At 32.6% G+C, this 72,089-nt stretch overlaps 3 protein-coding genes across 3 annotated transcripts in view; 2 read left to right on the top strand and 1 right to left on the bottom strand.

Moving 5' to 3' along the window:
- The window catches only part of LOC127702685 (monocarboxylate transporter 12-like), a 13,894-nt gene extending 694 nt beyond the window's left edge, over nucleotides 1-13,200 (top strand). Inside the window, exons 2-4 of the mRNA XM_052206986.1 lie at nucleotides 3,159-3,302; nucleotides 3,670-3,813; nucleotides 12,433-13,200. Of these exons, the coding sequence (XP_052062946.1) occupies nucleotides 3,159-3,302; nucleotides 3,670-3,813; nucleotides 12,433-13,172 (1,028 nt within the window). The 3' untranslated portion in view covers nucleotides 13,173-13,200. The remainder of the gene's footprint in view (nucleotides 1-3,158; nucleotides 3,303-3,669; nucleotides 3,814-12,432) is intronic.
- A 14,032-nt stretch (nucleotides 13,201-27,232) lies between these two features.
- LOC127702666 (ankyrin-1-like) lies at nucleotides 27,233-47,634 on the top strand. The gene is made up of 3 exons (XM_052206956.1): nucleotides 27,233-27,395; nucleotides 28,607-28,924; nucleotides 42,698-47,634. Exons 1-3 carry the CDS (start codon nucleotides 27,284-27,286, stop codon nucleotides 46,678-46,680), a joined length of 4,413 nt encoding a protein of 1,470 aa, XP_052062916.1. The 5' UTR covers nucleotides 27,233-27,283; the 3' UTR covers nucleotides 46,681-47,634.
- Nucleotides 47,635-61,297: 13,663 nt separating this feature from the next.
- On the bottom strand, nucleotides 61,298-71,835 carry LOC127702680 (uncharacterized). Its single transcript, XM_052206980.1, has 2 exons — nucleotides 71,380-71,835; nucleotides 61,298-63,068 (listed from the first exon to the last, which is right to left on the bottom strand). The coding sequence occupies exon 2, from the start codon at nucleotides 63,007-63,009 to the stop codon at nucleotides 61,543-61,545; it is 1,467 nt and encodes a 488-aa protein (XP_052062940.1). The 5' UTR covers nucleotides 63,010-63,068; nucleotides 71,380-71,835; the 3' UTR covers nucleotides 61,298-61,542.
- Between the last annotated feature and the right edge of the window lie 254 nt (nucleotides 71,836-72,089).

The following is a 72,089-nucleotide window of genomic DNA, read 5'->3' as shown; positions in this document are numbered from 1 at the left end:
GAAAATTTATTTTGTTCCTTTAAGACTTTTGCCAAAAATATAGGTTAAAATTTTTGTTCTTACATCAGACAAAAAAGGAACAAAATAAAAAATAATTTTATTCCTGTAATAAAAGTTCAAAACGGCACCAAGAGCCTGCCTTTTGAATGAGTTTCTTTGCTTAAGGTAAATAACGCTATAGCTGTTTACTTTAAAATACTCTTTATTAAGTAAGGTCGATTATAGTTTCAATATTGTTGATGCAGCGGTTTTCTTGAAATAAACCGTTTTGTCATTTGCCTTGGTTTGCCATGGCATAAACGTTTCATTTTCGACTTATGAGCTTGACTATCCCTTTTGTATCTTTCGCTTCTGTTAACTCACCAACCAGCTAAAGAAAATTTACAGGATCATCGTAAAGAACATTAAACCGGGACATGTTGTTCTTTGTCTGATGACAACGATGTCACGGAGGACACGTCGGACGAGGAAGTCTTAGCTGGCTTCAGGCATAGTTCAACAAGTAGATGTAGTATTCATTTTCTATTTCAACTTATATTTCTGAAATCGATAAAACATATTATTCAATCTGCATTTAATACATTTATAATCAGTTAATTTTGAAATAAGTGTATATGATCAAACTATATAATCAAAATAAATAGACTTTATATAATTTTCCATTACCTTCTTGAATAAAATACAGAACAAGTTTGGGTTTTTTTTCTGCGGCTTTTGTTGGGACATGGCTAATGATTTTTTTAATAATCAGTGATATAAAAGTACATGCCAAATTGAAAGTTTCTTTACCCTGATATACAAATATGATTCAAGAAACTTCAGTTTATAAAATGGAAATTCACAGAAAACTATTTTTCTTTCCCTATTGTAAGTTTTCCTTTTTTGGACGGTGGCACCATCTTACGGTGTTTATATATCTTGTTCCTCTGGCACCATCTTACGGTGTTTATATATCTCAACTCGTTCGTTATGCCCGTGTCTGACGTTTTGGATTTCAATGAGCGTAATCTATGCATTACTGGTAAATTATTAAGTCAGGGATTTCGTTTCCTTTAATTACTTAAAACTTTTTCTAACTTTTTCCATAGATTCAAAGATTTGGTTTGCAAGTTTGGCTGTACCTTTAGAAAACTTATTTCAAACGGAATAGCACACCCTAAATTTTACGGCGATGTTGTTAACGATCCGGGTATATTTATAAATTCTTTAAATAAACTTATTCTAAAAGGTTACATATTCAATACTGTAATTAAATCTTTGAATATTGTTTTTATTGATATTAACATTGATTTCGTTATCAGTAAATTGAAACCCTACTAAATTTTACACATATGTACTTTCACAGTACTACAATCTGTCGATACTTATATTTTGGCATTGCACAAGGTCATGTTTTTCTCTGACTGGTAATGACGTCTTTACACTTAACCATTGGATGCTGGATGTGTACTGATTGATATTTTAGTCTTAGATACATGCTTTTTTTATTAGTTTTTATTGGCTTTGAACTAGCTGTCAGTAACTGCGAGTACTCTCAGATATATAATTAGTGTCTTTTTTGTTGTTAGGTATGTGGGATGGATATATACCCTGCCACGTCCTGTCTGTGTTTTTGTTTGACGTTTTTCTTTGTATCGATCTGGTGAGTTTAGCCTTTTTCAACTGATTTTTAGAGTTTGTTCTTATGTGGTGCTGTTACACCACTGTCCCAGGTTAGGGGAGGGTTGAGCGCTCACAAAACTATTTAACCCCACCACATTCTTTATGTGCCTGTCCCAAATCAGGAGCCTGTAGTTCAGTGGTTGTCGTTGGTTGACGTCTATCATATTTGTTTTTCGTAAATTGTTTTGTTATAAATTAGGCCGTAAGTTTTCTCAATTGAATTGTTTCATATTTTTCATGTCGGGGCCTTTTATAGCCGACTATACGGTATGGGTTTTTCTCATTGTTGAAGGCCGTACTGTTGCCTATAATTGCTTATATCGACTTCATTTGAACTTTGGTGGATAGTTGTCTCGTTGACAATCATACCACATCTCCCTTTTTTTATAAGTGTTCCCTAAGTACAAAAATTATGAAAAAAACAATCAACTGGAAAAAGCGCAACCGTATCTTGCTACATGTACAAGAAAATACCATTATATACATTTATAATGTTGTCCCGCAAAAATATAGGATTGTAGGAATCCATTAAGATTAATCGTAGTCGATAATATTGTATCCCTAAAAAATAATAAAAATAATTTTCGGCAAAAATGTTTGAGGAGCATACAATATATAGTCGGAATTAAACAAGAAATTTTTGGGACAAATAAATAATGTTTTAACAGTAATCTCAGAAGGGGAGAGATGCATTACTATGTTCAAATGCTTAGGTTAAAGAGACTGTCAAATTATATCATTTTCAAGCTCTTTATGAGAAATGCCAGTTTTCAAATGAAAGATTACATTATTCGCTTTCAGAAAATGAAATAAATTTGTAGGTGAAAGACGATTTCGAAACTTTTCAAGTTAGCTGATGGAATATAACAGATTATAAGGGATATCAAAACTAACACATAAGTGAATAGATTATGAACTGAAATGGCCATCTTTAAAGACTTAAAATAAATGTATAAGTCATGTTCAATTTTTTTAGTATTATTTCAACATATCCACTGCGCTGATTACAGTACTAGTCAGACATTTTGTTAACTGTCAAAAAAAATTGTTAGATTATTTTAAGGATCTTTATTAGCTGTTACAATGTATTTGCCTGTTTAAAACACTTTGTAATACTTACTATATGACAGAATCATACTGGGATTACTACAAATACAGTATATAAAGAAAAACCCAAGAATTTACATGTTATGCAAATTAGACAGTACAGATGGTATGAAGATCAGAAAGGCAGTTTCAGATTAAAACTCCATTTACTGATGAGTGACGTTTATCAAGGACTTTTATAGTACATTTTCAAAACGATAATCATTTGGTGTGATTGTTCACGAAATTTGAAAATTCGTTCTTAATTATATGCATTGAAGTTAAGTGTATTTGTGGTTTCCTGTCCTTACAATATTTATAAACATATACAAACAAACAAACAAACAAAAAAGTCATTTAATTTATATGAAATGTTCTGATGCAAAATATATATATTTGCTTAATTTCAGTTAGTTGTATCGTCTACATTATTGTGCCTGGTAGTGTAAAATCTTTTGGTGTGCTGTACACAGAACTGTTAGACTACTATGATGGCGGAGCTGGAAATACGGCAGGAATTCCGGGAGTCCTTTTATTTCTCTACTTTGGACTAGGTAAGATATATGGAAAATTGCGTCACTTTTATTTCATTCTATGAAATGTTCATCTAATGTGTAATTTCTTTTTAAACGTCGTTGTTTCCTGATAAAGTATTCAAGTTAAATTCATGACATTATATTGGAAATGTTTTCATCTCCTCAATTTTAATCTTTCTCAATTTTTTTTTCAAATATCTTAGCCTCGATAATCACCAAAGAGACATTTATTGGCGAAATGCGCATTTGGTGCAGTAGCATTGGTACCGTTAATGTTATTACATTTGGTTTTTTTTTCTATTTTTATATTAGCAAAATTACTATATTTCATCATGTTCAAATCTATTAACTAGATTTCATCATTTCATTATTGTTATATTCCTAGCTCCTGTATCCAACTATCTTGGTGAAAGATATACATACAGAGTGGTAATAGGGATAGGAAGCTGTTTAGTACTGATAGGTCAGACTGCAAGTGCGTTTGTGCCTCAACTAGAATTCCTTTATCTCACCTACGGGATAATTACAGGTAAATTGTATTTCATTTCTCTGTTTCCGGATTTTAAATTAGGATTTGAAGGTCAAACTATTCACACTATGTGGTCATGGATTTGTTTTCTAAGATAATCACACTTAATTAATATATATTTAGGCCATTCTGATAGGGTTATACAAGGCTAACACCACAAATTATACTTACTACAATATATGCTTAAAGCCCAACTTCTTTTCATCGGCAAATTTGTTGTTGCAAATTGTTGTCCTTTTCTCAGTAGCATTTAAACCCATGCTTCTGTGACACGACGGTAAATCCGCTTGCACTGCGTCCAGCCACGTAGGCCGCTCGGTCAACCAGGATGTATGGTATGAATATAGCTTACGATACTGGAGTGATGACTGTCCTCGTCGATTTTTATCATGAATTGTCAGTTAAGGAGACATGTTTACCGATGTTCAACTTTCGTAAATCGATTAGGAAGAGACACATCAAGGTAACAAACAGAAAATGAGGAAATCGCATGACCTCCAAAAGGAGCCAGACCGGTAGTGTCGACAGGGTAAGCGTCTCCTGATATGCATTTATCACCTGCCAGAGTGACAGAACATCATCAATATATCTGAAAATTGAATAAAAGAACTTTGCAGGATGCTTTTTCTCTAGCTTTGTCTTTGAGAAGGTTCTATATGATTCTGCTCCAAATGAGTACAAAACAAGTCGGTCAATAGTTGTGCACATTGGAATACCGACTGTCTGCTGAAATAATAATCCACCAAACTCCTCAATTAGGTTGTCGATCAAAAATTCATAGTAATGATTATATCTTTGGTGCATTTGTTGTGGGAATCAGTGTCGTTCTTCACAAAGTAAGACATCACGGTTTCCCATTTTTGTAGACAAAGCTCTGTTAAATGAGATGATGAAGTCGAACATTGAGAATAGTATCTGTTAAGCGTAGAAAATCAAAGGGGTTTGTTAATTCTGTAAATTGTAAATATACATGATATATAAATAGGGTGATATGTTATGATTGCCAATGACACAACATATTGAAGATTTTAGAGTAGATCTGTAGAATTTTTAAAACTCCACACCATTAAATATACCTCATCACACTATTTCTAAAGGCCATCTTCTACGATGGAAATAATGGTGGTAAGATGTTAAAAAGATGTTAAGTCGAAAACTTTACGAATCGGCTATACAGGGTTTTTATGAGGATTATGTGAAGTTTAGGTATCCAGTAAAAATATGAGACATTGTAACATTGTGACTACATTTGTACATTTTCAAGAGTCATATATGTAAATCAGAAATACTTATGACAAGTGATTACATTTGTACAATTTCAATGGTCAACATCGAAATTTCAAAATAGCACCAGACGGATTAAATGTTATGTCGTTATGATTTGATCAGTTTATGGGTCTTTTTTAATTCAATGATAGAATGTTACAATGGTCTTCCGAATTTTATATGTATCTAGTTGATGGTACGACTATTGTTTGTTCTTAGATACCAATAAAGCTGCATCATCGAAAAACGCAATGAAAACAACCATTTTAGAATTAGTTACTAAGCATTTGTTTATCCTTAGTACGGGGAATTTCTTCTAGGTCTTCATTACTTGTGGATAAGTAATATATTTTGACAAGGCGAGGTGTTTACAGCTGTTTACGGACTTCTGACCTTGATGGAATGAATAAATGCGGTTAATTATATATATATATAATTTGAAACTGATTTAAAAAGTCCAACGGTGGTAAAAGGTTCAAGATTGAAATCCAAAGTTGAGATAAGTTAAGACAGAATACACACCTTTATAACGAAAAATGGACATGAGCGTATACATTATTTCGTGTCAATGAAGTACATTGAACGGCATAATTGCTAATTCTAAGCGCTGCATTACAGTTGTCTTTTAAAATATCTCAGATGATATTATTTTAATTACCTTCAGGACACGTCGTTAAAGCACAGACCGGATTTTTTTTTTTTTTTTTCATTTAATCCATAGTGTGGCTGTTGTAATTGATTTTGCCTTAACTTGACGTTTAATTTCCCATTTCCCTTCATCCATGTCCAAAAGAAGTCTTTTTTGCGTTCTAGTGTTGTTTTCTCAATTGGGCTATTCCAGAAATATTCTGTCCCCCCCCCCCCCCTATGGAAGACATAAGATGTAAAAAAAAAAATCCATGGAAATATTTCCGGGAATTCCAGATTTTAAACGCATTATAAAACTTAAATATACTGGAATTTTTTTCATGATGCTGGAAATTTGTCTGGAAATTTTAGTGTAAAGATTAGAAGCAATACCTATGGAAGACATCGATTTTATTTCTTTTGTCTGGAATTTATCTGTTTTTTTTTTCTAAATGTGCCAAAAAAACTGGAATTTTATACTTAGTAAGTAACATATATGCAGCCGTAACCAAAAGAAGTGTGTTTAAAAGTTAAGCGCAAACAAATCCCTGACTAGAAGAACTGTTAGCCAATATGTTTACCAGTGTATATAAAGTCTTGTCATTGCAGACAAATACACCACTATCCCAGGAGAATTTGGATCCAGCACATACGTTTTTTAACCTCACTGCATATATTTTCTATATATATATATATCTGTCCTAAGTCAGAAGCCTGTAATTTAAGTGGTTGTCGCTTATTACTGTATTTCATATTTGTTTTTCATTTATTGTTTTGTATATCAATTTGGCCATTAGTTTTTCTCATCTGTATTGTTTCACACTGGTCATTTTCAGGCCCATTCTAGCTTACTATGCTGTGTGAGCCTAGGCTCCATGTTGAAGGCTGTACTTATTGGTTTCATATAACAAGTGAGAATTGAAATTATATTGCTTGATTTCAACTGGAGTTATTTAATTTCAATATAATAATAAAGTAGCCTGTGGCGAGTTTATTATTAGTAATTAAATTAAATAACAAGAGTTGATATCAGCGATATCCAATTTTCTCAAGTTATTAAACCTATTTCTCTTATGGTCAACACTCTCAAAGTGTAAAATTAAAAATATGTAGTTTTACATTATTACATATTTTTAATGTTAATTAGGTGAAAATGTCTAAACAATGGGATTAAAAGCACAAACAGCAAGTTAATAGCTGGTAAGAATGCCTATGGGAAAATTAATAGAGAGATAATTGATTTGACCACTATTGGATACATTTACAACTGTTGTTTTACCACTTCAAAAGATCCTGACATCTGATTAGTTTCAGACACTTGTGATATAAATAGGCAAGTGGAAAACTTGACCTTCATCTAAATTTCCAGATTTGATCATATATAATGAAGCTTGAAATAGTGACCATGGTGAACTTTTTAGCATCTCATCCCTACCACTAAATAAATAGTAATTGAAATTGGATTTCCTGTTTAAAAATGCAAATTCTTGCTAAAGTTCACTGATGAATGCAATAATCATTCCATAAATCTTCAAAGATGAACCCTTCGAAAAATACTGATGTTTTAGATATGAAATGCTTTTGAAAGAATACTGAAAAATTCCAATATCTTCATAAAAACTCAAACCACCCAATTTTTTAAGAAAAAGAACAAAGTTGAAAATAGATGTAATGTATCATTCATTACATATTATCATTCTCAAGCAGAAAAACTTCAAAAAGTATTCAGGAAATACTGGCATCTTTTTAAAACAGATACTACAATTGATGCCCAATCCCATAAAAACCTATCAATAGGATTCAAAAGAAATAGAACATTGGTGAATTAGTGAAATGAGCTATAAAATTATTTGTATGAACATCACAGTTCCTACAAAATATTTCACTGTGCAGAACTAATTAATGACCATCATCATGTAAACCACACAAGTAAACTGATATTCTTAGGACAAAATTCTTACCATGAAACACTTAATTCAACATTAAATTTTATTGAAATACATGTAGGTTGAAATAGTTAGAAAATCAAAAAATCAAAATTCAAATTTAAATTAACAAATCAAAAAACTATAACAATTATTATTATTATTATACAGTATTTATAACAGCGATTTATATAATATTAAAATTACCCATAGCGCTTTACAACATATATCCATTCACATATATAAGTATTAACAATAAAATATGAAAGCCCATGTTATAAAATCCTAAAACAAACAGATTTTAAAAATATTGCAAATAAAACTATACTATGAAATTTACTGATAAACAATAAAATTTATATAAAATGGGCATGGTAAAAATACCATAATAATAAATAGAAAAAGATATTAAATTTTTTTTTTAAACTTTGAACAGTAATAAAAAAAGAAATAAATGAAAAAAAAAAACAATAGGGGTGGTCTCTGATGAAGGTTTCCCTTTAATTATAAATACAATTCCGGAAAAAACCAAAACATTGCTACATAGCACAGTATCCATGAAAGGCCAGAGATATGATTTGCACCAAAATGTGTGGATATTGGATCAAATTCTATGAAATTATCCCTAATCACAGAAAATGATATTTGGATGTTTAATTTGTACTCTTAATTTATCTTGTCAACTAAAAAATTGTGTCTTTTTGAATTAAAATGTTGCTTATTAGATTAGTGCTAGCTCTATAAGGCAGCCCCCCCCCCCCCCCTAAATACACTTCTGCATATGACCCTGTGTATCTCTTCGATTTAAATTATTGTAAGATATGTTTTTATCTTTAATTTATTTATATATAAAAATTAATCAAAATTTGTTCAGGGTTCTATTTCTTGATTTACAAGAAAGCTTCTGTCTAAGTTTTGTAAAATTCCACAAAGGTTTGACAAAAGTTATTCAAAATCTTTCACTTACCTAAATGTTGACTGTGAAATAATATTTATTAGTAAATTATGGAAGAATGGTCGGAAAATACAAAATTTTACTCTACATGTCGGGTATTTATCAAGTATGAAGAAACTAATCATCAGTAATATTGAGAAGAGATAACAAAAAAAAACCAACTATTTTTTTCTTAATTGCAATGTTTTTGTCAAGAAGAAACTTCTGTCCTTGTTCTTGAAATTCTATAGTTATTGATATCTTAATACTTAACCCAATACTATATCTAAATAATAACTTCAAATATGCCATTTATCTGTAAAATATAAGAAATGAAACAAATATTTTAAAATTTTACTCTTGATCTTGAAGAAGCTATTTATATCATTCCAGGGGCCTTAGTGCCCAAGAGGTCTAAGTATTCTAACTACTGTATATTTAGCCTGTCAACTATGAGGTTTTGAATCCCGCACATGGCAGGTGCCCTAAACTCCAATCATTATTGACTAATTTGTTAGTTTTTCTACCGAATGTCATGGTTCTCTATGGCTTCCTCCACCCAATAAAAACTGACCGCCACAAAATAGCACAATAGTGCTGAAGTGGCATCAACACCAATCATTCAATCAATATATCAATCATTCCATAATGCTTTAACAAAGTTATTTTGAAGTCTAACAAACCACATTATTGATACCAGGCTTAAAATTGTGAACACCAGACTAGGGTTTTATCTACAAAAGACTCAACAGTGATGCTCGAATCCAAAAAGTTTAATAAAAGACCTAATAGATTATGTTGTCTGCTCTATGGTCGGGTTGTTGTCTCTTTGACACATTCCCCATTTCCATTCTCAATTTTATGAAGTTGAAGAGCATTGGGGACCCAAAATTCCAAAGAGATTTTGCCAAATACAGCTAAGGTAATCTATTCCTGGAATAAAAAATCCTTAGTTTTTTGAAAATTTCAAAGTTTTGTAAACAATATATGTTAGTGCAAAAAAATCTTAGTCCATTATATCAGTGAAATATTGAAAAAGAATAATAATCTCTGGATGCTGTCTTTGTATAGAAGAAGCGTCTGTCAGTTAAGCAAAATTCCATGAATATTTAACAAAGCTATTGACTTAAATAAAAAAGAAATTAACCCAAAACAAAGGAGTACCCCAGTAAGACCCCTTTTTGGCCCCAAAATATAGCAGTTTTACAAAATTGTTAAAATGTAAACTTTCAGCTATTTATTGAAAAGATAAGAATACTTCTGTTACATATGTATGGGCTTTTTTTTGACAATACAATGCACATGTATCGGGTACTAGCATCGTTAAATCATGCAAAATTACTGCAATCTTCACAATTAGCTAATTTTTAAACGGTTTCCGTCAAAATGGAAGTGGCCGCATTTGTGTTCAGTCTCAATATTTAGATGTATGTTGTATTTGATGATAATACATAACATATATAAAGGGTTGAGAATGAACACGAATGCGGCCACTTTCATTTTTGACAAAAAAACATCTGAAAAGTGACATTTTATGGCATATTTGATAGATTTTTTATATATATGAGCTTGAATTTTGCCGTCTTTAATGACTTAATCAGTTGAAATCTTTCACATCAACTAATTGAATCGACTGAAGAAGACACTTATGTGTTTAAAAAGTGCCCAAAATCTTTCATCAGATGTACCTGAAATTTGAGGCCAAAATTGGCCCTTACCGGACCTACTCCTTTAAATGTTGATGACACTAGAGAGAAGGATTGCTATGTCTAGCTTGGGGAACTCTAGTTGCAGGCTTGACAAATAGTAAATTGTAAAATAGGATGACTTAAGCATGTCAGTTTTTTTGTGTAATGAATTTTTATAAACTTTTTAAATTTCAAAACTCATGTCAAATTTTAGACATCATTGTTAAGAGAATACATTTTCAGATTATTCAATTGGTAGGAGAACATTGCATTCAATATCATCTAAAGTTTCATTCCAGTACACAATAAAAATATTTTTGTAAATAGGTTAATTCTTCAAACATCAGTCATTTCTTATTATATTTATTTTTCGTATCTTAGAAAGTTTTATGCTTTCATATGAAAATAAAACACTAAACACAAATAATCAATTTATAAAAGTTCACATTGCCTTGCATTAATTTAAAAAAAAAAGGGGGGGATCTTCTGTGTGTAAATTCAAAAGTCGGTAAAACAGTTTGCCACTGATTCTGATAACATTCTATTTATTTGTAACAGTATTTTGCAATCCATAGTAGAGTCATAGTACACAGCTGGTCATTTCTGGTCATTCATCTACAATATTGTGGTAATTAGACAATTTCCTGCTGTGAAGACAAACAAGTGTGTTTGAATAAAGGATGTATCAATTAGCTGTTTATTGGTAAATGTTCTGGCTATTTAGTAACCCAAAATCTGGCATTTGTTTATAATGATATAGGACAAACCCTAAATTTCATTCTAAAATTTAGGAGATATCAAATTGCACAATTTAATGGTGAAAAATACAGATTAAATTCTAAATATATAATTAGGTTGAAATGATCATCTATTTGATTACATCATAAGTCTGAAACTAATCAGATGTCAGTATTTATTTTTGATGTGTTTAAAAAGGTCATTAAGGCATCAAATATTTGTCAAACCAAATTTTCTTTGTTTTTATCTTCCCATGTGATATAATTTTCCACTGAGTGATGCTAATCATAGATGCTATTAATCCAATCATTTTGAAATTTGCACCTGATTAACATTCAACAGTTTTGTATACATGAAACAATTCAAGATAAAAATCGTAAGTTGCACATCTGTAAATGAAGACAATGCAATTTCCCATAGGAACCCCCTTTACAGCTCAAACTGTGCCACTTTCAGTATGAATTTTTATAACAAAAAATATATCCTAGAATGGAAAGTTGTTGATATGCACAACTATTTTATTCAAAAGTCTAACCATAGGGATCTGCGGCATATTTTCAACATTTACATGCCCAGAACTTCTAAGAGTTTGAACTTATACTTATAAAATTCTGTACTGCTCCCCCTTTCCCTTCATTTTGGGTCTTCCTCAGAATTCAAGTTGGCCGCTACCTATAAATATCTACCTATACTGGTAACATTCCCAAGTTATGTCTCTATGTCAGAGATAAAACATATACATTGTAGATCATATCTGGGAACGAGTACATATACAAATGTATCCCCCAAAAGAGGCAGTCTGTGAAACAGCTGTATTTACAAAGTGCAACCTACAAAATGAAATTCCATAGTATCAATATCATTTATTCTCTAAACTACTATCGCTGTATCAGACTTTTGTCCCCCTCCCCAGAAATGTACATATACATAGGGAATTAATCAGAACTCTTGTGTTTTAAACCTGGAAATTATGGGTCACAAAATATTTCTGTTCTGGAAAATCTTAATGACTACCAGTAAAAATTATATGGAAATTATTCGTCCCTTTGGAAAATACATGGAATTGCAAGTGCACTAACAGACAAAAAGTTTGGAATTTTTTGGTCCAGACAGAAAATTTCTTTGGAATTTTAGAAAAAATCAAGAAAAAAAAATCTGGAATTCCAATGTCTTCCATAGGGGGGGACAGACTATTTCTGGAATAGCCCATTACGTATGGTGCATTATCAAGCGTGTCATTCCTTTCAAGCTGATTTGCATAATTTTATAAATGTTTTGATTGTTTGAACAAAATAGGATTTATAGCGCCTTCACATTTGCATTACATGATTTTCCTATAGTCTAATTACACAATTTATAATACAATTTATAGTTTCTCATGATGTGCCAATCTAGCACTCTAAAACTGTGCTTACTTTGTATTTCATAATCTATTTTACAGGATTGGGATGTGGATTAATCTTTGGTCCGTGCTCTACTATCCTGAGTTTCTATTTTGACAAAAAGCGGGGTTTAGCAACTGGAATAATGGCATCTTGTAGTGGCATAGGCAATATGTGCTTTCCGTATATGTACAAGTATTTGATTGAAAAATACGGCCTTCAAGGCACTATTTTAATAGCTGGAGCAATATATTTCCATGTTTGTCCTGTCAGCATGTTTCTTAGACAACCAAAATATGTAACAAGACAAATACAAGAAAGGCAACTTTCAAAAGCACGACAGAAAGAAATGCAAAAATGCGGAGCCTTAAAACGAATATTTAGATTTGATCTCTTCAAAAATTCAAAATTTACAGTGTATCTTACGGCAATATGCTTACAAGCAGCAAATACTACATCAAATAAAGTTATTTTACCGGGCCATATTCGAGGTTTGGGTTTTGGTATTGAAACCATTACGCTAGCAGTTTCTTTATTCGGTGCATCAGAACTTGTAGGGAGGATATTATTAGGATGGTTTGCAGATAAAAATGTTATATCTAGAATTACCATATTTATGATTTGCTCTTTTATATATGCTGTCACAGCATTTTGCATGCCTTACTTGCCCTACAAGCCGGCCGTAATAGCTTATGCCGTTGTTATAGGAGCTTTTTCTGGATCAATTTGGGGTTTAAACCAAGTAATTATAATTGATTGTGTTGGGCTAAAACATTTGTCTCCAGCATTTGGTTTGTAGTCGATGTGTATTGGTATAGTCATATGTATAAGCCAACCAATGGCCGGTAAGTTTATCTAAGGATAAGTTTCCTGTCCGTGCATCTGTCTGCATTTAGTTTTTTAATGTTTATTTGTAGAATTAAGTAGTATTGGTAAATGATAATGATTATTGAACTTAACTATACATTCAAACCAACAAACATGCATTTCATTTGCATGTTATTTTACTCTTTTCTTTGAATGTTTACTGGTTGTAGAGTGAATGGATATTGACTTCTGTTTGAACCCAACATCATCATAACGATTTTGTTTTGTACATTACGCTGTCTCGTCGATGATTTTTGATGGAAGCTATTAATGTGTTTCGTGCATACATCGATTATTCCTCTATTCCAGATATTACAATAAGATTACCAGGAAATATGACTCGCGAGACATGTGTAACAAGATTTTTTTGCTTCCGAAACATGAGTTATTACTCTGCATGCGTGTTTCTCGGAGTGATGTTTTAGACCTTTTTTTCTTTTTGATTGATTCGGGCTTTCGCTGCCAAGCAATAGCTTTCCTTACATCTAGACGTCTTGGTAAAATTGCAAATGGTGGCATAAATGTCGATCGAAAAACAAAAATACAATTTAACACCCTGTTAAAAAATACAATCAACAGTTAAAACAATGTTTCACAGAACATTAAAGATTGGGTAATACTAAACCCATCAAAAACCGGGGCGAAGTCATGTTTTCTGGGAAAAAAAAGCAGTTTCGTCACCACTAGTGAAACCTATCGCCTTGTTTGTAACAATTAGATATCCAACGATAAGTCGGAAATATCACAAACGAGAGAGAGGGGAATGTGGCTATGACAAATGGATCATATCCGTGGTTATCTGTTGCACAGATATTCCATCACGCAAAACCAAATCATGATGGCAAAATGGATTAAATTACTCATCATTTTACAGCTGATAAATTTAAATATTCTTTGGTGCTTTTTATCTTATATTGTCAACTGTTTTGAACTTTAATTGTTTTTCTCATTTCATTATTTTTTTCAAAATAATATAAATATTATTGTTTTAGTTGACGTAAATTTGTGTTTACCTTATGTACAGGTTCGCTGGAAGATGTAACTGGATCTTGGACCTCGTCGTTTTATTTTGTTGGCATTCTCAGTTCACTTGCTGTATTATTATGCTTACTGGAACGTCCGATATCACATATCTGGTCTTGTCAGCGAGTCGTAGCAGACACAATCATTGATGTTTCATGCGATAGAGTCGATAAAATCTTTCCTGTGACTAATGAGATTAATGGACAGCAAGAGAAATTGGAGAAAGGGAGGAGTTCATTTGATGGCAACCCGAACGACCTAAAGACAAAATTGCAAGGAGAATATGTTCCGTTAAATACAATTGAGAAAGAAAGCTTTGTACTCAGAACGGAGAATGAAGACACTTTGTTGCAGCGTTTAGGACCAAACAATCAGTCTGAATCATAACACAATACTGACTGATAAACAGATAATACCTTCTATGATTATGAAAGATTTATCTGCATAATGATACACCAATGCACTGTACTGCTTCATAAGAATGTATATCGTGTTCTGGTATTATTTGTATAACGTGCCTTATGTTTCGTCCTTCTTCGACCTTTGATCCCTGATTATTCCCGTGGTATCTCCTTACTTTTGTTAAACTATGAAAGGATATGCATGTTCACACACTTTTTTTCAGGAGATAACGTCCAACCTTATTTTTAATGCCATTAAAAGATATTTGATTGGGCTTATTATGACGCCCATTGCTGAACCTAGTACTTAACTTAATCATTCATAACAATATTAATAAATATTAAACCCAATTAAAATTTTCGATTAACAACGATTAGCGATTAGTTAGAATGAAATATAGTATAATGACAAAAGAAGCAAAATATAAATAATAAGGATCAAGTACACAATATAAAAAAAGCTACATATTTATTTGTCATTTCAATCACCTCGGTTTGAACATTTACAATCACCATCTATGGTTTCATTCCAAGTTGCTTGTATATCAATTTATTTGTGTCAAATTGTTGTTAACATAAAGGAAAGGAAGGGATCTGGCGAATTATTTGTAAAAGCTAAATGGATATATTAGAATATTGACAATTTGCCGTGCCTTCATTAAAGAGTTCATGATGTGATCCAAATTATTTGTAAGCTATAGTTCCAACAGTTAAACAACGGAAAACAGAAGAAATTGCGTCCATATTACGGTAATACAAATCTTTTCATGTCAATACATTAACTTAAATAAGAAGGAATTAAAAATATGTGATATTGCTGTATATAGTCCATCGGTGATGTTTGAGACAATGTAGTTAATAAAATTACATTGTTATAGCTTTAGGACAGTGTTATATATATATATCATAATAAAACCAAAAGATAATTTACTTTATTGTCGTTGTTGTGCACTATTGATTCAAATTAATGAATGGATGAATTTATTTGCAAAAATAAAATTGAGAATGGAAACGGAGAATGTGTCAACATGACAACAACTCGACCAAAGAGCAGAAAACAGCTCAAGGCCACCAATGGGTCTTCAACACAGCGAGAAAATCCGGCACCCAGAGGTGGGCTTTTGCTGGCCCCTATACAAAAAAGGTATACTGGTTCAGAAAAAATGGACGTCACACTAAACTCCGAAACATATAAATGAACCAAAATTTAAAAAAAACATACAAGACTAACAAAGGCCAGATGTTCCTGACTTTGGACTGGCGTAAAAATGCGGAGGGGTTAAACATGTTTTTGTGAGATCTCAACTCTCCCCCTATACCTCTAGCCAATGTAGAATAAAAAAAAATATATATTATACATATATAATGACACAATGATAAAAAATAGAGACCAACACACTTGACCAATGTTAATCAATAATATAAAACCTCTGCCTTTAGTAGTTACATAGTTTCATTGGCAGCTTTTAACCATTGATCTGGTTTATAGGCAGTAGTATTTTGGTAAATAATGTGACCTTATACAAGAAACCCAATTTGTTTTACCTTTATTATCATCTTTATACAGAAGCATGTAAACATCATACAAAACACAGATTTAAGGTTAATGAACCAGATAGTCGGTATATAACAAAAACATGTATGACTCCTCAAAAGTGCTTGAAAAACAAATTAATCAACCAAAAGTATACCAATTCTATCTAAGGAACACATGTATATTGGGAGGATACCTAAACAGAAATACTTTGATAGGCATTACTTTTATATCATTCCTTCAAAGCGTACTAAAAAACTAAATATATGCATAAAACACGATTCAAAGAGTTAGGGCCAATTTCTCTTGAAATTATTTAAATAAGGAGGTTTGGTATGATCTAAAACCTTTTAGATCTTTCAATGTTCATGAAACTTGGCCTATAAATATATTTTTCTAAAAAGTAAAATCACAAAAATACTGAACTCCGAGGAAAATTCAATCGGAAAGTCCCTAATCACATGGCAAAATCAAATGACAAAACACATCAAACGAATGGACAACAACTGTCATATTCCTGACTTGGTACAGGCATTTTCAAATGTAGAAAATGGTGGATTGAACCTGGTTTTTATAGCGCTAAACCTCTCACTTGTACGACAGTCTTATCAAATTCCGTTATATTTACAACGATGCGTGAACAAAACAGACATTATAAATAAAATAGTCAAAATATGGGTACAGCAGTCATCACTGTGTTACAATATCAAAACAAACAATTATTTACAAAAAAAGCACAAAAGCATCTATCAAATTAAGACCCACCTCTAAACATTGAGCTGCTACTCAGGCAAGCACAGATAGGGAAATTGGAACCATTATAAATAAATCAAAGAAATCTCACGGTCATGTAAAATTGAGTTCATCGTATACCTATATAAAAATAAGGAGATGTGGTATGATTGCCAATGAGACAACTATTCACCAAAGCTTAAATGAAGTGGATGTAGGCAACCGTACGACCTTCAACAATGAGAAAATCCATACCGTATATTCGGCTATAATATGCCCCTACATGAAAAATATTAAACAATTCATTTGAGAAAACTAACGGCCTAATTTATAACAAAACAATTTACGAAAAACAAATATGACAGACGTGAACCAACGACAACCACTGAACTACAGGCTCCAGACTTGGGACAAGCACATAGATAATGTAGCGTGGTTAAATATATTTGTGGCGCTCAACCCTCACCTAATCTGGGACAGTTGTGTTACAGCACAACATAAGAACAAACTATAAAATTCAGCTGAAAAGGGCTTAACTCGTAAGATGGACACAAAGAAGAAAACATCTAACAAAGACACAGACCGAACGTGGCAGGGTATTAATACATCCCTATTAACTAAAACGACACCCACAAAGTACAGATCTGAGAGTACTAGCAGTTACTGACCGCTAGTTCAAAGTAAAGAACAACTAACAAAAAATGGTGTATCTATAGCACATATATCCTTATATCACCAACCATCCATCTTTTTTGGGGAGGGTTCATTTTTTTTAATAGATTTGTGGGTAGGGGGCTGTTTTTTTTTAAATAAATTGTCGATTCTAAATGCCTTCAATTTTTTTTTTTTTTTGGGGGGGGGGTTTCGATATTTGTTCCGAGGACCCTGGCACACTATTCAAAAATACAAACTAGCTGTAAAGACAATCAATGCCCGGTATTGACCGTTTCCCTTTTAAAATTATAATGATTGTTTGTACCAATATCAGGTAAATATAGTACATACATCAATTTAAACAATGGTCGAACTTGACAGCGTTACCAAAGGGGTCTTGTCGCTGAGACAATAATAAGATAAATCATATGACTTTAGTACAGAGCTCTGCAGGTCATTAATACATACTAATTAATCGTTATTATTCATTTTCATTTTACATTCATGATTGGATCATTGAAATATTATGTCATGGAAGTAAAATGAAATATGATACTTCCATGATTTCGTTTTTACTGCCATGATTAATTGCAGTCAACTGTAGATGCTCAACTAAATGGCAAAGCCAGTTGGTGTTTCGAATGAAATGACCCGGCAACAAATCAGACACGGAGGGTTTTTGACAATTAAATTTAGTATACAAATTATGTGTTTATTCCTCTTTGTGCGAGATAACAAAAGGTTGGGATCTCTGATATTAGAACTTGTATATATTTAAAATATCTCTATGCCAAGCAAGGATAAACTCATCCGAGAGTTGTTTTTAAGGTCGGAGGTTTTTTTATAGTTATTTGGAGAATTCAGTACTGTTGACGGGTCTTTGATACATTTATAATTTAGAATTCTGCACTTACAACAGTTGTTATCTGGTGATGATTTTAAAACTTGAAATATTGTTTAAATATTTGTTTGTTATTTAACACTGTTTGTTGTTTTATAGATATGTTTTGTCTGTTTGGGGTTTTTTTCTTTTGGTTGCCGTCTATTTTCCACACACTACCTACACATAAGGCACGATCATTCATCTCTTTTTCACACAATGCCTACATATAAGGCACAATCACTCATCTCTTTTTCTCCTTTTTCTTTTCTTTTCTAATGTATTGTTTGATGTTAGTATATTTTAAAAAAAAAATAAGTTTTTCATATATATGTAAGGGAGTAAATAATATAATTTGTTTTTATTGAAGATTAATAATGAAACAACGTTTATAAAAAAACAATTCCTCCTCAATTTTACTGAAAAAGATGACTTGGTTTCGGTTATAGTTGAAAAATAATTATTTGTCCCACATGAAAACTAACAAACAAAAAAAGAAATAACGGTCTGTGAATAAGTGTTCATGAATATTACAGGTATAGTAAAAGTATGCAGTACAAGACCAAAATAATCCTGTCGATTTAAGGAGAGTAGATACCTCAAACATAACATGTTAATGGCTCTCTGATATATATTTTAATCAGATCGACTGTGCCGTTAAGCCCAAATCAAAATTGATCAATGAACTTGTGAATTTGACATATTTTATGCCTACGATAGTAGAGGGGCATTATGTTTTCAGGTCTGTGCTTCCATCCATTCTTCCATCTGTCCGTTTTGTACCAGGTTAACATAGTTTTGATTTAAAGTAGGATACGGTGTTGGTTTTTTGTAGTTTGTGGTCCGGTCAATTTGAAACTTAGTACAACTTTTTATTAGAAAATGAACGGTTTAATATATATATGAGAAAGTAGAATTTATATCCATATTTCATTGTTTGCTGACCATAGAAATGTGATAAGTTAAAATTTGGTTGTTGTGGTCATATTAATTTGTAACTTAGTACATATGTTTAACGTTCACTATCAAGGGAACTGTACAGCATGAATTTAAAATTTTGGTCTTTTTCCACCTTTATATCTTTAGGAGTAAAAAGTGATGTGTTAAGCTATTTTATTTCCGAGAAAATGAATTAAAAATTACAGTTGGTTTTAATGTTTGTAAATCAAGAAACGTGTGATACCGACTAATTCATAGAGAAGATCATCAGGAAAGGTAAATTGAATTGATTTATAATGTCAATCTATCTATCTGTATGCTTGCTACGCTCGGCACTTCGATATAGGCCTACGCGAGCAAATCATTAACACCGGTAGTGTTCAGGACGATTAATAATACAATACAATGTGTTGGTTTCAACTCTTTAATAGATCTACCATATTGGGTATTGATAATTAGGTGGTAAAAAGGGTACACATATAGAAAAGAAATTATATTTCCATTCCTTTAAACAAGTAAAACTTTATAAATGTCTAAGTTATCAGGCTTTTGCAAATGTAGATTTAAATGGTACAATGCATACATACAATTTTTAAGTAGTCGCATTCAAACAAATGTAAAACACTATAAAATACTAAATTATCAGGGTCATCAGGGTTATCATGGTATAAATTAAATAAATTAAATTTAAAGTTTAAATATATCGATCGTATGCATACTCTGTGTTATTGTCTGGTAATTGAACGCCATTATTTTCTCACTAAACATAGAATATTCAATATTGCGCAAATTAAAAGATTGGACTAAGCATTGATTTAATCGGTACATCTCGTTTTTATCTGCTGGAAAATGTAAGTTCATTTACTGTATTAAGACAGACAAATCAATCATCCTATGAAAAAATTAAACTATATACGAGTTAATGATATGAGAGTTTTTGAACAATATGTTAACGCACATTTTTCACATGCATTATTAGATAGAAGACCTTATTTAAAGGTGATTGTCAAAGTGGATTTTTCGCACATCAAAATAATAATGATTATAGACAGAATAATGCATACTCGCAAGACTTTTGTAGCTTTCATATATATTTGCATATATATTTGCATTGTATTCCACAGGACTTGATAGGGTTTGTAATTACTTGGCTTTCTTTATTGTGGTAATCTGTTGTTAAGTTCTATCAGACTTGACATTAAGAAGCGTAACCTAACTGGCTTTATATCTACGGTTCCACCTCAACATCAGCAGTGAAAAGTAAAATAACAAAAATACAGAGCTCCAAGGAAAATTCAAAACGGAAAGTCCCTTAATAAATGGCAAATTCAAAAGCTCAAACACAACAAACGAAAGGAAAACAACTGTCATATTCCTGACTTGGTACAGGCATTTTCTTATGTAGAAAATGGTGGATTAAACCTGGTGATAAAGCTGGCTAAACCTATCACTTGTATGACAGTCGCATAATATTACTAGAAAAAAGTTAACGTCATCTGAAATTTCTATTTTCATATTGAATGTTACAACAATACCTGAATATTAAGTATTTATAAATTGATTAGATATCAAATATTATTGTTTTCTGTCAGGAATTCTTTGACATTGGATTGCGTCTTACAAGATAGGTCCATGATGGTAAATAATGGTATCCCTTCGACCACAACTAATCAGTGGATTTTCATTTGTCGTAAGCAACACGACTGGCACCACTTCATGTTAGGTTAGAGATAATCACTTTTAGTTGCCAGATTTGTTGACTTGTAATTTGTATTGTCCCATCGCATTTCCATTTTGGTTTTTATCCGGTTGTATCTGAATGTGTGTTGTATTACAGAGAACATTTTGAGATGGCCGATGATACCGTACTCATACCTATACAGCAATCAATTCCATCTGACCTACAAGACAAAGTTACTGCAATATACGATAGAGGTTCAAATACTGCAGGTAAACCATGTATAGCAAAACTTTTCCTTCGGTTCGAATTTTCCAGTAAATACTGTTATTATGTGAATTCATCGTGGTTAGATCATCTGAAAATTTTAAGGAAAAAAAATATATATAATTAGCCCTGCAGTAAAACTAACTGTTTTACCTCAGGGTCAAATGTATTCAAACATGGAAGTTCACAGACTGAAACTGCTTCAGAATTTAGTGTGTTATGGGTATAATTTTCAAAAGCGTACACCAAAACGTTGTGGTTGGCTAATAAGGTCCATCAAAATGGAAAAAAAATAAATAATGACGTGACGTTATTTTCAATTTTGTGTACGAACACTGAAACTACTCCTAGTCATTTCAAAGATTCTGAAACACAAACATTAAAAACTCGTGTCGAATAGTTGATTGTGGTTACATTTCTTACTAGGAGATCGAATGCCAAATCAATGCAGTGTTTTTAATCAAGTGTATTTTTTATACCTACTAGGTCTTCCTGAAGACTTGGATGACAATAAGAAAAGATGGCTAGTTGTTGGCATTTGTCTCCACTCAGTGGTGTCGCCTACATTGCGGAAGTATATTACGCCTGTTCTTACCAGGCTATATAACTCATTGGTAGTTTCCGACAACATTGATAAACAATCATTTCATACTCATATAAAGACATATAAACCAACTAACACGTTTTTGAATTATGCGGCTATCAACACCAACAATGCTAAGTTTGGAAGATATAATACACAGTATGACTATAGAGTCTACAAGGCTGTTGATTTATCCAAACTGTTTCTGCAGACACATATGGCTCATTACATAGCAATCGACGATTCTTGTGATTCATCAGCTTTGCTAGGAATTATCATAAACATTGACATGTTTTTTCCAAGTCTACGATCAACTGCTGAAGACGTAAGTATGAAATAGTCCTAAATTTGATTATCCTTTTTTTCTAATTAATTTCTGTAGACCATTTTTGAAAATAAATGTTGTTTTTCAAGGTCGATGACGGTGTCTTATTACAAAAATTGTTATGTATAAATATTTTTGCAAAAGCGTAGTTTATATCATGCTGTTTGAAAGAAAATGATAAAATGTATGGGTCAGTAAGCTTCTTCAAGCTAAAGGTAGTAAACATTTATAGATTTTGTAAACATTGTACATAAACAACTTTTCTTTGAATAGAAAGAAAACTAAGTGATATAATTTAAAATAAGATATGAGAAGATAGTTCTTATAATGTTTTCTTTCCAAAAAATAATAAATTATTTAATATTTTTTTTATAAATCAAATTATTATCTGAATTAACTCCCCTTATAAGGCTACGGTTTTTTTTTCAAATTGAAACCAAAAAAAAATATGTATTTGTAAAACCAGCCGATTATATATCATATAATTATTTTCATCTAAATGAAAAGTCCATCATATGAATTGCATTTATGTTTCAAAATTTGCATATTTCATTTAAGATCTAAACCGATTTTTTTCTGTTTATTTCAAACAATGTCAATGGAAGCCCCGTCACTTTACGAAACACGTTCTATTTAAAACAGCGATTTAAGGGAAAATTAAGATAATCAGAAAAGCGTTCATTATCACTGAACTAGTATATATATTTGTTTAGGGGCCAGCTGAAGGACGCCTCCGGGTGCGGGAATTTCTCGCTGCATTGAAGACCTGTTGGTGACCTTCTGCTGTTGTCTGTTCTATGGTCGGGTTGTTGTCTCTTTGACACATTCCCCATTTCCATTCTCAATTTTATTTTTTACAGAGTTTGTCTTTAGTGCCGTGTGGAGACAGTAGAGTGCCTCCCCGTGCTTCAGGTTTATGCTCTTATAATATACTAGATTATGGAGTGTGTGTCCGAGCGAGAACTTCTCTAGTTCATTACTTTAGGAATATTTATCAAAAAGTAGTATTTCAATATTCAGCCCCATTCTACTATTTAGTCAGACGTCAGTCGCTACCCTGATATACCCTTTCTTTTTCGGGTAATTAATACGGATAGCGTTGACATCTTTAGCCGAACAGATTTATCATTTTTACATAATTTAATTCATTGTATGCTGGTTCATATTCTGGACGCCAGTCTTTGCTCCTTTCTAATATAATTCACAAACAAAAAACAAATATGAAGCTTAGAAATGGAAAAATATTAAATACTAAACTCGTTCAAAGGGTATCTACACGTCTCAATCTTCAAAATCGCTTATCTAAAAATACTACCATCGCTAACATTTTCAACAATAAAAATCGTGGTTACCCTTCTATCGATAAGTGTCATGCCAAAAAATGACTTACATGTCCCCGTCTTTCCATCAACAATACGGTAAGGTCCACGTTTAATGGTCGCACATTTTCTTTAAATTTTGAAACTGATATAACTTGAAAAACAAACAGTATAATTTATTTACTCACATGAAACAAACCGGGATGCGGTATTCAGTACGTAGGTGAAACTGGACGATATTTATCTAAACGCACTCAAGAACATCTGTATCGTTTTAAAAGACCCAATAAATTCAAAAGTATCATTTATCAACACCTTAAGAAGCACAATCATCCTATTAAATATTTAGCAGTTCAACCTTTAGAAGTAGTAAATAAGCAGCCTGGTGAATCTCATTCAAAGTTTGTACGATCGCGGAAAATAATTGAATTAAATTGGATTAAAAAATTACAGACAGTCTACCCTCTCGGTCTTAATGATAATATCATGGGAATTGGTAATATATCAAGAACCGATTCTGTTAACATTTTGGATATAGTTTCTAAAACTGTTCGTAAAAACCGTTCTCATGGTCGTAGAAAAAATCGCAATCAAAGAAAATTTCGGACCAATCATACCAATATTTCGGACCTAATTTCTATTTCAAATAACAACGGCAGACATTATCTGTTAACAAAGCTCTGTTCATTACCGGTTAATAAGTTAAATAAAATTTTAGAGGATTGCAACACAATTTCATATAGCAGTCCTAAGTATGAAATCGTTCAAATTATAATGGCATATTGTTATTCTAAACTGTTTCCCAAAATTGATCGCCCTGAAGATCATAAAAAACAGTTTATTAAAATAAAGTATGTCAATAAAGGTTTTGATTTTGTAAATATTGCCGGTATTTTTAACGACCATTCTGTTAAAGAACAAATTCCGGGATATTTTGATAATACTGAGCTCCCTCTTATTTGTTATATTTACAAGATATCTACCCGGAAATTTGTGTTTAATTATAGCCAATTGTGTAAAGATGTTAATATCAGTGAAAATGCACCTACTTCATGTAATTGCAGTAATTCCGAATACATTTATGGACCCATTTCCCATGTTATAACAGGAGATCTTAACATCGTTCAAGACCGAGAGTTAAAATCATTCCTCAGTAAAGGACCTAAATATCGTCCCCCGTCAATTATTAATTGGAATGAGTGTCGTAATATCATCCACGACTCACTCCATACTTACTGTTTGAAATGGATAAAACGGGAAAAAGCTGACAAAAAATCTTTGGACTCTTTTTTCAAATCAGTAATGAACATAGTTGATATACGTATTCAACATTTTAAAGAACATTTTACTCTTAACAATAACCACAATAAACCTATTTCTCGTATCAAACATAAACTAAAAGAACTAGCCAAGGAATTTGTTTTTGTCCCGGCCGATAAAGCTGCTAATAATATTATTATTGTTTGACGTAAATTTTACATTGAGGTTCTGAAAAGAGAAATCACCAATTCACCAACATTCCAATTGACTCCATTTTCAGAAAACGACATCTGTAACAAACATAAACTTTTAGCTACCGCTTTACAAGCAGAACCAAATACAATGAAAGTCCCAACTATGTATTGGCTTCCGAAGCTACACAAAACACCTTACAAATATAGATTCATTTCGTCTTCAAGCCATTGTTCCACTACTAAATTGTCTATTCTTCTTACCAGTACACTTGGTACAATCAAAAACCTGATAATAAATTGTTCAAATAAGGCCTTCGAAAATAGTGGAATTAATTACTTTTGGAGTGTCAAGAACTCGTTGGAAGTACTTGATAAATTGCATGCATATATTGGTGATTTTGAATCTGTTCAAAGTTTTGATTTTTCTACCCTATATACCACATTGCCTCACATTCTCATTAAGAAAAAATTCACACACCTAATTAAATGGGCATTTAAAAAGTCAGAATGTGAATATATATGTTCAAACTCTTTTAGGTCATTTTTTAGTAGCAATAAACAAAAAAACTATGTCAATTGGACATGCTTTGATACTATATATGCCCTTGAATTTTTACTAGATAACATTTTTGTTCGCTTTGGAGATTCCGTATATCGTCAGGTTATCGGAATTCCAATGGGGACTAACTGTGCACCACTTATTGCGGACCCTTTTTTTGTATTGCTATGAGTTACAATTTATGACAAAAATCAGCAAAGACCCATCGAAACAACATCTGATACACAAATTTAATAATACTTTTAGATATTTGGATGATATTTTGGCTCTCAATAATGACAACTTCAGTATGTATACTAAAGAAATTTATCCTGTTGAACTTACTTTAAATAAAGCTAATACTAACAATGACCACTGCCCTTTCCTCGATCTTGATATCTATATCATTAACGGAAAGCTTAATACTAAAATATATGATAAAAGAGATGATTTTTCATTTCCTATCGTTAATTATCCATTTTTAGATGGTGACGTTCCCTTGTCACCATCTTACGGTGTTTATATATCTCAACTTGTACGATTCGCTCGTGTATGTAACAATGTTTTAGATTTTAACGAGAGAAATTTATGTATTACTGAAAAATTATTACACCAGGGTTTTCGATATCACAAACTAGTCAAAACATTCACTAAATTTTATCATCGGTATAAGGACATCATTCGTAAATATAGCTCAACATGCAGACTTCTTATACGTTCAGGTATTTCACATCCAATTTTTTATGGAAATATTCTTTATAAAGCACAAAAATGTCAGTATTCACCTCTGAAGCTAACAAAACCTTTAAATAGACTTATTAAGAAGGGATATAGTTACGATACTGTTGTCAGGTCATTAAAGATTGCATATTTTGGCGTTAATATTGATTCACTTATAGGGTCTTTGTATCGGCACTAAACACATTTATTTAAAAACCAGTTGTTGGCATGACACGGGTTATGTTCTTCTCATATATGTTATGATGGTATGATACTAAACCCCTAACGGGAAGGATTGTGCCTGATATTCATATGATGAAGACATAATCTTTCAATCAGTTTAATTGAAGTCTGGAGCTGGCATGTCAGTTAACTGCTAGTAGTCTGTTGTTATTTGTGTATTATTGTCATTTTGTTTATTTTCTTTGGTTACATTTTCTGACATCAGACTCGGACTTCTCTTGAACTGAATTTTAATGTGCGTATTGTTATGCGTTTACTTTTCTACATTGGCTAGAGGTATAGGGGGAGGGTTGAGATCTCATAAACATGTTTAACCCCGCCGCATTTTTGCGCCTGTCCCAAGTCAGGAGCCTCTAGCCTTTGTCAGTCTTGTATTATTTTTAATTTTAGTTTCTTGTGTACAATTTGGAGTTTAGTATGGCGTTCATTATCACTGAACTAGTATATATATTTGTTTAGGGGCCAGCTAAAGGACGCCTCCGGGTGCGGGAATTTCTCGCTGCATTGAAGACCTGTTGGTGACCTTCTGCTGTTGTCTGTTCTATGGTCGGGTTGTTGTCTCTTTGACACATTCCCCATTTCCATTCTCAATTTTATAAGACATAATTATTAAAGGTATTATATAGATAATTGCATAGTAAAACTTAATATGTTGGCTCCTTTACTATTTATATATTGTATACATTTTATTTCCAGGTACGCTCCATCATAAGAAATCCATGGGCACATTGTGACTTCACAAAATGGGACTCAATGAAGTTTTCATCTTGTTTCAAGCTTATGAAACAGATCATAAAAGACTTGAAACTAAATGCTTCAGATGAAGTTTCGATTTTGAAAGATCTGTCCAAATGGGAAAAAAGTGGTAAATCTTTTATATAGTTGAAATTGATATTGTGAAAATAAATTGAAAGATATGATTACGGATAAATAGACTTGTTATGCAAGGGCTTTGAAAAATTAAACTGTGAATTTAGAAAAAATAACAATAAAAGCTAAAGGAAAATCGCAAATTGTCATTTTAAATTCATAGAATATTTTAAGATACTACGTTTATTCGTGTTATATAGTACCAATTCCATTTATAACCGTTTACAAGAAAGAAATTTTAAAACGTTTTTTTTTTTTTTTAATTATGGATGATTACGATGAAAGGTTAAAATAAATTGCACAGTAGCATTGATAACTTTTCTTGGTTTCTCCTACAGCTAAATATCGAGAATTGCTAGTCATTCTTAATCAATAAAGTATGTAAGTCCTTCTTGTGTACTGCTGTAATTTATATTGATCCATGTACTGATTGTAGTTTACGTAACCTATATCGGCAATTATTACATGAATGTTCAGGGAGAGAAAAAATAAAAAGGTTCGGGAATTCTGGACTGCCATTTCAAAATAAGGATATGCTTGATTGGGTCTGTTATTGGCCTTGGCATCAACAGACTCCTCAGAAAATCGTTGCAATGTATTCTTAACGTGCGAAGAGCGTGGCACTCACTTCACGATGCTTTTATAATTGAAACTTTTTTTTTTAGTTTAAGCAAAGTGCAAAAAAACGTTTTCTCTTCAAATAATCTCCATATGAAGAAAAACATCATTTGTTCTTACATCAGCATTTCATTTCCATTAGTCGAAAAAAAAACAGACAGCCATCTGATAAGATTGAACATAATCCCGCGTTTAAAGTCAATTAACAAAAATGACTGGATTTATTTTCTCTTTATCTAGGGATTGGATTATATAGTAATTCTTCCTGTACGTTCAGTCGGCGGTTCAACTCAGATTATTAACACACAAAAAAGTGAAATCAAATATAGGCCCTGCATTGTGTCAAAACAAAGGAGGGCATTTTTCTTTAAAATTTAAGACTACAATCATTCCGACACAGTCTTACCATCAACTTTTATAAAAAAAAACAAAAAAACTTTGTATTGTATCTCCTTTATTTTAAACTAGTTAATCTTTTCCTGGTAGCTTTGATAATTATTCTAGATTTTCATTAAGCCTTCGAAAGATAAAAAGCGAAAATGTTCACAGATTTGAGTTTTAATACGACTTATGTTTATGTATTTCTAGGAATCAGTTTACTTAGCGGTACACCGATTGGCCTAGAACTAGTAAATGAGATTCGTGAACAGACACGTGATTTAGCTGAATATGCGCAAACTGTTGTCTCGAGTGCAGATGGCAACATAGTTAAAATTCAGAAGGAATTGGTAGAAATGACAAAAAGATTTTATGATAGAATTACCTACATTGAAAAAGAATTAGAAAAGAAAACTGAAGATGACAAATTGATGAAAGACCGCCTTTTGTGTTTAGAAGAAAAGAATACATTGCTTGAAACAGAACTTGAAAGACGTGATCAAGAAACAATTCCGAAACATAAAAGAGGTAAAATTTGTTATAAATACTTTATCTTTATGTTATTTATCACTTACAATAATCAAAGTCGGTTTTATAGCATTTCATGTCATTATACATTATAGTTCCTATGACGTGTTGGTTTTCGTTTGTAACGCGTTAGTTTCACTTTTATTAACGCGTTGGTTATCACTTTTATCGCGTTGATTGTAAAAACTAACGCGTTAATTCGTGATTCATACGGTATGAAAAATAATCGCGTAAGTTTTCCAAACTATACCGTTAGTTTTCACTTTAAACGGTATAGTTTTTTTTCATTTTATACCGAAAGTTCTGCATTTGTGTCAACCAATCAAAATCTTTCTTACAAATGAGGAGGTCCGATAAGGGCTAATTTTGGCCTAAAATTTGAAGTACATCTGATGAAAGATTGTTATCTCAAGTGTCTACTTCATTCGATTCAATTAGTATATGTACATGATTTGAACTGATTTGGTTATTAAAGACGCTCAAATTTAAGCTTCAATATGAAAAATCTATCAAAGATGGTTTTTGTCTAAAATGTAAGTGGCTGCATTCGTGTTCAGTCTAAACCTTTATATATGTTATGTATAATCATCAAATACAACATATGTTTAAATATTAAGACTGAACACAAGTGTGGCCACTTCCATATTCGACAAAAACCGTCTAAAAATTAGCACAAATGCTAAAATTGTGAAGATTTCAGTAATTTTACATGAATTACTGATGCTAGTACTTGATGAATATGCATTGTATTGTCAAAAACAGCCCATATTTATGAAACTAAAGTATTCTACTTTCCAATAAATAGCTAAAAGTTGACATTTTAAACAAATTGTAAAAATGTTATATTTTGGGGGCAAAAGGGGGTCTTACCGGGCCTACTCCTTTCTTCAAAACTGGTTCTTTTAATTCTACGCTGAAAGAATATGTATATAAAACTTTGTTGCAATGTTCACAATGTTTGTATTTTTTGTTCCTTTATTATATATAAATCTGTAAAAAAGATAAAAATACTTACACCAGAACATGCATTTCAACTCGTAAGTCGTTATAGCCCGGTGACCAGAGTCAGAATTTTCAAAAATTAATCGTCAGAACTACTACACGGCTATATCATATATCATTCGATTCGAAAATGTGTGTTTTAAATTTAATTCGGTCGTCAAAACAAAATATGGTGCAGTTTTTCAGAAATCAAGATCACAGATCACTAACCATTCTTATGAGAAAAAACATTGAATAATTATTTCAAATTTAAATACCCTTTTTGCAGTAGAATGATTGCAAACTTGCATCTGTTTTCTTTCTTATTCAATTTTTCAGTCAAAAAAGTGTTAACCATCATTAAATGAGTTTCCTGAGTAAACGTATGTGATTTTAAAAAAGGGGGTTATTTTCATTTTAAAAGTATGTACTTTTTAAAAAGATAAAATCAACGGCCGCCAAAATTATACAAAATGTATAAGATAATGTATAGACAAATAAGAAAAAAATATGTATTTATTTATATAACTATCTAGTATACCTCAATGAAAGTGGAAATTTTGAGTTTTGGGCATATAGGTTGAATTTGGTACATGGCAAACTGGCAACAAAAGTTCTTTCAAGACAAACTAATATTTGAGTTTAAACATTGTCATGACTTTTTTTAAATAGGATGTATCAGTAGGAACATACATCATTATAAAATAGACTAACAACTTTAAAAAGGCATTTTGATTACTAGAACCGCCTTTTATCCGTTTAGAAATTGTTTCGGCTGTTCCATCCCAAACTTAGTGACACAAGACAAGAAAATCTCTTCAAGAAGGATAATTTAATATTACACTAAACATTCTAAAAAATTTACTTTAATAAGTAATTCAGACCTCAAATGACTACTGTATTGTGGGAACGTATTTACAAGGTTTTGACCCTTGGCTGGAACATATATATTCGTACATGCAAGGTTGAGCTAAATAAATTACTAATATCAACATTGGTCAAAAGTTTCCCTATAGTTGTTAATGAACACGACAAAATTCTTAAACCACAAATCCTAATAATATTGCGTTTATGAATGTTACGCTTCGGATATTTGACTTGTTCTGCAATGGACTAGAGTGCTGGTCGATTGTTTGTGTTGAACATGTATCGTGCTTTTTGTCCAGCATCATAGCACATTTCAAGACACATCTTCATTGCAGAATACACTTTGGGCATATACATATAAAATTGTGGGAATATAAAACAACTGTAACATCGGGGCTTCTAGGACAAATGACAAATGAACCCTGTCCATGTAGAAAGAAATAGTTGGTCCTGCTGGCAACTCTAAATATCCTTCAACAAAAGTCAAGAAAAAACCCATCTCTGATCAACAGTATACACTTGCCATGATCACATGATTGTCGTGATTGTTCTGCCCTACAGCCTAATATATTAAATTGATTTGATATTTAAAATAGGGTTAGCATTAATATAGCACTGCTTATGGTAAAACGCTTGTTCTGTAAATATGCATTTGTAATTAATGAATAAAGTTTGATTCGCCGTAAAGTGATAAAACGGTAGTAAGGCAAGTTATCATTTACCTGAATCTATGAGTTCGTTATTTCTTGTCTTGCGTGTAGTTTTTTTATTACAATATATGCAAGCATATGAAAAAAATTAAATTGCTTTAAACTTTGTTACCCGTGTTTTTAAGCAAAAACTGAGGGAATCCTATGGACTTCAAAAACCCCGAGGGTATCATCTGCTCAGTACTCCGTTACTGACATGATTTATAACAAACCTTTCTAAAATTGTCCGTTTATGATTTTTTAAATTATAAAGAAACTAAGGTTTCAACTCCCTCAGGCAAAGTTGACCTTAGATTAATTTGGCTACTTTAAGGTCCTTTTTGGTCGTAAAGCTCTTCAACTGTTTCGGTTCTTATACATCTTTTGCTTTCAAATATTCGGCTTTGACCGTCCTGATGAAGGTGAATCCAGATAACGCTTCGAACTCTTAAAATTTATAACGTGTTGTTTCATTTTTTTTTCAAAAGAGTAGAGATCGGATGCGTCAACAGCATATACGTCTTCTGCTATGTATACATTAGTCGCCATGCGAATCACAATCAGTCAAAATGTCACAAAAATGGTACCCAAATGGTAAATTTCCAGATCTGATCTGGTACTTAGTATTTGAAAAGATGTTGCTAGTGAGTTGAGACAAGGCAAAGCTTAACGGTAACGCAATTCGTGATAGTGACTTTAAAACTTTGTGTCCACTTCAGTAGCCTGTTCTTCCTCATATATATGCTATACATATAACCGAATTTTTATTTACACGAGCATTACACATGTGGATCAGAATCTACTAACCGTTCTTGGACACATGAAATAACCACCAGTTTTTAATTAAGTTCGTGTTGATCAGTCTTTAGTTTTCTATGTTGTTTTTTGTAAAATTTTATTTGTTTTTACGCCGTTCTTCGACGTTTGCCATGGCGTTGTGAGATTGTCTTCGACTATTTAGTTTGAATATCCCTTTGATATCTGCCTTTTTTTTTAAGCAGTTTTGTGTCAGGAGCACACACCTATTTATGAAGTCTGTACTGTGTCAACATGCACGAGCGTAAAGTATCAATTGATATATGTAAACACCATACGATGGCGCAGAGGGTACGCTTCTATTGAGAACTGGGACATTGACATTGGAAATCTAAAATCATCTTGTGACGTTTGTCATATATTTTTGTTTCAAGTCGTCAATCTGTGTCAATATCAAAGAAAAGGTCAAGATATAAAGCAGCCATTATAGATTCGGTAGAATCTTTTATCACAAGCTCACTGGGATATATGAAATGTAAGCTCTGACTGAAATGAGGGTTAAAGAGTGACAGGACATCTTCATATATCTGAACTTCAAATTAAAGAACTAGGCAAAATGGTTTTCTTTAAGTCTTTGAGAAGGTTCTGTATTTCCAATTAGAATTAGGACAGCAAACACCGTTATGTAATGTTGACTTATGCTTCATTCGTATGATCTTTTATAATAAACAATTTCAAACTTCCCTTCGGTATAGTATATATCATATGAACCAAAGTCACAATCATCAATTTCGAATAAATTTCATCTTTACACCTATCAACTGTGTCAAAATACCGCATTAACTGTTAGGGGTAAATTAAACAACAGTCTCACTTCTGCTTTTGAGAACTATACAATTGAAAAACTTATTTTGCCTCGTATATAAATAAAACTACAACAACACAACCTCAAAAAAGAATAACGAACACCAAAAAAAATCAAAGAAACAATAAAACTTCAACAAATATAAACTAAACGAGGAAAATTAAGCATTTTAGAATTTAAGATATTTTAAAAGTTTTAAAAAAATTGTTAAAAGGATCTTATTTCATAAACACTTGTGTATATGAAAAGAGAAATTGCAGTTTTAATAATTTTTAGTTTTATAGCAGTTACGATACAATTTATACATTACAGTTTTATTGTATGATACTGGAATCCGGTGACACACAAAATGTCCCATTTACAGCACTTTGTACCTTCGTAATTTGTCATCAAAAGGCTTTTATGATTAGTTTTTTTCGATTAATGAATAAAGCAGTATGTGTGATATTTGAATAAAATAATAACATAAATATATTTGAGTGCAGCCTTTGAAAAACAAGTCAAACTGCATGCCACTCATGATCTGCATTTTTAGTCAAATTTGCTAGTTAAATGCTAGAATTAACGAAGCTGCATCATACGACCTTTTGACGACCAATCTCAAATTCAAATAAAATCATTATTCTAAGACTGTTCAATTTTTTAGCCGTGTAATATGAAGTGAAATTAAACTCTTTTAATAATCGATTTTTTTCCTATTCCGTCACCGCAGATTTATAGATTTATATAATTATAATAATGGAAAAATATTATAATTATTTTGAACATTGCATTTAGGTTTTATATATAAAAAATTCTGTACAGATATTATAATATGTTCAATAAAAAATTAACTAATTCTTTCCGTGTACTTGAAATAAGAACCAGTTTGGGAGAATTTTGTAAGAAAGATTGTGATTGGTTGGCACAAATGCAGAACTTACGGTATAAAATGAAAAACTATACCGTTGAAAGTGAAAACTACGGTATAGTTTGAAAAGCTTACGCGTTGATTTATCATACTGTATGAATTACGAATTAATGCGTTAGTTTTTACAATCAATGCGTTAAAAGTGATAACCAACGCGTTGAAAGTTTTATACCGTATGTTTATACCGCCAATGACACGAATGGCCACTCATAAGTTCCTGTCATTAAGTTGTGTTTTTGGTAGCATTCTAAATAATAACAAATGAAAAAAAAAACAAATACATACATACATAAAAGCATAAAAATGTAAGCAGGTCAATATCGATATACCTTTTTTCAAGACAGCTGTGAAATAGATGAACAAGTGTCCTTCTTTTCTATAAAAGTTTCATAATATAAAGTGTATAAATATCAGAATTGGGTTTCTGGGTTGTATGGTCTGTTGTTTGACTGTTATGGTTGGACTTAACCAACAGCACACCTTACGGACTTAGGGTGATGAGTAAGGGCCTGAAAACAGTTATAACAAACACAGTGAAGTAGGTTTTAGAACTTGTATCTTCAAAAGCGCATGAGAAAGTGTATAATTAATAACAATATAATAGTATATAATGCAAATAATAGAAACATCTAATTCATACAATTTTACAATATAATTGATCAATTAATATCTTTGGTATACAAACTTTACGTTAATGCATGAGCATATGCATTTTAACTGACGAACACGGATGCTTATAATATTTCTTATAAATAAAAGCTTATTTAGCATTCAAATATATGAGCAAGATGCGGACTAAATCTTAAATGTATGAGCATAATGCAAGACCTAATATTTGAACCTAACGGAGCATAAAGCATGTGCTGAACAGCATAAAGTATTGAATGCATAATATCTTCACAATGGACATGAATAAACATGTTGAATTCTTTTATCTTTCGAATTATAATCATGGTAGAGCATATATTGCGCTAGTAAAAACTTAAACTATATAAAAACCTATTAACCCAAAAATAATCAATTCCGACGATGAGCATTGGTTGAGAAATATTCGAAATCGAGACAAACTTAGCATTACGAAACTAATCGTGAATATTCAAATAATATAAATATTAAACAATATAATATGAAATGGGGAAACTAGCTTTTAAAATATATATGCTTGCTTTGTATCAAAAATTCATGACTCGTAATAATATAGGGCTAAACAACAAGAATAGTTTACGATAAATAATTTCTTATTAAATTAGCCTACACATGTGGAAATTACGCATAAAGCGTTTATTAAAATAATTGACATCTTACCCTTGCAGAACTGACCTTAATTCTTATTAAGTATGAACAAGCGATAAGTTAAAATTATCATTTCCAGCATGCGAGCGTAAAACTAAATTCTATAATGAGTTTAAAAATACCCTTGAGTACAGAAAGTTTGTGAAGAATAAACCAACCTTTTTTTGAACATATATACATCTATTTACACTGATCGAGAAACAACAATTTGATCTAAACTTCTTTACTTGCAGAACTCATAGATATTTAACTTCAACTTTACTAAATGAAATGGAAACGAAACTTTACGAAGTTTCATGATTCAATTGAATAAAATAATGAAAGAAACATATTAACTTTGAATAATTAAAATACTTGACTCACCTGAAAACAGTTATAACAAACACAGTGATATAGGTTTTAGAACTTGTATCTTCAAAAGCGCATGAGAAAGTGCCACTTTTGAGACCGAAATTCACTTGTTCGATTTTGCGTTACTGTTTCAGGTTTGACCAATCAGATTCGTTAAACACCCGAGCCACTTAGTTACCCTGATAATTTGGGGTAAAAAGGGGCGTGGAAAGATCTTTGCTGGACAGGACAAAGAACCCTAATTGACCAGGTTACCTAGACATATGTTGTTTACACAACAACTTGATTGTGTTTAAAGGACAATAGACTTAGTAAAAAGACATGTCTAATTGTGTCCACTTAGCTTGTCGCTAAACATCTTAAATTGATAAAAATAATGCCTAACAAAGAGAAAATCTGAAGTGACAAATGCCAAAGTAAATATCTGTCAAATTTGAACTTTTTATCTTAAATATATCGAGAATATAAAAATGATTTCCTTCAACAATAATGAACGAATATAAAACAAAAATACTTTTAATCAATACTGCAGTTTCGAAATGGACTTTAAATAAATAAAATATCTTAAACTTATTCCTTTTTGCTGAAAACTAAATTTTCACAAAAATATAAAATGAGGTCTAAAATGACTCCATGACAACTCCCCTCTACTTCAGCTGATTTCGTCCCGAAATCTTGAACGAAATTTTTTTCTGGAAAAATAGTAATAATACATTTTAGAAATCAATAAACATATTTAAATAAACACAATAAAAAAAAACAAATCACACAATATATACAAAATATAAAAACAATATATAATCAAATTAGTCCTGAGTAATAAGGTCATATAAAAATTATTGTCCATAGCATCATCTATACAAGAATTACTTTGAGTTGTTTTTGAACGCAACTTGTTCAAAACTTCTAAGAAAAAAAATAAACACGCATATCGTGGTTTTAGAAAACCATTTTTTTTTTAAGTGTAATAAACATGAATACAAAACAAATAGTTCTAGAATTGAATTTTATTAAACTATGTGCCAAAGCTGGCTGGGTTTAATACAGTAGCAAAACGTTGATGCGTAACTAGAACATACGCATTAAAAGATTGCATTAAAATTTTGTTAAGTCTTCTTCGAGTGAAATATCCTATGCTGACAGAATCTGGAATCTGTACAGTTTTCATAGTTAATCTATTGGTTATGACAAATGAAGAACATAGAAAAAATAATTTACAATGAGGTAAAGCTGAAACTGTAATGTTTTCCACTGAAGGTGTTGAAAAATCGTAGTATGATGGACACAATGATAAGTTTATTATGGGTATTGTAACACAATCACCACCGGAAGTTATTTCTAAGTAAACCCGAGTGCATTTAGAATTTCTTTGACGATACAGGAGGTAAACAAGTACTGATAAAAATACAAGTACTAAACAACTTAGTACAACAGAAGCATGTAGCCATGTAAATTCTGATGTTATAAACTTTTCAATAACTGAAATATCATTTGGTGTAGGTGTTTCAGTAACTTTATGGTAAATAAATGATGGGATGCTGTCTGATTTTGATTTCACAACTTGTTGCAGTACTAAAATGGCAGTTGCCATTCGACGAAATTTCAAAAACATGAATATAAAAAATAGAAATGTAACTGACGCTATTCCTAGAGCGACAAAAATCAAAATCGCGTTTAAATCAGGCCACTCAGATTGTAATTTAATTTGACCATATAAAAGTGGTTCTGTTAAAGATTTAAATATTAGGGAATCATTTCTTGCTGCAGCAGACATTTTCTTTAAACTTAAATGTACTTCGTGGTCTGCAGCTAAAATATTAGACATATTATGAGAATAAAATTTAAAATCTGGAATTGTCATACTGATTTGATTTGAAAATAGAGAATCTCCTAAGATAGTTCTTAACTTATTTTCATTGAAAAATTCTTGTAAAACTGCTAAATTAATTGGATGAAACACTGACAATTCTGAGGTCTTGTTGTAACAATTGACCAGTCTGGGAGGTAGATATAAAGATACTGTAGACAGTGAACACTTGCACGGTAAATGAATAACACAGAACTTGCAACCAGATAAAGTGGTTTGTTTAATTGGGCAATTAAGTGCAAGTGAATCACTTTGATACACCAATACTGACGTGGAAGTCAATTCAATGATATCATGGGTCAAATGGTTTTTCAAAAAACGGAAATCACAGAATTGTGAAACCTGGTTGATGTCGTTATTGAACAATCCAATAGTGCATTGTGGAACATGCGTTGGTATGAGTGCCTTGTTAAAATTGCACGTGATTATTGATTCATGCTTGCAGTTACTTAGTTCGTTAGCTGAGATATGTAAATAATAGTCATGCTGGTGGGTTATAGCAAAGAAATCAGGTAGATCTAGTAACTTAGTTGCATGCTTGAGAGAATTATTTACAGGAACAGGAAGTGACAATATCTTGTAAAGACGAAGAGGGTGAGTGAGTGAAGATATAGGAAAACGAAGGGTAATGAAAAGTTTAGAGTGGTTACGCATAAACATGAAATTTGAATTAGTATAGTAATAGGATGGGTGAGGTTGTGTTAAGTAGAATCCAGAGTATGAATTTGTTAAGATAGTTTGGATTTTGTGCAGAGCTTGTGTTAAAGTATGTTTTGGCAATAAGAATGGTGAGATCCGCCCTTCGACCAAACTTTGGACTGCTGCCTGAAACTGGTCCACTTTGCTTCTGAGCATGTTGCCTGTGTTAGTGAGCTCTGTTAGTAATGTGGTCGTGTTAAGGAAAAAACTTTGGGTGTTCTTTAATGACATCTGAAATTTGTTTGCAATGGCAAGAATTTCTACTGAGTTTTTTTGAATTCCATCTATCAGATTGGTTGTTCTTTTGTCAACCAGTGACATAAATGAAGACAAGTGGTCTCCATGTTGCTCTAAAGCCCTAGCCATTAATCTTGTTCTTTTATTTATTTCATTTATATGGCTAGCCAGTAAATTTACATCTCCCATGGTTGCAGTACCAAATAAACCTTTAGCTAATGAGCCTATAAATGGTAAAAATGAGCGTGCATTGCGCTTTTTTAATAATATATCATTTTGGGGAATTAATGTTTTAATATTCCTAATTGACTCTATTAAATGAATTTTTGTAGTGTCCTGTAAATGGTGAACAAAACTGATAATAGAATTGAAATAATTACATTGGGTAGAGTTTTCACTACAAAAACTAATGTTTGGTAAACTGAAATGTTCAGGTAATGACACCTTGAATGTGTGTAACCATGACTCCTTAGCTAAATACATTTTGGCTTCTTCTTTAAAAATCACACCATAATTAATTCTTTGTATTATGTCTGTTTCTTTGGTTGTCATGGCACCAACTGATACACCACAAAAAATGACCATCATAAGAGTGTATACCGAAACTTGCTGACCAAGCCCAAAATTGCCCCCACAGTACCCACAGTTCTTTGAATTTGTACTGTTGAAATTGTGGTTTTGCTCATTGTTGAATTTGACTCTGTGCTGTTCTGGTCTGTGATCTGGTCTGCGGTCTGGTCGGTTCATGGCGGATAATGTTGTGTCCATCCTTGTCATGAGGCTATCCAGCATATTGGCTTCGACCGACTTGACTGCAGAACATACAGCGTGGTTGATGGTGGATGTAATGTCCTCCATCTGTGGCTGACCTGACACAGCAACAGTCATTTCTGCAATGGTGGCAATTTCTCTGAGGGCTTGCATGGTCTTTGACCGATTGGGGAGTATGATATGACACATACTTTTCTTGAAACCCTTCTCGGTCACTGAAATTAGAAATTCCTCAGACACACAGTTATTTGCATTTAAACTTAAAGCCCTGTCGATATATTCATCGACAGTTTCATATGCATTTTGTCTTAATTCAGTTATCTTAACTCCTGCATTTAGTGTAGGCTTAAAACGTTGTAAAAAAGCTAACTTTTAATTATTTAAGGTGGTTTTTGTGTGTGTGTCTAAGGTATTAAACCATGCTTTAGCTACTCCTGCTAAGTGGAAAGGGAAAACCAGAAGCGCATCTGCTTCTGGCATCCTCTGAAGTGTGACAAATGTTACAAACATTGTCCACCATTCTAGTGCGGTAACATTACCTTTTCCAGTGAACAATTCTATGTTCACGTTGTATCTCTGAGCAGGGAAACCCGGTGGGGGTCCTTGAGGGGCTGCAACGACTGGAACATTGAGTGGTGCTGCAATATCTGCTGGAACGTTGACCGGTGCTTGGATAATTTCGGCCTCCTGCTGACCTGCGGCATTTCCTGGGGCTGGCATGTCTCTTCCTATTACTATCTGCGATCTCAACCAATACATATATCAATGAGGTACCGTATTGTTGATCTTTAGGGTCTCCGCCAGTTATCAGAATTTGGTTTCTGGGTTGTATGGTCTGTTGTTTGACTGTTATGGTTGGACTTAACCAACAGCACACCTTACGGACTTAGGGTGATGAGTAAGGGCCTGAAAACAGTTATAACAAACACAGTGAAGTAGGTTTTAGAACTTGTATCTTCAAAAGCGCATGAGAAAGTGTATAATTAATAACAATATAATAGTATATAATGCAAATAATAGAAACATCTAATTCATACAATTTTACAATATAATTGATCAATTAATATCTTTGGTATACAAACTTTACGTTAATGCATGAGCATATGCATTTTAACTGACGAACACGGATGCTTATAATATTTCTTATAAATAAAAGCTTATTTAGCATTCAAATATATGAGCAAGATGCGGACTAAATCTTAAATGTATGAGCATAATGCAAGACCTAATATTTGAACCTAACGGAGCATAAAGCATGTGCTGAACAGCATAAAGTATTGAATGCATAATATCTTCACAATGGACATGAATAAACATGTTGAATTCTTTTATCTTTCGAATTATAATCATGGTAGAGCATATATTGCGCTAGTAAAAACTTAAACTATATAAAAACCTATTAACCCAAAAATAATCAATTCCGACGATGAGCATTGGTTGAGAAATATTCGAAATCGAGACAAACTTAGCATTACGAAACTAATCGTGAATATTCAAATAATATAAATATTAAACAATATAATATGAAATGGGGAAACTAGCTTTTAAAATATATATGCTTGCTTTGTATCAAAAATTCATGACTCGTAATAATATAGGGCTAAACAACAAGAATAGTTTACGATAAATAATTTCTTATTAAATTAGCCTACACATGTGGAAATTACGCATAAAGCGTTTATTAAAATAATTGACATCTTACCCTTGCAGAACTGACCTTAATTCTTATTAAGTATGAACAAGCGATAAGTTAAAATTATCATTTCCAGCATGCGAGCGTAAAACTAAATTCTATAATGAGTTTAAAAATACCCTTGAGTACAGAAAGTTTGTGAAGAATAAACCAACCTTTTTTTGAACATATATACATCTATTTACACTGATCGAGAAACAACAATTTGATCTAAACTTCTTTACTTGCAGAACTCATAGATATTTAACTTCAACTTTACTAAATGAAATGGAAACGAAACTTTACGAAGTTTCATGATTCAATTGAATAAAATAATGAAAGAAACATATTAACTTTGAATAATTAAAATACTTGACTCACCTGAAAACAGTTATAACAAACACAGTGATATAGGTTTTAGAACTTGTATCTTCAAAAGCGCATGAGAAAGTGCCACTTTTGAGACCGAAATTCACTTGTTCGATTTTGCGTTACTGTTTCAGGTTTGACCAATCAGATTCGTTAAACACCCGAGCCACTTAGTTACCCTGATAATTTGGGGTAAAAAGGGGCGTGGAAAGATCTTTGCTGGACAGGACAAAGAACCCTAATTGACCAGGTTACCTAGACATATGTTGTTTACACAACAACTTGATTGTGTTTAAAGGACAATAGACTTAGTAAAAAGACATGTCTAATTGTGTCCACTTAGCTTGTCGCTAAACATCTTAAATTGATAAAAATAATGCCTAACAAAGAGAAAATCTGAAGTGACAAATGCCAAAGTAAATATCTGTCAAATTTGAACTTTTTATCTTAAATATATCGAGAATATAAAAATGATTTCCTTCAACAATAATGAACGAATATAAAACAAAAATACTTTTAATCAATACTGCAGTTTCGAAATGGACTTTAAATAAATAAAATATCTTAAACTTATTCCTTTTTGCTGAAAACTAAATTTTCATAAAAATATAAAATGAGGTCTAAAATGACTCCATGACATAAATATGAGGACGAAGTACTCGTTTACAGTAGAAAAAATCAATTTAACCGAAATCAATATTAAAATAAATATACTACTGAATCCAAAATCGTTAACTTTTTTAAGCCTTTCGCATTTGCACAGACATCCATTTCGGTATCGTTTCTCTCTTTTCTTCATCTCAAAGTCACAGTGAGGCCTTCAACATCCATAATAGCAAAAACTCTCACCTTCCTGCAGGTTATCTCAAGAATAAATACGTCATAACTTTAATAAAAAACAACATAAGAGCATACACCTCAAGCACGGGGAAATTTTCTACTGCCTCCACACAGCACGTTAATATAATATAAAAGAAAGGATATGGGGTTCATAAAATTATGCAATTGTAATAAAATTTAGGTTAAAACTCCATCATCGTATAATGTTCTAATTGGTGGTTTTGACTGTTTCTTTTGGTTTTCATACTCTTAAATGCTTAATTTGTGTGTGGTTTTGTTTTAATATTTGGTCACGAGTGAAGCTATTGAAGGTTGTTTAGACTGACGTGCTGTGCGAGACGTGCTGTGCACATGCATTCGGAATTCATACATGTATCAAATGTTTTTACATCAATAGGGTTGTACCGTTTTCTGAAGGACTATGCGGTCCTTTCGGTATCATTCGCCCAGTAGATAGTTCTATATAGGTTGATATGTTTTAAAACGCTTTATATTTATGACTTTCCAAACTTTTGATGTACCTGATTTAGATTATTTCAGAAATCATACTATATTTGTTTGAACAATTGGCTAATTTTTGATAGATAAAACTTTATTTTCTTTTAGATCAACATGAAGAGACTATTAAGCAATGGCAATCAGATGATAAAACGTTTTTTATTACAAGGGCAACAAAACATGTGATTTCCAAAATCTTTTCATCCAACATTGCTGTTGTAACAGGAAGTTCCGGATCTGGTAAATCTTTTCTAATTCATCATGTTGCTTTACATTTACATAGTACAGATGATTATGAAATTGTTCCCTCATCTTTTGTAACGGCACCTGCTGATATCATAAATTATCGTAATGAAAAACGAAATCAAGTTTTTGTCATCGATGATATCTGCGGAAAAGAGAATGTGAATCTCCAAATTGTACAAACGTGGAAGGATTTGGCAAGCAAGGTTGAAGAAATATTCCAAGAAAATGTTATCGAATCACGGAATGCGACATGGACAGAGAAAACCAAAATTGCCAAACTATTAATTTCGTGTAGACTACAGGTGTTTAAAGACAGATGGTTCCAACGACTGCTTTGTTTTACTAGGCATGAATGTAATATATTGGCTGAATCTCTATGTCTCCTCCCTGAAGAGAGACTGTTGATGATAAATAAGTACCTTCCCAACGATAGGATTAACAAAGTCAATGACATTCTGAATGAGTTTAATTTTTTTCCTCTGCTTTGTAGACTTTCAACAAATAGATCGTCAGAAGAATTAAGAAATCTTTTTTTAACACCCATCGCTACAATAAGGGCTGATATAGAAGAAATCCGTCAAACTGAAAACAAGTTCAAACATTGCGCTCTTGTGTTATGTATATTATTTGAAGAGGGGTTTGATGAACAATGGCTGAAGTTTGAATTGGTCCCAAATGACATTCAAAATAAATTAATAGAAATAGGTCGACAATTTGGTATCAGCTTAGACGTAGAGATATTTAGACTCTCTTTAACTGATGCTTTTTTTAGTTTGACAGGGACATATCTCAGAAAAACTGGCACGAATTATTTGTTTGTTCATGACAAAATTTATGACATTGCAGCCGTTGTTTTTGGGCAACACTTTAAGGAATGCTTAATCAAATTTGCAAGTGAGTCATTTATAGGTGATAGGTATGTATTTGAATCTTTAGGGACTACAAACAATGAGAGCGTGATTATCATTTCCGAAGACATAGAGGAATACTATTTTAAAAGACTGACCATTGATTTAAGCAGTAGAAATATATACAGCACACTGCATAATAAACAATTAGTTTTTGAGTTATTCAGAATCAAACTTGTTCAGTTCTTCGAGAAAGATATCGAGGTTTCTAAGTCTATATTCAACCAACTCGATGAAAGTGGCATAATTATGAAAATTGATTATAATGATGATTTGAGTTCGTTCGGTGATGAAATTGAAGAACATATATCTTCTGTTTTGATAGAAGCCATTTCGGAAGGCTATGAAGATATCATAGAATTTCTAATCAAATTAGGATGTGAAGTAAATGTGTTTGATAGTGACGGAAGGTCACCATTGTACACTGCTAGTGAACGAGGGTTCACAAATGTGGTTAAACTGTTATTGAATCACCATTGTGATGTGTCGACGGATAGTTTAAATATGTATTGTCCATTAACAGTCGCTTGTAAAAACGGATATACAGACATTGTGAAATTACTGATCGACAGTGAAGTTGACGTATGCCAAATGTCTTTGTTTGACGGAACGCCGTTGACAAATGCTTGTGAAGGAGGGCATTTAGACATAGTTGAATTGCTTTTACAACAAGGTGCAGATGTCAATGAATGTGACACTTTTTCTGACCATTATCCGCCTCTGACAATAGCATGCATAGGAGGATATCCAGACATTGTTGAAATATTGCTAGCTAATAATGCAAACATAACTCCGTCATCGTTAGAGGTGGCATGTGAGAAGGGGCATGATACAATAGTAAATATTTTACTTAAGAACAAAACCGCTATTTCTTTATACGAGAATAAAATGTCACCATTATATATAGCTTCTGGAAATGGACATTTAAATGTAGTTAAACTTATATTAAACAGTGATATTGATATATCGCATTTTGATAAATGGACTTCGGTATGCGTAGCTTCACACCAAGGTTATATCGATATAGTGAAGATTTTAATAGAAAATGGGACAGATGTTGCTTTTTGTGACATCAATGGATATTCCCCAATGTACGCAGCTTGTCAGGGTGGAAGCCTCGACATAGTAGAATTCTTAATTCAGCAAAATGTCAACTTATTTGATACTGACAAAAGGGGTTGGTCACTTCTTCATGCCGCTTGTTACAACATTTTTCCAAAAGATGATCATTTATCTGTGATAAACCTCCTTCTGGATCAGAAATTGGAATTATCTTTGACTTGCAATAACGGATTTACACCACTATCTTTTGCCTCTGTCGGTGATTCTGTTGATATAGTTAAGCTATTGCTGAAACGAGGCGCGGATGTAAACCACCATACTGACAAAAGTTTTACGTCGTTACACATTGCATGCAAATGGAAAGATATATTTTTCCTGCGAGGGAAGAATACCACGATTTCACTTCTTGACAAAAATGGAAAATCTTTTGAAGTTGATTTTTCAAAATTTGGTTCACCTTTTCCAATACATATCCAATACAGGTCTTACGATATTCATCGATCTATCGTGCAGTTGTTGTTAGAACATCAGGCTGATGTTTCATTACGTAACTATAAAGGACAAACGGCTTTACATATTGCATGCGAAAGCGGTGATTGCGATGTTGTAGAAATGCTTCTAGAAAGAAAAGCAGATATAGCAGTGTGCGACAATGAAGGAAATTCCCCACTGGATCTTGCATGTCAACGAGAACACACAGATGTGGTAAAACTGTTACTCGTTAGCATTACTGATATATCACAGTTAGATAACGATGGGAAGACGGTCCTTCATTCAGTATGCAAGGGTTATGGAAGTAGGAGGAAGGATGAGGAATCAGGCAATGATATTCCGTATTTTCTGCAGAGAGATACTGATGGACATAAATCTATAATAGAGTTACTGTTTGATAAGCACGCAGATATATATAAGCGTAATAAACATGGAGAAACACCTTTACATTTGGCTTGTGAATATGGTCCTGTCGACATTGTAGCGATGCTTCTAAAAAAAGGTGCAGATATTTCACTATGTGACAACAAAGGCCAGTCAACTGTATTTAAGGCATGTGGTGGAGGAAATGATGATATATTAGATGTTTTGCTTGAAAAAAATGCAAATGTTTCAGTATGCGACAAAGATGGGAACTCTCCACTTCATGTAACGTGTAAAAACAGAGGTCGAGTGCAACAAAAAAGACGTTTAGGGCACGTTAAGTTTCCATCTAATTCATTTGCCGGTAGCTTTTCCGATTTGCAAGGGTGCACTTTGTACACACCAGATGGGTTTGAGCGTGTTTTTAAAATACTTGTCCCACAAGTGGTAAACCTGAACATAAGAAATAATTGCCAACAGACACCACTTCATGTTGCAACTAAAGGTGGTCATATGAGTCTGGTAAAAATGCTTATTGATCGAAACGCTGATGTTAATATGTGTGATAACAAAGGACAATCTCCGTTATATTTGGCTTGTAAGTTTAGACACATAGATATCACCAAACTTTTACTGTCACATAATGCTGACCTAACTTTGGTTGATGATAAAAAAAGGTCACCGCTTCACGCTGTTTGTAATGTGTTCAGTATTCCACTGACTGAAAAAGAAATTCAAGATTTACTAGATTTAATTACTCTCCTTATAGAATATAGAATGGATCTTTCTCACCCTGACAATGAAGGTAAAACAGCTTTACACTTCGCTTGTAAAGCCGGTTGTCTTTCTATTGTCGAATTGTTGGCTGTAAACAAAGCAAACTTTACTGTGTGTGATTTTAATGGCCAGACGCCATTAGATGAAGCCAAAAATGCTGACCATTGCGACATCGTGCATTTTCTTGAATGCTTTGAAGAAGAAATGAGTAAAAAGTACAATTTTTTTTATTTTTTGTGGTGAATTACCTGTATAGGTATTTGCAAACTTTGTTGCAATCTCTTTTATTTTCTGTGTGGAATTACCTGTATAGATGTTTGCAACGTTTGTTACAATCTCTTTTATTTTCTGTGGGAAATTACCTGTATAGATATTTGCAACCTTTGTTAAGTTATCAATTGCAATTCTTTCTTTTTTTCTGATATACTTACCAAGTAAAGTTTTGTACTGTATTACGGCAACAGAAATGTTTATAGGTTGCACTTTGTAAATACAGCTGTTTCACAAACGACACCTCTTTTGGGGAGATATATAATATTCATAGATATTTTGTGTGTTTACGTACTGGTTCCCAGATATGATCTCTATGTTTCATCTCATAGAGACATAACTTGGGGATGTATGGTACCAGTATATTTACACATGGTTGCAGGGAATTTTGAATTCTGAGGGTCACCTAAAGTGAAGGTAGGGGTAGTACAGAACTTAAGTATAAGTTTAAACACTTAAAAGTTCGGGGCATATAAATGTTGAAAATATGCCGCACAGCCCTATGTTTTTGACCTTTGAATATTAACTTTCCATTCTAGGATATAATTTTTCACGAAACTTCATAGTAAAAGTGGCACAGTTTTAGCCGTAAAGAGAGTTCCTATGGGAAATTGCATTGTCTATATTTACAGAAATGCAACCTATAAGCAAGAATAGTGTGCGTATCGTGTTGATATACATATGAGCCGATTAAAAGTACCAAAATATATATTTTCAGTTGACATCCGATACTCGTTAGATGATACATGCTGGAGAAAAATGCCCCTTTTTTCATTCGCTAGTAAAAGAGAAGCGGAAGATACCAAATGGACATTCAATCTCAAGTCTTAAATAAACTTACAACGCCATGGCTAAAAAAGAAAAAGACCAACAGACAAACAGTACACAAAACATAATATAGAAAACTAAAGACTGAGCAACACGAACCCCGCCAAAATCGGGGGGGGGGGGGGGGGGGGGGTGATCTCAGTCTCAGATGCTCCGGAAGGGTAAGCAGATCCTGCTCTACATGTGGCACCTGTCGTGATGCACATGTTAGTACCAACGCGGTAATTAATCTAATTCGGTAGGTCACATTCAGGGAAAGGGGGACGGGATTGTTACGACAATTGGAATATAATTAATATAATAACGAAAGTCCTCTTCGTAGCAATATGGGTAATTATCGTGTATGACGCGAATATATTTTGATATAAATTATTTTTCTATGAAAATTCAAGAGTCAGCACGGTGATTACTGAAACTCCCTAAAATCAAAGATCCAAAAGATGAGCAAGATATAGATAGATAAGAAAATATAGGAACTATAGTATTATCATTATTGATAAACAATGGTAAAACAGGTGCCAACTTCGGGTCAATGAAAGTTCACGTTTTCAATATAGACGGGAATCTTTATTTTTATCTACCTTGCTTATGACAACAGTTCATTGTCGGCTCATCTGCATGTGATGCAAATAAATCGTCCTTTAGATTAAACAAATGTTGTCCGCGTTGAAAGAGGGATTACAGAAATACTGTGAAACTGTTTACTCGCGTAGTGGCATAAACCATATGTGGATTCTAAAAAATCTCAAAAGAACTTCTGGAAAACTTTAAATCCCGGTCATTCTCTGAAATATATTCTACCAAAACATTCAATTTTTTCGCCCTATACACCATAATACCACATGATAATTCAAACCCCGTCTTAAATAAATAATGCACAATGCTTTCTTCCATAAAACTTGTACCGTACGCTATATTGTGATTGTTTTGTGTTATAGTTCTACATATTTTGTTAAAAATTAAGTCGAAAATAAAACATGCAACAACGAAGAACAAGTGATCAGTATGCTTGAGTTTCTCATTGTCAACATATTTGTTGGACTTGGAGGTAGAATTTTCCAGCAGGTTGTCGGCATTCATATGGGAACCAACTGTGCACCTCTCCTTGTCGACTCTTTAGCTCACGTGGCCCGAAGGGCCAAGTGAGCTTTTCTCATCACTTGGTGTCCGTCGTCCATCGTCGTCGTTAACTTTTTACATTTTGAACTTCTTCTAGAGAACCACTGAATGGAATGAAACCAAAAATGGCATGAATGTTCCTTGTGAGGTGCTGACCAACTGTTGTTACTTTGTAGGCAATCCATTATCTAAGATGGTCGCCAGCTGGGGACTTCGTTTAACATAGGACCCTATGGACAATACATACAAATGTCTTCTTTTAGAGAACCACCGAATAGAATGAAACCAAACAAGGCATGAATGTTCCTTATGAGGTGCTGACCAAGTGTTGTTACTTTGTAGCCGATCCATTATCTAAGATGGCCGCCATCAGGGGACTTCGTTTAACAAAGGACCCTATGGATAATACATACAAATGTCTTCTTTAAGAGAACCACTGAATGGAATGAAACCAAAACATGGCATGAATGTTCCTTGTGATGTGCTGACCAAGTGTTTTTACTTTGTAGCCAATCCATGATCCAAGATGGCCGCCAGCGGGGGACCTCGTTAAACACAGGACCCTATGGACAATACATACAAATGTCTTCTTTAAGAGAACCACTGAATGGAATGAAATAAAAAATGGCATGAATGTTCCTTATAAGGTGCTGACCAAGTGTTGGAACTTTGTAGTCGATCAATTCTCCAAGATGGCCGCCAGCGGGGACTGAGTTTAACATAGGACCTATTAGAAATACATACAAATGTTTTCTTTTAGAGAACGACTGAATGGAATGAAACCAAACATGGTATGAATGTTCCTAATGAGGTGCTGTCCAAGTGTTGTTACTTTGATTTTAATATATTTTTACATGATTTCCAAAACCAAAGTAGAATCAGGTGAGCAACATAGGCTCTTGGGAGCCTCTAGTTTTTATTTTCATATGAGTCGGAGTTCCTTTAGACACTTGTAAAATACAAGAAGATCAAAGAAGCTAGATCATATAATTTCGCATACAGGTATATTGATGATGTTCTTTCCATTAACAATCCACCTCCGCCTTATTTCTAGACATTTACCCCGAATTTGACAACAGCGACCATCTCAGTATCAGAATTTTTTGACAAACGAGACGATTTCAATTTTGAAAATTATAAATTTTCCTCACCTAAGGCAAGCAGCAATATACCAACTTCACCCGCGTATGGAGTACACATTTCTCAACTCATTCATTATTCAAGAGCTTGCTGCTGCTAGTCAGACTTTGTTAAACGTCACCGGTGTTTCAGCAAAAAATGAGTCAGGGTTTTGTCAAAGAACTCTCAAAAATTCATTGGAAAGAACCAAGACCTAAGAGATAAATATTCAGGGTTTACTACACCAATAATACAAGATGATCTTGAGTAATTGATTCTGGATGCTGAAGTTGTGTGTCTTTTTATTTGCTCAACAGTTTTTCCTTCGTTTGTCTTCGTGCTATTGTGTTTTTATGGTCTTAGGACTTATGACGTGACTCGGTATTTATGCATTCAGCTATCGGGTTTTTGGCTTTGAGTGTTCCTGGTGCAGATGGGTCCTGAGGAGAAGGAGCTATTCGGACGCAAAAGTTTTTTTTTCTTTTACAGTGTTGTTTCCATTTTGTTAACCCTTGTATTTTATTTAATTTGTAATTCATCCAGAAGGTGTGTGCTATATACTGTATGTACTATCAACTACTACACCTTTTTTGTCTGCGTCTTTGTTAAAGTTATTCGTGTGATTGTTTGAATTTTTTAGTGAATTGTGATGTATGTTTACACAATTTTTGTTACTGGTTCCCAATTATTGTCGCATTTACGTACTTTCGTGTTAATTTGACCTGTTGAGACAATTTGTAATGCAATTTTGTTATTTATTGTTTACTTATTTAGTGTTATATCTCGTCTCACTATTTTTTTTTAAGTGTTTGGTATGACGATAAATTTTCACTTCTGTTCTCGTACTTTGAACAACAAAAATTATTTATGTTGTAAAAAATATTTCCGTACTCCATGTATACCTTACTACATTTTTTTTTTACCTGTGTACGTTATTTTATTTGGCGGCATTTTGTCCAAGGTTATGGTTGTCTTTCTGATATTGTTTGATATCTAACCCCTCTTTTTTGTTTATTAATTTTGTATTTACATTGTGTCATAGATCAAATTTATTCGTTCAGTGTATGTTCACTTATTTTTGTTAATATGTCTTTTGATTGAGTTAAGCCATTTCAATTGCTATTTTATAGTGTGTCTTTCTATGTTGTGATGTTACACTATTGTTTCAGGTTAGTGTGTAGGTTGGCGCCTGTTAAAACGTTTAAACCCGCTGTATTTGTTTGCACCTGTCTTAAGTCAGGAACCTGATGTTCAGTGGTTGTCGTTTGTTGATGTGGTTCATAAGTTTTCTCGTTGTTTTTTTTATATAGATTAGACCGTTGGTTTTCCTGTTTGAATGGTTTTACACTAGTAATTTTGGGGCCCTTTATAGCTTGCTGTTCGGTGTGAGCCAAGGTTCCGTGTTGAAGGCCGTACTTTGACCTATAATGGTTTACTTTTACAAATTGTGACTTGGATGGAGAGTTGTCTCATTGGCACTCATACCACATCTTCTTATATCTATTTGATGTAAAGTGAAACTAAATTAAATGTAATATAAATGTTTACTGCAACAACTGTACATCAGAAACAAAAAGATAATAACAAAAATACCGAACTCCAAGGTAATTTAAAAAAGGGGGAAGTAAGTCCATAAAACCTGACAAAACTAAGTGATCGACTATATTAATAAACGGAAAACAACTGTTATATTCCTGACTTGTTTATTTTCCAAAGAAAAAGGTGGGCTACACTTGGTTTTAAAGCAAGCTAAAGCTCCCACTTACATGACAGTTGCTTATAGTTCCGTCATATTGACAACATTGTGTGAGCAACACAAACCGACATAATTGGTTTACGTGACAATTTAATAATTGGGACGCAGCATCCAAAATTGTGAAAACATACAACATAAACATACAACACAACTGACTAAATGGTAAAAGCCGGTTTCAAATTTAGCATTTCTTAGTCCAAATTAATAAATAGATTTAAAGGGATTTAAAATTTATAAAGATATTTCAGAAAATAGTAAATGTTTTCGTAACCACTACAGAATATTGTAAATATTCGTTAGCCTCGAATCGAATAAAACTCCATCGCCACCCCCCAAAAAGCATAAATACATAAAATCTAAATTCTCTTATTTCAGCTTGTCGTTATTTTTATCAAAAAATGTAATCAAACCAGATGTGCCAGATTAATATTCAAAATTGATCCAAAAAAAATCAAGGGAAAAGGGCCACAAAACTTCTAGGTCTGTTAATTTCCAAAATTCAATTGTTTTATATGACAAAAAAACGAACAATATCAGCAAAAACACCGCACCATTTTTTGGGGTTTTGTTTTTGTTTTTTGTTTTTGTTTTTGTTTTTTTATTTGGGGGGGGGGGGGGAGGGGGGGTGATGTTTTTTAAAGATAAATCGTTTGATTATAAATATCTTGAAAAATGTTGTTTCCGAGGGAAGTGAGAGAAAAAACTTGTTTTCGTGTAGGTTATTAAAATATTTTTTTTGTTGTTGTTAAACGCGGGAAATAATTGTTTATGTTTTTTTATGGGAACTCCACTTACAAAAGATGAATGGTCGGTGCCTTACAATTCGAGCATTCTAACTAGCTATAGTCAGTCTAAGACAGGTATTGACCGTTTCCTTTATAAAATTATAAGGATTGTTTGAACCAATATCAGTTGAAGGATCTAGATTAAGATCATTACATACGTTAAGTTGTACAATGCTCGATCTTGAAAGAACGTTTTTAACCGGATTTTCGAAAGAATAATCGGTTATTGATTTGGGGATGTACGGCGGGCGGGCGGGCGGGCTTCGGCTGCCAAACAGTGTCCGTTCGATTACATGAAAACGCTTTGACGAAATCTTTTCAAATTTAGATATGTTGTTTCCTGTGACTAAATGAAGGTCAAGTTAAATTTTCACGATTTTAGCTGTTCTCGTTGTTGAGTTGTAGACCTTTCAGTAGCAAAAGTGATTCTTATTATATGATTTATTTATTTTGAGTTATTTCCCTTTGAACAGAAATGGTGTAATTAATAAGTATATGGATAGATAGTCTATCAATGATTGTATCTGTTCAATTGATTTTAGTCAGGCGTTGTCAAAAACTTCTTTATAGCAATTTTTTTCTAAAGTTGTGTGTTTTGAAGGTAGATGTCACAGTTGTTATGTGGTATTTTCTTTTTGTTGTGTGTATTAATGTTTAATTTTTACTTGATCATGTTTGGGGGTCCAGATTTGCAATTTTTTTTTACTTGATCCTGTTTGGGGGTCCAGATTTGCAAATATCATTTTCATTAGATTCTAACCTATTTTTTTCTTCCTATAAAACTACACACAATGTGTATAATAGATTTTTACAATTAACTAAATATACACATTTGTACATGTATTTGGATTTGGATTAGGACAATGTATTTACTATTAATTTATTCATGCAATAATTTCCACCTTTTATCAAGATAACAAACATGTGGTTATTATCAACTAACAAAATTATAATTGGAATGACAGATTTATTTTTTATTTTAATTGGCCTCAGTTTTCAAGTTGGTCCAAATCGGGGTCCAAAATTAAACTGTGTTTCATGTCAACATAAATTGAATATATATATAGGGTTCTTTCACGTGCTGAATCTAAACCTGTATTTAATTTTTTTGATTTTTGGGCCTTGTTTTCAAGTTGGTCCAAATCAGGGTCAAAAATTAAACTTTGTTTGATTTCAACAAAAATTGAATTGATGGGATTCTTTGAAATGCTGAACCTAACCATGTATTTAGAGATTTTGGATTTTGGGGTCCTTTCTCAAATTGGTTTACATTGAGGTCCAAAAGGTCCTAAATTAAACTTTTGTTTTATTTCATCAAAAATTGAATTCTTGGGGTCCTTTGATATGCTGATTCTAACAATGTACTTAGATTTTGGATATTGGACCATAATAGGTAAATGTACAATTTCAAATTTTTCAGTTCTTTGACCACATTCATTTTGTGTCACAAACCTATGCTGTGTCAAATATTCAATCACAATCCAAATTCAGAGCTGTTTTTAGCTTAAATGTTGTGTCCATACTTGCTCAACTGTTCAGTGTTCGACCTCTTCAGGAAAATCCGGTTTGCTGTCACTCTGACAGCCTCTTGTTGACAATTAATTAAATATAATAACTAGTGTATATTTATATGTCTGTCTGTCCCAAGTAAGGAAAAACTTTGGACACCGATCATTCATCTTTCTTCCTTCCTTTTCTGTGTGTGTGTGTTTTGTTTTTGCGGAGGGGGTATGGAGGGGTTAGTTTTTTCTGATGAATTGTTTTATATTAACTTTTCATGTGTTTTATATATATGTATGGAAGTGAAAACTATGATATCATTTGTTTTTATTTAGTATCAATAAAAAAAATAATGAAAAACCGTGATTTAAAAAAACTGTTTTTGAATTATGTTGAAAAATAATTATTTGTCCATATAAAGAACTAACGGGTCTCCACAAACAAACAAACAAAGGATGATTGGTCGGTGAAAAATTATTTGTGAAGATTACTCTTCCGGAGCACCTGAGATAACCCCCCGTTTTTAGTTGGGCTCGTTTTGCTCAGTCTTTCGTTTTCTATGTTGTGTTTTTGTGTACTGTTGTTTGTCTGTTTGTCTTCTTCTTTTTTAGATTTGGCGTTGTCAGTTTATTTTCGACTAATGAGTTTGAATGTCCCATCTTTCGCCTCTCTTTTACAGGTCAAGTACAAGTATGCAATACAAGACTTATTAAGTGGGATGCTAGTAAAAGGGGAAAAAATATCCAGTCGGTTTAACGAGGTGGACTCAACAAATATCATATGCAAATGGCTCTCCAATATATATATTTCAGTAAAGTATCAAAAATTGTAGTCCAGAGGGGAACTGCGAAGGGAAGATGAAAGGATGGAGCGGCTGCATTTATCGAAAAAATTTACACAAAAAATTCAACAGGAACTTGTATGAGGGTCTGTGTGGGGTTTACAGAATAGAGAATGATAGGACAAAACTACCAAAAACAATTGCAAAAAAAATAACTTGGTGAATTGAATTGAGGGAGAGGACGTCACTAATGTTGTTATAACTTGTGTCCAATCCCTTTTGCTACTTTTGCAAATAAAATATGTTTAAACAAAATTGATATTAATAAAGGAAAAACACTTAACTGTACCCGAATAATTACAACTCTATTAAACCCAAATGAAATATTTAAAGGACAGTTTCTAAACTTGTGTACTTATAAATGGTATAACTATTAATAAGCTTAGTGTGAGGTTCCACTTTTTATTTAAGTACTGAGGATACGGTCATACTTCAACAATAAATCTCTATATTTATGATAGAATTATGTAAACGTTTATATGACCAAAAAAAAATCGCGAATAATGTATTTGCAATGCAACTTCTCAATTATTGGCCTTCCAACGATTTTGATTCGAGCGTCCTATATTGGTCTTCATAGACGAAACGCACGTCTGTCATAATACTTTATAAGCCTGCGATTAATTTCACAAAATATCTTACTAGAAAAATGCTCTTAAGTCATGAACATTTCAGTAAACATAACGATTGATTTTTGTGGTAACATTTTTTATGAAAAGAACCCCAGGTATCTTTATGACTTTACCGTAAGGATCTATGTTTTGTCGTTATGGTTTTTAGAATCGTTCACTTTGTTTACTAATTTTAAAGTGGCATTAGCTACGAGATATAAAAAATATTAAAATGTGATTTATTTTTTGTTCAATCATTACAGTGTTTATCCAGAAGGCTTTAACAAAACAATAAGTTATTGACCAACAAAACAATGTTTAGAACTAATTAAGTATAAAATGTCTTTATATTAGAAGTTATCATATCCAAGTCAGACCTTTATAAACCAGTCCCTCATATTATTGTAGGTTTATTTCAATTTCATGACACAGACATTAAATAACTGGACTTGGATGGTAAGCATTAGTTTTTATTTCATTGCACTCACTTCACACTAACAAATTTTTAATAAAGCAATTAACTACACTGTTTTACCAGTTGATCAGTTTGTAAAGGTGAATACATACTGCAGTTGGGTAAAACTTTTTAAGAAATTGGTTTAGTAATAGGCCAAAGCCTCCCGGATAAGACCAGTAATGAAAGTGAAATAATAATTCGCTTTTAGCAGCCAGTTTGGTTCAATTTTGTCAAAATAAGCTACGAAACAGCGCTTGCAAGTAAATAATTTGACCTCTTTAAATACGTATTCATGTGACCTTCAATTTAACCCCTTGGCTAGAGATGGGTTACGAATAACCCGTGTGTGTTCAGCTATTAAAAGGAAAAGAATGTCAACATTGAAAGTGAAACAAGAGTTAACCATTTAGTTGACAAAAGTAGTCCACAAAAAGCTCATTCTTTGGTTAATTAGATGACGGCTAGACTAAAATACACACGAAATGCTGATACATTTTATAGAGTCCATGCATCGTAAGTTGTTTATTTTATACTTTTTATAGTTTGGATAAACGTTTTAGTATGTTATAAATCAAAAATATGAATTTAAGTCAAATCGGTGAACATGAATTTGAGAGGGTCAGCTAATGCCCCTTTTAGAAAGTTTCATTTATGTTTGTACATGGAATTATTTTAAAGGCTTACTTGTTACTTTTGAAGTCTTCTTTTTCTTAATTGGCATCGAACTCCAAGATCGTCTTAAAACACGTTCAAGTGCGTACATATATACATATGTAATATGTTAATAAACATGCGTATGTAGAAATACAGTATGTGTAAATCTGGAATGGATAACACAAGTACACACACATGCAAATATGTAACCATAGTAAATATGCACATCCACGTTCATTTTCTATATAGAGATTACTTTATCTTTATATAACATCATACATATTTATTTAAGGGTTAACTATTCTGCTGCCTGTTGATACTTTTATTTTGGCATTGCACAAGTCGTGTCTTCTTTGACTGTCCATGACGTTAAAACACTAAATCCCTGGGATGAGTTTAAGTTGATTTTAGTCTCAGATGTATGATTTTTTATTATTAATTGATTTTGGTTTTTAACTAGATTTCAGTAAATGCGAGTACTCTCAAATCGTACTTTCGTTTTAATTTGACCTGTTGATACAATTTGTAATGCAATTTTGTTATTAAATGTTTACTTATTTAGTGTTATATCTCGTCTCATAATTTGTGTCTCATAATATATACCACATTTGATAAGTGTTTGGTATGACCATAAATTTTCACTTCTGTTCTCGTACTATGAACAACAAAACTATTTATTTTGTAAATAAATTTTCGTACTCCGTGTATATCTTATAACAAAATTATTTTTATTTACCTGTGAACGTTATTCTATTTGTCGGCATTTTGTCCAAAGTTATGGTTGTCTTTCTGATATTGTTTTACATCTCCCCCCTTTTTATTGATTTTGGGTTTACATTACGTCTTTTGATTGAGTTAAGCCATTTCAATTGATATTTTATAGTGTGTATTTCCATGTTGTGATGTTACACTATTGTTTCAGGTTAGTGTGAAGGTTGGCGCCTGTTAAAACGTGTAAACCCGCTGCATTTGTTTGCACCTGTCCTAATGTCAGCAACCTGTTGTTCAGTGGTTGTCGTTTGTTGATGTGGTTCATAAGTGTTTCTCGTTTTTCGTTTTTTATATAGATTAGACCGTTGGTTTTCCTGTTTGAATGGTTTTACACTAGTAATTTTTTGGGGCCCTTCATAGCTTGCTGTTCAGTGTGAGCCAAGGCTCCGTAATGAAGGCCGTACTTTGACCTATAATGGTTTACTTTTACAAATTGTGACTTGGATGGAGAGTTGTCTCATTGGCACTCATACCACATCTTCTTATATCTATGACAGAACCCCTTGATGCACATTATTCAAACTTGATGACAGATTGCATCAGGTCCGTTTGTAAGTCATCATGGTTTCCGGGTCATAAATCAAGTACTTTATATGTACATATATCTAAACTTCCTTGGAAACATGATCACATACGAAAGGAAGAAGCCTATTGATTTTTACGTTTTAGGTCATACTAACTAATGCTGAAACGGTGTTACCGGACTATTACTGTAGAACTGCTTTTCAGAAGACATTGTCCATGGTCTAAGTCGTCGTCGCTAGAAAAAGACTGAAATCAGTTCAGAAAAAAATGTTTTCTGGATAATAACCCCATAACCTTATTATATTGGGATAGCTGAAAAAATATGAACCAACGTATCTGATTTTATTACTCATATTCTTACTTTTCGTGTCCCAAGCTAGGAGACTGCAGTCCAGCACTTTCCAGCAAGAGAACCATTCATGTCGAAATGTATAGGTACCAGTTATCCTCTATTTGTAACCTATATCGTTTAGACCCCCATCCTGTCCCAAGTTTAAAAGCCTCATAATATATAAGAAGATGAATATTTGCATTTACTAAAAAAAATGAAAAATGAAAATTTAAAATCAGTTTTGATTTAAGGACTTAGCATTTCAGATACTTCTATTCAAACACAATGCGACCCCATTATATCTAAAAGCGCCACCTTCTCGAAGTATCATTTCTGCAAGACTAACCTATAGATATACCTGCAACTATATAAAAGGGGATCACATTTCTATTCTTCCTTCCGACCGTGCAAGGGCTGTATAGCCAGTCAAGGTCGTTAAAAACTTCCATTTGTTGTATTCTTCCTTTGGTATTAGACATATCTGCCCATTTTGAAATTAGATATCACATCTTTGACAAATACCAATTCTTTTTATGTCTAATGTGTATAAAATGCAAAACACCCCAGGTATAACAAGAGTGCAAACGCTGAAATGTCTCGCCTGCTTTACTGACCATTGATTTTATGTTAATAGTCCTAAATATAAAGTTTTACTACACGTATCACATAAACTTAACATGATCAAAGAAAATGAGGTCAAGGTCAGATAAACAAAGCTGGAAATACATGTTCACCTTACAATCATTCCATACACCAAATATAGTTGACCTATTGCTTACAGTTTAAGAAAAGCAGACCAAAACACAAAAACTTAACATTGAGCAATGAACCGTAAAAATGAGGTCACGGTCAAATAAAACCTGCCAGACTGACATGTACATCGTAAAATATTTCCATACATCAAATAGAGTTGACCTATTGCACAGTATCAGAAAAACAGACCAAAACACAAAAACTTGACTTTAACCACTGAACCATGAAAATGAGGTCAAGGTCAGATGACACCTTCCAGTTGGACAACTTACAATCATTCCATACACCAAATATAGTAGACCTATTGCTTATAGTATCTGAGATATGAACTTGACCACGAAAACTTAACCTTGTTCACTGATCCATGAAATGAGGTCGAGGTCAAGTGATAACTGTCGAACAGACATGAAGACCTTGCAAGGTACACACATACCAAATATAGTTATCCTATTACTCATAATTAAGATTACAAAAAAACTTTACTTTTCAAGTAGTCACTGAACCATGAAAATGAGGTCAAGGACAATGGACATATGACAAACGGTAACTTCACAACATAAGGCACATATATAAAAAGTATGAAGCGTCCATATTTTCTACCTTCTGAAATATTAAAAGCCTTTAAGTATACGTAGTTACTTAACGACGCCGGATTGCTATCCCTATGTCTCGCTTTTTGCGACAGAACAGGCTCGACAAAAATTATGTGAACGCATTGCATACTTGCATTTACGTACGCAGGCAAATCTGCACATGTGCATAATAACATGCATATGTAAATTATCACCATGTGATCGGGGCTTTATTTATTATTCGTGACTGTTATACACATAGTAGTTATCGACTACCAAATGGTTGACATATAAAAAGTTATATATACAATATTATGTCAATGTTATGAGGCTTAAAAGGTGGAGAAATGCGAGGTCTACTGAGTCCTTAAACAGTTAAGGGCCGAATACAATAATTATAGATTATAACATGTCCTTTTCCATATCGGCCCTGGTATCATCCCGAGACTCCCAAATTAGCCCAAGGCGCTAGCCGAGGGCTTATATGGGTCGAGGGATAATACCAGGGCCCATATGAAAAAGGACATGTTATAATCTATTTATCACATATTATACAAAAGGCTTTAAAAAGTAAAAAGAAAGAGTTTTAATATTCCGTCTGGTAAGATCATACATTTGTTTGTCCTCCATTGAAATAACTTCATTATAATGAAGCTCCCCAACCGTTCAAATTTATAGTCCTTGAATATTAATGTCAATGTCAGATCTGCGGTTATTGCATATGCAAAACCCAATGTTTTCGCAACAAATATGTGATAACAAATGATATTTATTTCTATTCTATACTGTCGCTAAAATGGCTGCAATTATAGTTATTAACATGTAAACACAAAATAAAAGTTATATTCCGTACTTAAAGGGGCATTAGCAGTCAAATGTATGTTCACCGATTTGACTCAAATTCTTCTTCGTATTTGATTCATAACATACTAAAACGTATATACAAATGACAAAAGGTTTTTAAAAGAATAATTAACAGTGCATGGACTCGATAATATGTATCAGCATTTCGTGTTTGTTTAGGTCTAGACGCCATCTAATTAACCATCGAGATGACATCCAAGGACTACCGGCGATGATATAAACCGATATAAACACGAATAAATATAAATAGATAGAGAGCATGTGCAATTTGATTTTTCTAGGTCTGTTTGATTTCATATAATAGGTTAAAAAAATACGTAAATCGTCGTTTCTACATGTATAAGAATGTTTTTTTGTGGATAGAATTAGTCAAGTAAATGGTTCACCCTTGTTTCACTTTCAATGTTGACATTATGTTCCTTTCAATAGCTGAACACGCCTAGTACAATCTAGCGTAACCCATTTCTATTTAAGGGGTTAAATTGAAGGTCGCATGAATACGGATCCAATGAGGTTAAATTATTGACTTGCAAGTCAATAATACATTAGCAAAGTTTTGTGTGCTTATTTTGACAAATTTGGGTCAAACTGACGGAATAATATTTCAAAATTCTGCTTTTACTAATTCTTGAAACAAAAAGAATCAGATTTAAAATGTTTGTCAAAATCTTAGCTAATGCTCCTTTAAACGAGCACCAGATTGTGTGAAAAAAAGGTCACTTGACATGAAATCGACATTGCACAAAATATCACTATGTTACTATATCTGATAGATAAACACAACAGGAAGTGTGTTAGCCGCAGTATAAAACATTTTATACTCGTCCTGATTGTGCATGAAATATTTGCCACTGGGCGTTAGTCAAACATCAAAAAGTGGGAAAATGGCAATAATGAATTTATATAAAATTCTTTTGGTATGATTCTTAAATTATGTGAACAGTAAATAATTTTGTCAGCTGATGTTTATTTTTAAAATATTAAAGACTATTACATTGTACATTTATAATGGGATTTTCAACTGTTTTATCATAAAAAAAATTTCAAATATATAAAGAAAGAGATGTGGCTGATTCTTAAATGAGACAGCAACCCAACGAAACAAAAAGCTAAACTACTTTTATTTTACAGATACCATCATTTTGAGGAACCAAAATGTGTTCAATGTATATTCCAGTATATATGCAAGCGTCCAGAGTTTACCATGTGAAAATCAAATCGACCTGAATGACAAAAATGTATCATAGCTAGCGAATTAAATACATAAACCTTAAAGCATAGCTGTTGTCAATAACAAACTATTATGCAGTTGAAAAATTATGTTTTTCGTATCATAAACACAAACAACGCTAGGCAAAAATGAGATTTTGGTAGTCATAAATTCTTAAGCTTTTAGAATCAGCTATCCATAAGTGACCCTCTCTATATGCAAGCGCTGCAGGTGAACTAAGACCATCATTTTTACCAAGAAGTATTTTTTGAAACTGTAACTTTCCATCCAATTGATATATTGTATTAAACTGCATATCGCTTGCCAGTATGTTGCCGTGGTTATTGTAACAAAGTCCTTTGCAGACGTATTGCAAATATGGGCTTTGACCAGATTTACCCGAGAAGGAATACGAAGTTTTTGGTTCGAGGCTATAAGAATAAACATAGTTCCTTATCCCAGTTGTTTGTTCTACGTCATATATAATGCTAAAATTGTTACTCGAGTGCACCGACATGCAAGAACTCTCACTTTTACTGGTGGACAGCGTAAATGATTTCTTTTTAATTCCAGTAGTCTCAAAGACTGTCATCTGTCTTGAATCCTTATTACTCATCCATACGAAAACAGAGTTGTCAGACTTGACGTAATCCATACATAACGGCATATACGGATCCGTACTTGTAAAGGGTGTTACATTTCCTCTTGCGTCGATCTGATTTATAAAGCTTTTTGTTCGATTAAGAGTAAGCACATCTCCATTATTCAGTACAGCAATATCGTCAACTTCCTCAGTATAAGCTGCCATCTTTATTCCAGAAAAGTCTAGACGAAAAAGTTTCCTATCTGATATTAACCATGCGTCAGATGTACTTACTGGAATAATTTTCGTAACCGGAACTACCAGATCTGTTAGTGGAATCAAGGTTAAGAGACCTTTCTTATCTACTTCCGTTATAATGTTATCGTCTGATAAAGGCTCATGAGGACTACATGTTTGTGTAGATATATCATTTGTCTTCCTCATACAACAACCTTCTCCAATACGACCTAACAATGTGTCACCAGACGGCGCATACAGCTGTAATAATGGTGTAACTTTCTCATATTTTGACTTTAAACATTCTTTATTAATGGAACATTTTTTCAAGCTACAATATAATCTAATAAGTGAGTCCTCTGATACAATATTTTCCATTTCGTTTTTACAAAACTCAACCTCATCCAGTAAGCTATGAATCTGATTCCTGCCTTCCTCAAAGACATCCTTTGAAGCCTCTAATAGATTCTTAACCTCTACCTCAATTTTGTTCTTCCACTGCACTTCACACTTGTGAATATCCTCTCCTATTTTCGCCTCATCTTGAACACTTTTTTCAATCGCTTCTTCTAATTGCTTTTTTGTTTCTGCAAGATCATGTTGAGTTGCTAATTTATTGTCTGAGCACCAATCATTCACCTTGCTCCGAATAATGTCATGTGATTCGGATAATCCTTTGACCTTATGCTGTTGATGATTCTCCAACAAACACTGAACACATATGATATCTTCACATTCTTTGCAAAAAAGGCGTAATTTTTCACCTTGGTGCTGTGAGCAGTTCATTTTTTTTTTAAATGAATAACTACTTTATGCAGGCATTGGTTTTTTTCGATATCTTGAATCTTGAAATAGACAAAAACATACCTATATACACAAGGTATAAGAAAAATTCAAAAACAATAATCTTGAAACTCAACAAAAAATGTAGAATTTTTATTATTTTATTCTAAAAAATAAATGATGTTTTGTATAACTGGAAAGTTTCCCGCTATCACACATTTGATGGATTTACTTTTGACTTTCACTCGTGTTTTAAGGTACAGATGCATGAAAAGTGGGTTTTTTTTACCTAGATGTTTTTCTTATGTCCGATTGACAATTTTTATGATAAAATTAAAACTGCCATGTACAACATATGAAATTAAACAATTTGTTTAAAGAAACAAGTGTTGTATGCCCTGATATCGTAAGTTGAAATAAACAAGCATACACGTTAAGTGTGTGTAATATCTATAATGCTGAATATGAAAATAAATATCTTGTGTAAAGCTTCTCCAAAAACAAGATTAAACTAATCAGCATGATTTTGCCTCTTAAGCATGCATAGTGTGGTATGTTATCCTCACGTTTGGAAATAATTTTGAAAAGAAAATTATTCCAATTTTTCCCGTCATTACTTAATTAAAGTTTATAGTTATGTCAATACATCGGCCGTCTCCCACGCCAGTAAGCATATGGACAGTAAAGATCATGAGGCTAAAATTCATCAACAAACAAGATTGTTCTAAAAACCAACAAAGAATTTCAAACAACTTCCACCCACACCCGTTCTTTAATTGGTCCAAGACTAGTTTGTAATGTCAGTTTAATCTTAAATATCAGACAGATATGAACAACTATTAAACAACGATTCTATGAAAAAGTAGTGTTAAAACTTGAAGTAAATGTAAAAAAACTTTAAAACGAAACAAAGTTGAATCGATTGTAATATAAAAAAATCTCTAGAGGGTTACGACAGGTACAAATATTCCCTGCCATGTCTCCACATGTACATATACAAAATTTCAATTCTTCTTAAGAATATACAAACTCTTGACCAGTTACACATAATAACCAATAAACTATCGCTTATAATATTTCAGAAACTCATATAATTGCCAAAACGTTGCATATACTATTGAACTTTGAAAATAAATAAGAAAGAAAACAAATGTTGGTTAAAAGCAGTACGTTTAAGGTAACAGGTACGTAAATGGCTTGTCCAGCGATTTTTTAAAGAAATTGTATACACGTAGAACTTTTTAAAATACAAAGAAAAATCGAAAAATTTAAGTGGGTAACCGATCTACTTTCAAAGTTACAGTTATTTGAAAATGTTGGGTAAACACCATAAAGTACATAGAAATAACGTCAAATTTACGCCAAAAATGAGAAATTTCAAGCTTAATTTAATCTGCAGTTAAAACCATTCCTACGATTTTTCTATAAAAATTAAATGTTTTTATTATAGAATTTTCCTTTCTATTGATATATAATTTTCCTATGGTTACCGAACTCCCTTTTTATATATCAGCCGTTGAAAGGGTGTTGCCGACGGGAAAGATAGAAATTGCATGACGTTGCCGAAAAAGATTACGCAACGTCAAATCTCCATCAGCAGAATCGTCGTCTACCAAAATAGAAATATTGTCACACAAAGACAACGACCGCTTCATAAAGGTGTCTCTTTGATTATAATGTGTTCCTCTAAACTAATGCGCTATAGCGCCTATGGAATAATTATCCTGTCTGAAAAAAAGTATTATTTACCGATTATTATTTTTTTTACGGATTATATGAGACCCTCGACATGTATAACTTATTTCTTCAATCAGTGTTGGGTTTACGTCAATGAAAAAAAACATTCCCTTGAATTTGACAGTTGTAGGAAATTAATCCTACATTTCATTGCAGTAAAAAAAATTCCGGGTCCTAAACATATATATCTTGGGTGTTTCTAAGCACCATTATTTTTTTATTTGGTGTTTCTATAGAATATTTTGGAAACTTTAGGTTACATGGTTACTAAAGCTTGTGCACAGGTAAAAAAAGAGGTGAAAATTTCCAGTGATGGTTATTTTCTTATATGCAATGAAATGTTATGTGAAATATTTTCTATAGTACTGGACAGGATCAAACTTTACTCATGCCGAGTATTTCTTTATTTGAAACTAAGATAAATTCTGCACAATTTTTTGAAAAGTGCAAATTTAACAAAGACTAATGGGGGAAAATCATTGGTGATATTACACCTAAAGGATAATTTTCGAGCAGTGGATTTGTAATTTTTCCTTCGCGTATTTTCATGCTTGAAACTCATTATTCACAATGTTCATTTCAAATTGACTAAAGAGCAACGTGTAAACTTTTTTTTTTTTATAATTTTTCGTTCATTTTGAAAGACCATTTTACTTCCCGTTTGTCCGTGCACAAGGTCCTATCCCCATTTCGATTCGCGTTCAATTTTCTTTTCCTTTTCTCTTGCTTAACCCTTCTGATGAAATTCCGCAAATTTCATGTCACGCAGCAATTTAAAACTCTTGTTCAATATTTTTATTAAAAATTATTTGCTCTAATCCTTTATTTTTCACACTCAGTACTAGCACTTTCCACTTCTATTTATAGACCATATTGCGGACGTGAAAGAAAGCACTGTAAACAACGGTTTTTTGTTTGTATACACATCCAAATGTTTATATTTATGTGAGAAAGTGATTATCTAACACGAATATCAAATCAAGAATATCATTATTAAGCATATAACAGTGTATTTCCTCTTTTTTGTCGAGAGTTGAATATCTCTTAGTGTTGACAGTTGTTTAGAGAATTTTTGTATGCAACTGTTAGTGTAAGTCTTCGACTATAGGCTATTTGCTATGGAATTTCAATAAATAAAATAAAAATAAAAAAGTCAACGTTATAGTGTGAGCTTTGATTTGTTATTGTGTGTATATGCAAGTGTTTGTAATATTCTTACCCATACTACATTTTGTATTCACGTCCCATATCAACATTCCCTTTTTTGAAGTCTCTGATCAGTGCCGTTTACCAGTGTTTATTAAGTTTGTGTAGGGACAGCTACCACAAGGTATATACAAAATACTTCCGAGACCGTATTTTTGTTCTTTTAAACAGTTGTGTAGAAACAATGGTGCATAGCAGTTCTTGCAAGCTTTAAGTTGGTCAGCTAGAAAAACCCAACACAACCACTCTTCGACCATCACGCCATGCCAAATTACTTTCATTTTCTTGGAAGGGAAGCAATGTTTCACTCGGACAAGACATTTCATTTACAATTACTACACTTTTTGTTATATTTTGATGAGAAGCATTCAATACTTTTCCACCGAATTGACCATTTTTCCGACGAAGCGGAATACCTTCCGACATCTTGAAAATATTTTTCTTGTGTAAGGGAGATAACTCTCATAACGAACGCACATTTTCCCGTTTTCCGCTAGAGGCGTTCATTTACGTACCTCTCACCTTAAATACAACCACTGCTACTTTGATATACTAAGATTTGGAATCTAGTCAACCATAATAAATTGGTCATGGCTCGGTTCTTTATCTAATAGAATTTAAGTCTTGTACTTAAAATCAGTTATCACGGTGCGCTGTACCATATATGTTTTGTTTGGTTATTAGTGAGTTTAAGTATACCATAATCTCATTGGTGGTTACTGAACCATAAAATCTGACGTAACAAGCCTTTTTTCAATTTAGATCCAAGGAGGAAGGCAGAAGACAGTGAACTCAAATATAAAACCAAAAACCCTCCCTCCCTCCAAGTAATTTGACTATTTAGTAAATATAACAAGTGTGGACACAGAGTTGTGTGATTGGCCATTTTTATAATGACTTGTGCAGGGGATGATTCTGCAGAGTGCCTGTAGGTACACATGCCATTTAAGTAATAATAAAAAAAAAATTGTTGTGTTGATTTTCAAATATGGATACTGTTTTGCATCGGAACAGAAAACAGATACTTCAGAAGTAACAATACACTAATAATGAAGGACATCTCTCAGAAGAAACACTTGAAAATTACAATGACTGATATTGTTTTGCAACTATGTTGCATATTTAATTGTCATGCTCTAAACTTCTTACACCAAAGCTCTAAACTCCTTACACCAAACTGAAATTTAAAGGAGCAAGATAAAATATATGTTGTCGAATCTTTGAAATGTGAATTTAATGCAGGAAAAGAGCGTCAATACTTGAGAATATCAGTAAAGAAATTTGTAACTGATATTGAACATGCAATAAAAAAATTTTGCAAATTTTTCTGTCTTGTAAATATAATTAGAATTAGAAACTGCTTTGGTTTATGTTATCTTTTCAGGTGATGTTTGAGTTGACATTTCTGGACGCCTACATGCATTTTGCGAAATAGACATATGAAGAATTCCGATTGATGTAAAAAGAACTGTCCTCATAGAATGATGTACAAATGTGCTCTGATTTGCAGAATTCGCTGCATCAAAAAACATTTCGTTTTATAAATAGTATCATTCACTACAGATGAACAATGTAAGGGTTTTAATCCATCACCTGTGTTCCCACGGTGATCCAAATTGTTTTAATCTTATATTCAGTTACCACAATCTGTGGTTGTCATTTATATATATATTTGATAGTACGGTTGCCATAATCAGCGATATGCCGGTAACCTCATATTTTCAGATATACCACTGACAGTTAAATTGCCAGCGATCTGCGGCACATTCATACATTTATATTGAGATCACTTATAAACAATATGTATAAATTTAAATAGTATTAAAGGCTGTGGCCAAATACTGCCAATTTGTTGTTGGTTTTAACAAGCATCCGGGATAATCAAATTTACGTTATCATTTTCAAATGACAGTTTGGATCAAAATTAATATTGTTGTCCAGTTTATCATGTTTATGATACTTACATCATAAAAGATATTTTTGCACTTGAGTGATTAAGCTATATATCTCTGTATAACTTTTGAAAGACTTAAATGTTTACTATTTTTGCAATTTCTGGGGCAAATTAATGAAAAGGTAGTGATTCAAAAAAAAATTATTTCAATGAGAAGTAGGATATCACTGCAAACTAAAAATTCCAAAACGGAAAAAGTACGAAGGTAACAGCGGATTTGTTCCTGCTTTACAATAGCACGCATTACTATTACATTTGCGCATAAAAACATTACGTTTGCGTGCAGCTTTTGATTACATTCGTGCGCATTCATTTTGCAGGAAAACACAGGTAAATTATACTAATCTATTTAAAAACGTAGCAAATCTGAATTTTAAAAGTTCCGAATTTACATGTCGGTACGTGCTAAATATTTGAAGCTGAATTCTGTCAACTTCTACTAAATTCTGTCAACTTCTCCCGTCTGTTTTTTTCGGAATTGTTCCATCAATACTTTGGTTTCTCTTTCTCACTTCTACTTGCATCTACTCTTACTAATACTATTCCCTCTGCAATATTCCTAATTAAGTTATATGAATGTCTTACGCGTTTATTGGATTTCTCAGGATCAATTAATATATATATTTTTTTTAATTCGATTTGAAAAATTATATAATTTGAAATGATAAATGTATTCAAAATTAATACCTATCGACATATTTACTATCAATTATCTTTATATTTACCTGTATTACCTGTAAAATGAACGCGCGGCAAATGTAATAAAAAGCTGTGCGCAAACGTAAAAAATGTAATCCCAAAATGCGCGCAAATGTAATGCGCCCGTCATAAAAATATTCATAATAGTCTTTTGGGCAATAACCGATTTGATTCTGTTATTGCAAAATTTTAACACAAGTTTTTTTCCCTTGGACAATTGTAGACCTGACGAAATGGGCTAAGTATGAAAATTTGAAAGTGATATATAGGTGAGGGAGGGGGGTCTCTTCTTGTATGAAGGTATACACAGACGTGCTACTGGAATGGGTTCCTTTTTGATATGTCAAATATATATACAAGGGAAAAAAGGTACAAATGAAATTCTAATTGCATGATCAATTACAGAATTTTTATATAGGCTATTACTTCGTGTAAACACGGAAATGAATGGCAACATTGCATTGTACAACTAGAGGTTCTAATGAGCCTGTGTCGCTCACCTTGGTCTATGTGCATATTCAACAAAGGACACTCTCCAACATTGTAGATGAGAATAGAATTCGTGACAAAAATTTTTTTTTTTGTTAATCTTGTATTGCTGATCATTTAGTTTTTAGTTTATCTCTATCTTCTTTCGTTTTTGATCAAAACACCAAAGAGGGTGACAATCTACCAACTATATCGGCAAAATTTGACTTGTTAGTAGATCTTGCCTTGCTGTCATTTTTGTTATTTAACGTGTCTATTACTCTATTATAATTTTCATCATATAAGACAAAACGCAAAACAATTGGTAAAAATTGTCATTAAAGGGCAATAACTCCAATAAGGAGTCGTCAGATGATTTCCTCCATGTAGTGTCTTGGTTGTAGATTTTGTCTTAGGTGAGGTTAATAATGTTCGGACTCCTTGGTTTTTTTCCATACGATACAGGGTAAAATATTTTGCCCCATAACACCCATTTTCTTTTCATATAAGACTTCAATAGCTCATAAAAGAGACTTTTTTGTAGAACTTGTCTTGCTAATTATTTTTGCTATATTAGTTTTCAAGATAATAGGCAAAAATGAAAAAAATGGTAAAATTTGTCATTTAAAGGGGCACTAGCTGTCAAATTCATGTTCACCGATTTGACTCAAATTCTCATATATGTTATATAACAATGTAAAACATTTATCCAAATTATAAAAAATCTAAAATAAACGATTTACAAGGCATAGGGTCGATAATATGTAGCTTCGTTTTGTGTGTTTTAAAGTCTAAACGCCATCTAATTAACTGTCGAGTTGACCTCCCGAAAACCACCGATGCCCATATAAGGGATACACACATAAATAAAGAAATAAATAGATAGCGCAAATCGTGGAATTGGATTCTTCTATATCTATTTCATTTATAGATTAAAAATATATGTTTATCATCATTTTTACCTGTATAAGAATGATTTTTTTTTTAGGATCGAATCAGTCAATTAAATGAATTACCTTTGTTTACTTTCAATCACAATGTTGACATTCTTTTCCTTTAAATAATCAAACGTGCACACAATTCCTGCGTTATCCAACTCTATCTAAGGGGTTAAATTGAAGTTCTCATGAATACGGATTCAATGAGGTCGAATTATTCACTTGCAAGTGAATAATTCATCATCAATATTTATTTGCTTATTTTGACAAAATTAGACAATACTGGCTGCTAAAAGCGAATTATTATTTCACTATTCCATTTTCATTAATGATTGAACAAAAAAATCATATTTTATAATTTTTTTATATCTCGTAGCTAGTGCCCCTTTAAGGACACATTTTTTAAACTAGATACCCTAATGATGTTTGTGGCCAAGTTTGGTTAACTTTGGTCTAGTAGTTTCAGAAGAGAATATTTTTGTAAAAGTTAACGGACGACGACGGAGACGGACAACAACGGACGCAAAGTGATGAAAAAATCTCACTTGGCCCTTTTGACCAGGTGAGCTAAATAAGGGGAAATGAACGAAGACTTATACATTTTACATTAAAAAGCAGAACAAAATCTTTATAGTATACCGTGGCTTTTCAAGTAGTAGGGGAGAGGGCATTTTTTTCATAATCACTATTTGCGGATCTAGGGGGTCCGGGGGTTGGAACCACCACCCCCTCTCCTCAGTTTTCGATTTAAAAAATTTTTTTTTAAAAATTATTCTTTTTTTGTTTTGTTATTATTTGAACGTTTCGTGGTGTTTCGGGGGTTGGAACCCCCTTTTTCAAAATGGTTAGATCCGCGCCTGGTCACCATAAAAGAAATTATAAAGCAATATTATATAAACAGGAATTTCAGGAATTTCAGGGGTCAATATGTATAGCACTTTTGGGTGGAAGAAGTGAAGACCTGACGTGCTTTCAGAGTACGGTAAATAAACGTATTTACACTTTTGGTATTTAGCTATATTTTGCCTCCGAATGACCTTAGATCTACTCCGAATCACCTTTTGACGTCAGACAACAATCACTTTTTAATTATGACGTCAAATGTTTTGAATTATGATGTCAAAGTTTACGGGAACCTATGTGATTTTACGTAATGGCGGACAAATTTGCATACAAGTGTAAATACGTCTATTAAACCCCCATCCCCCATTTCCACCATCCCCTTTTCGCAGCCTGTTGACAATGATAAGTGTGCAACTATAGGTTTGGTCTGTCAAACAACCTGTTGAAAGTTTTTACCAATATACATGAATCAATAAAGCAAATAAAACCTCTATTAAAGTCGTTCATATTATTTACATGTGTACTTACTTGGACGCGTGGCAGTTTATGACGAACTACTTTACTTCGATTTTCCATTACATGTCGTAAATGTTGATTCAAGGTTATCGTTGTTTTCCGGTAATCTTAAACATGTTATCTATGATCAATCAGTTACACAAGTGATTGAATGTTTTACAATTGTATGGTCCTGTATGGATGACACAAACTTTACCTGTAAGATAAAACTGTTGTATAATGGACTCGATGTAATAATAATTATTCTAAAATTGCAATGTATTGATCCAATTACAGCTTATCAATTTTTCGTTTTTCTCATGTAAAGCGTGGAAATATAGATTTCACCACTGCAACAAGTGTGTTACGATATTTCTCCACTCGAGACAGTTAAATTGTAATATTTAAAGCGTGAGGCTTGCCGAGCTTTTTAAATAATTAAAATTTAACTGTTGAGAGTGGAGAAATATCGTAATACACGAGTTATAGTGGTGAAATCTGTTTCTCTTAATGATTTTTATCCTTTTCAAAGATTTGCAGAAAGTTGTGTTCTTTATATGTGACGTCATCAGGTTTGGTCGCCTTTTTTCATAACGTCACAATAGGGAAATTCAGAAGAAACCCAAGAAAATCTGACGTTGTAATTAAATTTCGACCAATCATTTGACGAGAACAAATATTTCACTAGTGAGGAGAAATATTTTTCTCACACCGATCAAGAAATGTGAAAATAGCACAAAAAT

Source organism: Mytilus californianus, unplaced genomic scaffold (assembly GCF_021869535.1).
Source record: "Mytilus californianus isolate M0D057914Y unplaced genomic scaffold, xbMytCali1.0.p SCAF_5, whole genome shotgun sequence".
In the NCBI taxonomy this organism is placed as follows: domain Eukaryota; kingdom Metazoa; phylum Mollusca; class Bivalvia; order Mytilida; family Mytilidae; genus Mytilus; species Mytilus californianus.
This window is presented reverse-complemented; position numbering and strand designations above follow the sequence as displayed.

Bases quoted from the DNA above. Each gene is read 5' to 3' on its own strand.
- LOC127702666 (XM_052206956.1), top strand. From the start codon at position 27,284: ATGAAGTTTTCATCTTGTTTCAAGCTTATGAAACAGATCATAAAAGAC. The intron at 27,396-28,606 runs GTAAATCTTTTA...ATGTATTTCTAG, and splicing joins GTCCAAATGGGAAAAAAGTG to GAATCAGTTTACTTAGCGGT. The intron at 28,925-42,697 runs GTAAAATTTGTT...ATTTTCTTTTAG, and splicing joins AATTCCGAAACATAAAAGAG to ATCAACATGAAGAGACTATT.
- LOC127702680 (XM_052206980.1), bottom strand. From the start codon at position 63,009: ATGAACTGCTCACAGCACCAAGGTGAAAAATTACGCCTTTTTTGCAAA.